The 68,385-nt window shown below is 43.4% G+C and overlaps 1 protein-coding gene and 1 non-coding gene across 5 annotated transcripts; one reads left to right on the top strand and one right to left on the bottom strand.

Annotated features, from left to right (window-relative positions):
• The first annotated feature begins 17,293 nt into the window (after window positions 1–17,293).
• LUC7L3 (LUC7 like 3 pre-mRNA splicing factor) lies at window positions 17,294–59,889 on the top strand. Of its 4 annotated transcripts, none has more exons than XR_007493898.1 (11): window positions 17,294–17,555; window positions 32,453–32,519; window positions 35,911–35,950; window positions 38,043–38,187; window positions 40,123–40,197; window positions 46,547–46,651; window positions 48,063–48,224; window positions 51,478–51,761; window positions 52,602–52,762; window positions 56,337–56,462; window positions 57,748–57,894. XR_007493898.1 is itself a non-coding variant. In XM_049771013.1 (11 exons), exons 1-10 carry the CDS (start codon window positions 17,457–17,459, stop codon window positions 57,906–57,908), a joined length of 1,299 nt encoding a protein of 432 aa, XP_049626970.1. In that variant the 5' UTR covers window positions 17,294–17,456; the 3' UTR covers window positions 57,909–57,941; window positions 59,443–59,889. The 4 variants fall into 4 exon arrangements, 3 of the variants coding, with proteins under 3 accessions (XP_049626970.1, XP_049626969.1, XP_049626971.1); XM_049771013.1 differs by lacking the exon at window positions 56,337–56,462 and adding an exon at window positions 59,443–59,889 and having other exon boundaries at window positions 57,748–57,941; XM_049771012.1 differs by lacking the exon at window positions 56,337–56,462 and having other exon boundaries at window positions 57,748–59,889.
• Window positions 48,487–48,593, bottom strand: LOC126028215 (U6 spliceosomal RNA). Its single transcript, XR_007502405.1, has one exon. It is a non-coding gene; the product is annotated as a U6 spliceosomal RNA (small nuclear RNA).
• Window positions 59,890–68,385: the final 8,496 nt, after the last annotated feature.

Raw genomic sequence — 68,385 nt, 5'->3', positions numbered from 1 at the left:
CTGGGCATGGGTGCCAGGAGCTGGGGGAGAGTGATGATGTTTTATGCAAACAGCTTTCTCCTGACTCCTTGTTAATCAGTTTAATGTATCTCAGAGCCTCAATTGACCCTGTTTGATATCCTCCTTGGGGAAAAAAAAGAAAAATAATGTGTGGCTGGGCCCAGGTGGCTGGGAGGTCTTCCCATGTGGCCCAGGATGGGGCTTGCAGATGGGGTCAGGAGGATTAAGAAATAACCCTAGAGGCTGAGAGAAATAGTTTTTAATTTAGCAAACAAGTAAGGCACTTTCCTTGCATGCAGCTGAACAGCCTCCATTCCTGGCACCCCAGGTGGTCCTCTGAGCACTTCCAAGAGTAAACCCTGAGTACAGAACCAGGAGTAAGCCCTGAGCACAGCCCAGTATGTCCTCTCTCCTCTAACCCCCCAAAGAAATAAGCCTGGAGTAAAAAAGACTCCTGAACAGGCTCCTAGGTTTGGGTTTGTTTGGTTTTGGGTTTTGGACACATGCGGCAGTGCTCAGGAGTTACTCCTGGCTCTCCAATCAGAAATCACTCCTGGCAGACTCAGGGGTCCATATGGGATGCCGGGATTCAAACCACCATCCTTCTGCATGCAAGGCAAATGCCCTACCTTCATGCTTATCTCTCCAGCTCCTTGTTTGTTTGGGTTTTTTTTTTTCGGGTGGGGGCACATATCTGGCTGCACTCAGGAATCAGTCCTAGTTGGCTCAGGGGACCATATGAAGTGCCCAGATCTAACCCTGATTGGCCACATGTAAGGCAAGCACCTTATCTACTATGTCTCCTGCCTCCTAGGAGCTGACATGGGAAGGGACAGATTTAGGGATGGAATGCACATTTCCCTTACTTGGAGCTGCTCTGGATCTGCACAGCAAGCATATTTTCTTGCTGTTGGAGATGCTGTGTCTGTTTATGATGCTAGTCATTCTCAGGAGGGAATGCGCCCCAGGTGCTGCTGGATAGGAACTGCGCACAGATTGACCCTCCATGGCAAATTGGAACTCTGCTTGAGATCACATTTTGATTTGTCCCCCAATTGAAACCTTAATTCTCAAATCAGGCAAGAGGGTCCTTCTGAAGCTGACGTGCCTGGCACGGAAATTAGGCTTTTTAATGCATTCATGTGACATAGAAATAAGTGCTCTCTTTATTTGTTGTTGTTGGGTTTTTGTTTTGTTTGGCTTTGTGCTCAGGGCTTACTTCTGGCTCTGTGCCCAGGGACTACTCCTAGTAGGGCTCAGGGGACTATGTATAATGCCAAGGGTCGAATGTGGGTCAGTTGTGTGCAGGGCTTCTTTTTTTTTTTTTTTTTTTTTGGGCCACACCCTGTGAGGCTCAGGGGTTACTCCTGGCTATGCGCTCAGAAGTTGCTCCTGGCTTCTTGGGGGACCATATGGGACGCCGGGGGATCGAACCGCCGTTCGTCCTAGGTTAGCGCAGGCAAGGCAGGCACCTTACCTCCCTCCAGCGCCACCGCCCGGCCCCGTGTGCAGGGCTTCTATACTAACTATAGTATCTCTCCTCTATACTATCTCTCCAACCTCTGAGTAGCACATATTTTGAATGTTAGGGGTCTGGGTAGGGCACATGCCTTGCACATGACCCACCTGGATTCCACCCCTGGTAACTCAAAGCCACCAGGAGTTATCCCTGAGTGCAGAGTCAGGAGCAAGCCCTGAGCACCACTGGGTATGCCCCCCAAATTAAAAAAAAATTTTTTTTGTTTATTTTTTTGGATCACACCCGGTAACGCTCAGGGGTTATTCCTGCCTATATGCTCAGAAATCTCTCCTGGCTTGGGGAACCATATGGGATGCCGGGGGACCAAACCGAGGTTCGTCCTAGGCTAGCGCCAGCAAGGCAATGCCTTACTGCTCCATGCTACTGCTCCGACCTCCCCCCACTCCAATTTTTTTTAGTCATTCCTGAGATGGAACTAGTTCCTGAGCCATTTTTGTTTTTTAGGCCACACCCAGAGGTACTCAGGACTTACTTTTGGTTCTGTTCTCTGGGATCATTCCTTTTTTTGGGGGGGTGTCACATCCAATGACACTCGAGGGTTACTCCTGGTTCTTCGTTCAGAAATTGTTCCTGCCCCCAAAAAATTAAAATAAAATAAAAGGGGCCGATGAGATGGCGCTAGAGGTAAGGTGTCTGCCTTGCAAGCACTAGCCAAGGAAGGACCGTGGTTCGATCCCCTGGTGTCTCATATGGTCCCCCAAGCCAGGGGCAATTTCTGAGCGCTTAACCAGGAGTAACCCCTGAGCATCAAACGGGTGTGCCCCCCCAAAAAATAAGAAATTGTTCCTGGCAGGCACGGGGGACCCTATGGGATGCCAGAAATCAAACCTGGCTCCATACCAGGTCAGAGGTGTGCAAGACAAACACCCTACTGCTGTGTTATCACTCTGGCTCCCAAAAAGTCTTTCTAAAAAATGTTGATGATTATCAGAGGCCAGAGCAATAGATATCACAGCAGGTAGGGCATTTTCCTTGCAAATGGCTGATTCAGGTTTGATCCTCGGCATCCCATATAGTCCTCCAGACTTCCAGGAGTAACCCCTGAGTACCACTAGGAATAATTAAAAAAAAAAAAAAAGTGATGACTCCATCCCAGTTTACAAGTTCTCATTAGATTTTGTCAGACCTCCCTTCATTAAAGGGTTATAGCATGCAGGACCAGAGAGATAGTACATCATGTCAGGCACTTGATTTGCATATAGATGACCCCAGTTTGAACCCCAGCACCACATACAGTGTCATGAGTGCCTCTAGGAGTAATCACTGACCAAAGAGCCTAGAATAAATCTTGAGCACTCCTAAATGTGGCATGATGCCCCCTTCACAAATAATGTTATAGCATATGCCCAATGACAGCAATACTGAATATTCATATGTTATTTGTTTAGTATGTTTGGGGGGGGGGGCCCTTCAGTGGTAATAAGGAGCTACTGAGGCTGATCATGCACTGCTAGGGATTGAAGCCACACTCCTGTGCATATCCATCCTCTGAGCTATTTTCTCAGCTTCAAAATGTTCATATTGCATATTGTCTTCCTTTTTTTTTTTTTGTTTTTGTTTTTGTTTTTGGGTCACACTCGGCAGCGCTCAGGGGTTCCGCCTGGCTCTATGCTCAGAAATCGCTCCTGGCAGGATGCCGGGATTTGAACCACAGTCCTTCTGTGTCTAAAGCTATGCTATCTCTATGGCCCCGAATATTGTCTTCCTTTTTACATTTTTGGTTTTTGGGTCACATCCAGCTGTACTTGGGGGCTACACCTGACTCAGTGCTTTGAGTTCACTCTTAGCATATTTTAGTTTGTTTTGGGGGGTTACACCCTGCAGCACTCAGGGATTACTCCTGGCTCTACACTCAGAAATCGCTCCTGGCAGTGCTCAGGGATTACTCCTGGTTCTACACTCAGAAAACGCTCCTGGAAGACTGGGGGGACCATATGGGATGCTGGGATTTGAACCACCATCTTTCTGCATGCAAGGCAAACACCCTAACTTCATGCCATCTCTCCGGCCCGTTGCTCTTTTTGTTTTCTTTTTTGTTGTTGTTTTTGGCTTTTGGGCCATACCTGGCGGCACTCAATCGTTACTCCTGGATCTGTGATCAGAAATCATTCCTGGCAGGCTCAGAGGACTACTGGGATGCCAGGGATCAAACCTGGGTCAGCCACATTCAAGGCAAACACACTACTCTCTGTCTTAGCAACTCGGAAGGGATCACGAGGCTTATGAAGGGAACTCAGCTGCTTTGTGCAAAGTATGTGCTCCACACTTTAAACTAGTTGAAAAGTTTTGAAATTGTTGTTTTGTTTTTTTTGAGGGCTACTTCTTTTCGTTTGTTTGTTTTTGGGGCACACCTGGTGATGCTCAGGGGTTACTCTTGGCTATGCACTCAGAAATCACTCCTGGCTTGGAGGACCACATGGGACACTGGGGGATCGACCCGTGATCTGTCCTAGGTTAGTGCATGCAAGGCAAGTGCCCTACCACATGCGCCACTGCTCCAGCCCCAATGAGGGCTACTTCTATATGTGCTCAGAGCTTATTCCTGGCTCTGTGATCAGGATTGCTTCTGGTGGTGCTTGAGGGATCATACACAGTTCCAGGGATCAAACCAGAGTCATCTGTGTATAAGGCAAGTGCCTTTCTACCTGTGTTATTGCTCCAGCCCTTGAACTGAACATTCTCAGAATCTGTTTTCTTAAAGATTTTTTTTCTTAAGGGGCCGGAGAGATAGTATGGAGGTAAGGTGTCTTTCTTTCTTCTTTCTTTCTTTCTTTCTTTCTTTCTTTTTCTTTCTTTCTTTCTTTCTTTCTTTCTTTCTTTCTTTCTTTCTTTCTTTCTTTCTTTCTTTCTTTCTTCTTTCTTTCTTTCTTTCTTTCTTTCTTTCTTTCTTTCTTTCTTTCTTTCTTTCTTTCTTTCTTTTTTTTTTTTTTGTTTTTGGGCCACACTCAGCAGTGCTCAGGGGTTACTCCTGGCTGTCTGCTCAGAAATAGCTCTTGGCAGGCATGGGACACCGGGATTTGAACCAACCACCTTAGGTCCTGGATCGGCTGATTGCAAGGCAAATGCCGCTGTGCTATCTCTCCAGGCCCAGGTGTTTGCCTTTCATGCAGAAGGTCAAATCCCTGCGTCCCATATGGTCCCCCGTGCCTGCCAGGGACTATTTCTGAGCAGATAGCCAGGAGTAACCCCTGAGCACCGCCGGGTGTGGCCCCAAAACAAAACAAAACGAAACAAATTTTTTTTCTTAAAATGTATTGTATTGTTTGTTTGTTTGTTGGGCCACACCTGGGGTTACACAATGCTCAGGGGTTACTCCTGGATCTGCACTCAGAATTTATCCTGGTGGTGCTCTGGAAACCATATGGGACATGGGGGATTGTACCCAGGTTGGCCCTAGCCCCAGGTCAGCAAGCACCCTACCCACTATACTACTTCTCCAGCCACTTTGAGGACATTTAACTATGACTTCTTTCAACATTTATTGTTGCCTGGCACTAAGCTAAATGGTATATATGAGTTCTCTCATTGAATTTTTTTTTTTAAGTTTTTGAGTCACACCTGGCAGTGCTCAGGGGTTATTCCTGGCTCTACACTCAGAAATCGCTCCTAGCAGGCTGGGAGGTCCATATGGGATGCCAGGATTCGAACCACCGTCCTTTTGCATGCAAGGCAAATACTTTACCTTTATGGTATCTCTACGGCCCCCTCTCATTTAACCCTTACCCCAGAAGTTGGGGTTATTATCATTATGTGAAGCACAGAGAGAAAAGTACCTTGCCAATATTATACAGTTCAGTTAGTGATGGAGCACGGCCTTGAATCCAAGCAGTTTCATTCCAGAGCCTATAATTTCTTTTCTGATTTCCATTTAAATAGAGACATCTATTTTTTTTTCTAATTTTGATTATAAAAGTGTTTACCAAGTTGTTCTCAATATAGTCATTTCCAGCATTAGATATATTTAAATACAAATTTATCAGCAGTATGACCTCCCTTCACCAGTGACTCTAATCTTTCACCCACCACTATAGCCTGCTTCCATGCAAACACATTTACAACACAAAGGAAAATGGAATTATCAAAATTTAGATCAACATGGGTCAATTTGAAATGATTGTTACATCTCTGCATGGTATTACTAAATACCATGAACTTACTAGGACTGTGGTTGGTGATAGTTGAGCCTTCTGTGTTATTGTTTAGGCTCACTAAGGTTGGTAGATTAACATGTAATTTTTCCATAAGATTTCCTGTGAAACAACTGAGCTGACACTACTACAAGAGTGTCAAGAGGTGACACTGGCCACCGTGGTCATGCAGTTCAGGATCTGTAGATCTAAAACAAATGTAGTGGCTTGGAAATTTGATAAGGTTAAGTCATGGATCTGGGCTATTTCTATTGGCAGGTGGAGAAGGTGGCATTTGGTTGCTGCTCATGCAGAAAGAAGAATCTACCTCCCCTTTTTATTTTTTGGAGGGGGGTCACACCCAGCAGCGCTCAGGGGTTACTCCAGGCTCTAGGCTCAGAAATCACTCCTGGCAGGCTCGGGGGACCATATGGGACGCTGGGATTCGAACCCCACCCCTTTCTGAGAATGCCACAGAGACTATCAGCCAGGACTACCTAGGAACTATCGCGGTCATTATTCCCCTTTGGAGCTTGATGATGGTGTTGGGCCCTTTTTCTGTTGGGAAGATGTCAGTATTAGAAGGGCCAGAGTGATAGCATAGTGGTAGGGCATTTGGCTTCTACACGGCCAACCCGGGACAAACCCAGGTTCAATCCCTGGCATCCCAGCTGGTCCCCTGAGCCTGCCAGGAGCAATTTCTGAGCAGAGTCAGGAGTAACCCCTAAGTTCTGCCAGGTGTGGTCCAAAAACAAAGAAACGAAGAGATACTTATTAGACAGTTTTGTGTACCTGGGTATGGCATTTAAGAAGGGTATCTATCTGTGTATCTGTGTTGGTGGTTTGGATTTGGCAGTTCAATGAAAGGTGTTACCTAAGGGCAAGAGAGAGAGAGAGAGAGACTGTAGCAATAGTTCAATAGATAGGGCATTTTGTCTTGCATGCAACCAACCCAAGTTCCATCCTTGGTACTCCATATAGTCCCCTGAGCCTTCCAGGAGTGATCCCTGAACACAGCTGGGTGTGGACCCTACAAAAAAGTGGTGCTGGGGACATAGAAGTGGTAGATTACATGTATAGCATGGTTGAGATCCTGTGTTTGATTCCCTATTCTTCATACCCCCGTACTTCCAGATAGGTCCTCATGGCTCCAAGCAATGCCAGATCTGAGCACTGCCAACAGCAGCCCTGGGTTTCTTTTTTCTTTTCTTTTCTCTTTTTTTTTTGTTTTGTTTTTTGTTTTTGTTTTTTCACACCCATTTGATGCTCAGGGGTTACTCCTGGCTGAGTGCTCAGAAATTGCACCTGGCTTAGGGGGACCATGTGGGACGCCGGGGGATCGAACCGTGGTCCTTCCTTGGCTGGTGCTTGCAAGGCAGACACTTTACCTCTAGCGCCACCTCACCGGCCCCAGCCCTGGGTTTCTTAAGCTCTGTTGTCAGTCTTTGGCCCCTGCACATATATTTCATACATACAGTTTTGGGAGTCTTTTGGGTAACACAGTGTTACCTGGTAACACTCCTGGCAGTGTTCAGGAGTTATTCCTAGCTCTGCACTCCTGGAGAGCTTGGGGTGCTATATGGGGTGCCAGGGATTAAACCTGGGTAGCTGCAGCCAAGGCAAGTACCCTATCTACTGTACAATCTCTTTAGAGCTTATACATATATTTTATTTTTGTACACATATTTTTATTTTTTATTATTTTATTTTATTTTATTTTTGGTTTTTGGTTCACACCCAGCAGTGCTCAGGGGTCCCTCCTGGTTCTATGCTCAGAAATCGCTCCTGGCAGGCTCGGGGAACCATATAGGATGCCAGAATTCGAACCACTGTCCTTCTGCATGCAAGGCAAATGTCCTACCTCCATACTATCTCTCCAGCCCCTATTTTTTTATTTTCTTGGTTTTTGGACCACACCCAGTGACGTTCAGGGGTTACTCCTGGCTATGCGTTCAGAAATTGCTCCTGGCTTGGGGGACCATACGGGACACTGGGGGATCAAACCATGGTCCGTCCTAGGTTAGCGCGTGCAAGGCAAACGCCCTACTGCTTGAGCCACTACTCTGGTCTCATGTATATATATTATAAAGGTGGTAGGGAGACTACAGTGGGTAGGATACTTTTCTTGCATTTGGCTAACTTGACTCAATTCCCCCAGCATACTGTACAGTTTTCTGAGCCTGCCTGTCAAGAGTGATTCCTGAGTGCAGAGCCAGGAGTAAGCCCTGAAAATAGCAGGTGTGACCTCCAAAGGACAACAAAAAAATATCAAAAACCAAAAGAGTGAGTCAGAGGTTGAAAGGGCAGAAAGGCTAAGGAAATACTGAAACTGTAAAATGTATTTTGCCTCAGGGGAGCTTGCTGGCCACCTTGGTGAGGTAAAAGGCAGTAATTGGAGAGAATTACAGTGAGACTAAAGCGGGCTTGAGAGTGAACAGGATCTGTTCCCTTGTTATATGCAGTGTGAGAATCCAGGGATAATAGGGTGAATTAAACAAGGCATCTAGCCTCAAGGACATATTTAAAAGGAAATTATTAATATTTATGACATGGGTGAGAGACCATGAATATCAGGAAACTAAAAAACAATATATGATGTGCAAAGGGAATTTTTCTCCCTGTCTGCTCCAGACTTAAGAGCAGCCTGAGGTTCTGATTTAGGAAGATCCAGCCCAAACCCAAAGTCTGGATCCCAGAGGAGAAAATGCTGCAGGAACAAAGGCCTTGACAGAGCTTGAATTGAAAGACCACCAGACTTGGAGTCTTGACTCCAGAGCAAGATACTCGTACCTATACAGAGAGCCTCAGGCTGCTTTAAAAAATTCACTCCCTGGGCCCGGCGAGATAGCACAGTGGCGTTTGCCTTGCAAGCAGCCAATCCAGGACCAAAGGTGGTTGGTTCGAATCTCGGTGTCCCATATGGTCCCCTGTGCCTTCCAGGAGCTATTTCTGAGCAGACAGCCAGGAGTAACCCCTGAGCATCGCCGGGTGTGGCCCCCCCCAAAAAATTCACTCCCATCAGCTTCTAGAAGCACCTTTTCCCCCCACCTCTCTCTTGTCATTGTTTTTTTTTTTTTTTTTTACCATATCCAGCTGTGCTCAGGTCTTACTCCTGTACTCAGGGACCACTCCTGGTGGTGCTCAGCGGTCCATATATGGTGCTAGGGATTGAATCCAGGTTGGCTCCATGCAACGCAAGTACCTTACCCACAGGGTACCAACCTATCTCTGGCCAAATGTCTCTCTTTTTAGATTTTCAGGGGTGAGTTCCTCACTTGGGCACTCCCTTCAGGAATGGCTCATATTCCAATGTAGGGGGAATGATTTATTTCCTCTAAAGGACTTTCTGGGGCTGGAGCAGTAGGGTGCTTGCCTTGGACATGGCCAACCTGGGTTCAATACTCAGTAACCCATACAATCCTCTGAGCACTGCCAGGAGGAATTTCTTTTTCTTTTCTTTTTTTTGGGGGGTGTGGTAGTCACACCCGGCAGCTCTCAGGGGTTACTCCTGGCAGCCAGGAGGAATTTCTGAGCACAGAACACCCTGAGTGCTGCTGGGTGTGGTGCAAAAACAAAAACAATCCCCCTAAACAAAAACAAATAAAGTACTTTCTTCTCCCTCCTCTTTCATCTGTTCCAAATAAAATTATTTAATTTCCCTACTTGTCTTTTCATGAAATCTCACTCTGTGAAGCAGATGACAAACCTAGAGGTTTGGGATGGGTTTTCCAATTCCTGTGCAGGGCATCATCTTCAGCACGAGAACCACAGCTCCCTTCCCCCTAATGCAGGTAATAAGAGACCAGATCCCACACTGAGATCAGGTGGTTCTCAGGTGTAGTTTGATCACTGCCAACAAGTTGAGAGAAGCTGGCAGGCCCAATGTCCATGCCATGCTGAAGCTCACACACCAGTCCTGACTTGCTGGGCACTCACTTCACTTCCAGGTGAAGCAGTCAGGAAGGAGGCAATGCTCTTTATCGGGGCTCCCTCTCCTCCCTCTCAAGTGCTCCTCTGTACTTACTGGGAACATTTATAAGGGGGTTATTAGGCCATACCTGGCTGTGCTCAGAGTTTACTTCTAGCTCAGAGATCATTCCTACTGGAGCTCGGGGGATATGAGGTGCTGGGGATTAAACGTGGTCAGCCAGGCCCGGAGAGATAGCAGAGCGGTGTTTGCCTTGCAAGCAGCCGATCCAGGACCAAAGGTGGTTGGTTCGAATCCCAGTGTCCCATATGATCCCTCGTGCCTGCCAGGAGCTATTTCTGAGCAGACAGCCAGGAGCAACCCCTGAGCACCGCCGGGTGTGGCCCAAAAACAAAAAAAAAAAAAAGGGGGCCGGGAAGGTGGCACTAGAGGTAAGGTGTCTGCCTTGCAAGCGCTAGCGTAGGACCGCGGTTCGATCCCCCGGCGTCCCATATGGTCCCCCCAAGCCAGGGGCGATTTCTGAGCGCATAGCCAGGAGTAACCCCTGAGTGTCAAACGGGTGTGGCCCAAAAAACCAAAAATAAATAAATAAATAAATAAATAAATAAATAAATAAATAAATAAATAAATAAATAAATAAATAAATGTGGTCAGCCATTTCCAAGTGCTGGGCCTGCTGTACTCTTTCTCTGGCTCCAGTTCCAACGTTTTTGGTAAACCAGCCAGGAATGATAGTGAAGTATCTCCACCTACTCCAGGTGATGTGCAATCTCATGTGACAAACTTGAAAAAATGTGCTAGAATATTTATAGTAAAATGACAGCAAAGATAACCAATTGTGGGTCTGGCATGATAGCACAATAGGTAAGGCTTTTGCCTTGCATGTGGCCGACCTGGATTTGATCCCTGGCATCCCTTATAGTCCCCAGAGCCTGCAAGTAGTGATTTCTGAACATAGAGCCAGGCGTAACCCCTGAATGTGGTGGCTTCTGGGTGTGGCCCCCGAAAAAAAAGAGGCAGGTCTGACTCTGGGTGACTTCGTTGTGTTTTCAAATGGGGGTGATGGAAACTCACTAGACAGTTCTGAGCAAGGGAGATACAAGATAAACATTAAAAAAAATCAACTAGAGGATAGAAGACCACAGAGAAGACTAATAGAAATGATGGCTTGTGGGGCCGGAGAGATAGCATGGAGGTAAGGTGTTTGTCTTTCATGCAGGAGGTCATCGGTTCGAATCCCGGCGTCCCATATGGTCCCCCGTGCCTGCCAGGAGCAGTTTCTGAGCATGGAGCCAGGAATAACCCCTGAGCACTGCCGGGTGTGACCCAAAAACCACAAAAAAAAAAAAAAAAAAAAAAAGAAATGATGGCTTGTTTTGTTTACTATTCTTTTTTTTGTTTGTTTGTTTTTTGGACCACACCCGTTTGATGCTCAGGGGTTACTCCTGGCTATGTGCTCAGAAATTGCTCCTGGTTTGGGGAAACCATATGGGACGCCGGGGGATCAAACCGCAGTCCGTCCTACGTCCTACGCTAGCGCTTGCAAGGCAGACACCTTACCTCTAGCGCCACCTTCCCGGCCCCTTGTTTACTATTCTTGCTAGGATATTTGTAATAAAATAGCAGAGGGAGCTGGGAGATGGCTCAGCAGCTAAGCAGAATTTGATCATGCACTCACCCTTGCAAGCATGAGATCACAGTTCATTCTCTACCTCTGCTGCCTGTGCCCAGTAGCTCTCCTGGCAGCTCTATTGCTTGTGCCTGGCAGCTCTGCTCTCCGTGATTCCCCAGGTTATAAGTTATTTCCAGCTGCACTATAGCCAAGCATATGCAAAGCACCACAACTGAAAACAGGAAACACCCAGTAGGCACTGTAACTAAAAAGTTGTAGGAGCCCACAGATACAGTATGAAGGCCCGAATAAGTATGTGGGGATGAGAACCAGAGCACCAGGAGTGCAAACCTGGCCAGCATCGCAGCGGGGCATGGGAGCTCTGCTACTTGATGTGGGCCACTGTAAATAAGTGTGAGTCCCCTTCACTTCCATGTGTAATCATCACAATGTCAACAAGGGGAGGGAGAGAGAGAGAGAGAGAGAGAGAGAGAGAGAGAGAGAGAGAGAGAGAGAGAGAGAGAGAGAGAGAGAGAGAGAGAGAGAGAGAGAGAGAGAGAGAGAGAGAGAGAGAGAGAGAAACAGCAGAATAGGTGCTTAAACCAGAGATGTAACTTATTTTTTGTTTGTTTGGTTTTTGTTTTTGGGTCACACTCAGCAGTGCTCAGGGGTTCTTTCTGGCTCTATGCTCAGAAATCGCTCCTGGCAGGCTTGGGGGACCATATGGATGCCGGGATTCGAACCACCGTTCTTCTGTATGTAAGGCAAATGCTCTGCCTCCATGCTATCTCTCCAGCCCCAGAGATGTAATTTTTGCTCCTTAGTTGAGTCACCTAAAATCACTCTGCCGCAGAGTCACAGTGCAATGGATAGGACACTTGCCTTGCATGTAGTCAAGCTGGATTTGCTCCCCAGCACACCACATGGTCCCCCAGCAATGCTAGGAGTGATAATGATGCAGAAGCAGAAGTAAATCCTGAACATGTGTTCCAAAAACCAAACCAAAACAAAAAACACACTAAAAGCCCTCTAAATTTCCTAATGTTAGTATAGAGGTTAAGGCTCTTGCCTTGCATTCTGCCAGTGTCAGTTTGATTCTAATGCCCTGGCACATAATATGGTTCTCCATAAATTACCAGGGCTCACTCCTAAGCAAGATCATGGCATAGTCCCAAAACAACAAAAACAAAATTCCTAATGTCTTCTTAATATTTCTAATAACAATGCGGATGAATAGACCACAACAATGACAATTATATCCAAATAATCTGCGGATGGTAAAGTGGAAAGTTACATTAAAATGATTAAAGGGTGGTGGATGGGGGAATTGCACCAGAGACGGTCTGTTCAGGTGATTTCATCATGCAATGAACTTGGAGAACCTCTGACCTAAAGAGTAGAAAATAATTTCCTTGTACTTCTAAGAGGTGAAAAGTCCAAGTTTAAGGTGGTGGCTGGATGATTTTTCCTGAGGCCTCTTTCCTTGGCTTACGGAGAACTTATTAAAACACCTGCAAGACTTGATTGCTTCCCAACCCTCAGTCTTATTTTGACTTAACACAATTCAGTGTACAACACTTTGCATTACTAATTTGTAAGGAATTGGGAACCATTAGCTATAAAGATTAAGTTTTTTCTCATCCCATTATCTGCAAAAAAAAAAAAACTAATCAAAATCTATAAAGGTTGTTAGGGGCATAGATAGTTCAAAGGTAAAGATATTTGCCTTGCAGGCTGTTGATCATAGTTTGATCCTCAGCACTATATCTGGAGCCCCACTAAGAGTAGTCTCTGAGTACAAAACCAGGAGTAACCTCTGAATTCTGCTGGGTATACCCACTTCACCCCCACAAAATCCATACATTGGATACATGTTGTTAATAAACTACTTTCGGTGGAGGGGAACAGACCGGTATATGTGTGTGTGTGTGTGTGTGTGTGTGTATGAGAGAGAGAGAGAGAAGCAAGATAATTTTCATTAAAAATTAGAAAGATGGGGCCGGGCGGTGGCGCTAAAGGTAAGGTGCCTGCCTTGCCTGCGCTATCCTTGGATGGACCGCGGTTCGATCCCCCGGTGTCCCATATGGTCCCCCAAGCCAGGAGCAACTTCTGAGCGCATAGCCAGGAGTAACCCCTGAGCGTCACCGGGTGTGGCCCAAAAACCAAAAAAAAAAAAAAAAAAAAAAAAAAAAAAAAAAAAAATTAGAAAGATGTGAGGGTGTGAGGTGAGTGTGAGGAAGAAGTACATGCTTGAGAGAGAACACAAGCTTTTCCAGACTAGAAGGTAGCTAGCAAAGAAATATAGACAGGCAAGTGAGGTACATGTTCAAGGGAGATGCTTGAAGAGCAAACCTAGGTTGGAGAGTTGTTGACTAAAAAGTTATCTTGGGGAATGAAGCTATAGCATAGCTTGCCTTGCATGCCTTGCATGTGGCTAACCTGGGTTTGATTCCCAGCATCCCATATTCCCTAAGCCCATCAGGAGTAATTACTGATTGCAGAGCCAGGAATAACCTCTGAGCCCATCAGTTATAGTCCCAAAACAAAACAAAACAAAAAAGTCATCTTGGGGGACCGGAAGGGTGGTACAGTGGTAGGGCATTTTCCTTGCATGCGCTAACCTTGGACAGACCACAGTTCTATATCCCCGGCATCCCATATGCCCTCCCACCCAAGCTAGGAGCGATTTCTGAGCGCATAGCCAGGAGTAACCCCTGAGCATCACCAGGTGTGACCCAAAAAACGAAACAAAGCAAAAACAAAAGAGTCATCTTGGGAAAGTTTAGTCTAGAATCTGAAAACATTTCTATTTCTCCTCCTCCTTCTTTTGTTCTTGGGCCACATCCAGCAGCTCTCAGGGGTGTACTATCTCTTTGGCCTAACATTTCTTCTTTTAATTTAAAATTATTGTTACATTTTGGTCTCCCAGGATCCAAGAGTTCTCTGAGAAAGAGGTCTGCCTCATGTGTTTCTAGTAATTGGTTCACTGTCCTTAATCCTATTCCAGGCCTAGAGTCCATTCACCATGACTTTGTAGACTGCATGAGGAACTCAGAGGAAAACAATTTTAATAGTCAGAAGATGTAGCTTTCGGCCCAGAGTGATAGTACAGCAGTAGAGCATTTGCCTTGTACACAGCTGACCTGAGATGGACTGGGGTTCAATCCCCAACATCCCATAGCCAGGAGTGATTTCTGAGGGCAAAGCCAGCAGTAACTCCTGAGCAGTGCTGGGTGTGGCCCCAAAACAAAACAAACCAAAAAGGAAGCTGTAGTTTTCTATTAATTCAGGCTTTCTAAGTTCTCTTTGAGGTTCAGATACATTCCTAGAGACATAGATTTAGCTTTTATTCTTTTTGATGACAGTGGCAGGGGTGAACCATCAAGAAAAAAACAAACCAGGGACTGGAGTGATAGCACAGCAGGAAGGCATTTGCCTTGCATGGAGCGAACCCAGGACCGACCCTGGTTTGATTCCTGAATCCTATATGGTCCCCTGAGCCTGCTATGAGTGATTTCTGAGCGCAGAGCCAGGAGTAAACCCTGAGTGCTGCTGGGCATGATCCAAAAACCAAGAGAGAGAGAGAGAGAGAGAGAGAGAGAGAGAGAGAGAGAGAGAGAGAGAGAGAGAGAGGGAGGGAGAGAGAGAGAGAGAGAGAGAAGAGAAGAGAAGAGAAGAGAAGAGAAGAGAAGAGAAGAGAAGAGAGAGGAGAGAGAGAGAGAAGAGAGAGAGAGAGAGAGGGGAGAGAGAGAGAAGTGAGAGAGAGAGAGAGAGAGAGAGAGAGAGAGAGAGAGAGAGAGAGAGAGAGAGAGAAACCAAACCAATAGCTGAGTTATAGCACAGTGGGTAGGGTATTTGTCTTGCATGCCTACTCAGAACCTTGTTCAATCCCTGGCATCCCATATGGTCCCAAGCCTGCCAGGAGCAATTTCTGAGTGCAGAGCCAGGAGTGACCTCTGAACGCCACTGGGTGTACCCCAGAAACAAACAAAAAACAAACCAAAAAACTAAAAACCAAAACCCAAAAAATAACCACCAAAAAAACCAAAAACCCCAAACCAAAACAAAACCATCAACCAGGAAGACTGTTATCTACAATCTGATGTATGTCTTCTTTTAATAGAGTTTGCTTTCTTCTAGCAAAGTCAAATGATATACACAAAGGGCCTCGGGCCTATCTTGTCCCCCACTCGTGCTGTGATGGGGATCACACCTGGGGCTTACAGCATGCCTGGCAGGCTTCTCTACTCAGCCATGAATCCTCACGCAACTCTTGTTTCTTTCTTAACTTAGAAGTTCAGCTATTCGTTTTTATCTTCCATGTCCTCCTCTGACATTAAACACTCTAATTTCTCATTTAAAAAAAGACTCCTTGACATACACAGCCTTGCAGTAGTCACCCTGTTTTCCACTTCCTTTCTAAAAATGAATTATCCAACCACCCATGGGAAGAGAAAATGGATACCTTTCACCCTCTCTCTTTTCCCTTCCTGTCTCCCTTTCCTCACTTGTCCATACTTCTTTGGCTTCCCTTTGTGGTATTAATTGGTTGCTTCTTCACTCACATCTACTAAAACATCTCAAACTTAAGGCTTTCTCTGGTCACTTAACACTCTACATACTCTTGACCACCAATTCTGGGTGTATTTAAAATAATGAAGACTTTGCGGAGAGGGGCTGGGACCACACCCCAATGGTGCTCAGAGGTTATTTCTGGCTCTGGGCTCAGGAGTGACCCTTGGTGGTACTGAGGGACTATAGGAGTGGCAGTGATCAAACCAGGATCAGTGGAATACAAAGAAAGTGCCTTAATTTCTATACTTACTCTTTAGCCCTAACAATATTTATTTTTAAAAATCAAAATGCTTAGTCTGATAAAAGAATGCTTACTCTGGCGAGATAGTGCAGAGGGTAAGGACCTGGGGTCAATACCTGGCACCACTTACTGTCCTCTCAAGCCCCACCAGGAGTGATCCCTGAGGACAGAGCCAGGAATAAGCCCTGACTGCCGGATGAGGCAAAAACAAACAACCCCCCCAAAAAAAAAACCCAAAGAAACAAAAAATATATTTTCTCCTCTCCTCCCTTTGTTATGACCAGGGTTCACATAAACGCTTGATTGTGATAGGCAGAGATTACTTCCTCGAGCTGCCAGATAGCACTAGCTTGTGGGGTGTGCAGGGCACTAAACTGGAGGCCTCCAGTCCATAAAGGCAGATGTTCTCCACTGAGCCATGTCTCAACTGAGCAACATCCCTGGCCAGATACTTTTGCAGTCCTATACCACCATGCCATGAGACTGCCTTGGAACGTTTATGAGACTCTGCCTTGAATTGTTTCTGTCCATTTTGCTCAGCTGTTCTTGTTTGGGGGAAGGCACATTCTGCTATACTCTCTCCATACCCTTTCCTGTACAAAAGAATCCATAGGCAAACCCTTCCTCATACCCCGCGTGACCTTGTAAAATTCATGATATATCTCTCTCTACCTTACCCTCCAGGTAAATCTGAGGAATAGGGTGAAAGGGCCCAGACACAGAGAAGGGATCAGAGACAGACGGAGACCAGGAAGGTGGGGTCAGCAGGAATGCGGAAACCGCGCAGCTAGCTCCATTGGCAAAACGCTAAGTAAGGAGAGTACCACGAGGAACAAAGGAGGCACTACCCTCGCCTCCCCCACGAGGCGGTGTCGAAATTTCAAGCCAGGGGGTTTCTAATTCTCATTGGGAAAGAACTCAGAGTGAAAACTCAAGAAGAAAGACACGAGTGGGGAGGATTGACGCGGATGATGGAGCGAGCAAGGAAGCCCGGTGGGGACGACGGCGAGCGCGGGAGGACGGGGCGGTGCTCGGAGGAGGGGGCGGAGCCTAGAGCCAAACCACGAAGAAGACTCCACCCCAATCCTACAAAAGCCCCGGCCCTACGCGTCTAGACTCCGCCCCCGAAGCGTCTTCCGCCGAGCCGCTCCCCGCCTTCCTGACCTGGGCGTGGCCCCCCGCAGGCGCTCGTGCGCAGGCGCGCGCACGGCCTGCTGGGAAGGCGTCCGCGCGGCGGCCATTTTGTCTCGGCGGTGCCTGTGGAAAAGGAGGCATTTTTTTTCCGGCCTGCTCAAGTGGGCCTGAGTGAGGGCTTTGGCGACTCTGGTCGCCGGCGTGGTTTTGTTTATTCATTTTTTTTTTCTGTCAGGTGCCGCCGCTAGGGCCGGTGGTGGGTGGTGGTGGGTGGGAGGCAGCCGCCCGAAGGCCACACCATGATTTCGGCCGCGCAGTTGCTGGATGAGTTAATGGGCCGGGACCGAAACCTCGCCCCGGACGAGAAGCGCAGCAACGTGCGGTGGGACCACGAGAGCGTAAGTGCCATGCGCGCGCCGTGGGGGGGCGGGGGAGGGGGACGGGGGAGGGGAGGGAGGGCTTATTCCCCTCCCTCCTCCCTCCCCCGCCGGCCAGGTGTGCGCGAGGGAGGCGGGAAGGTGGCCCGCCCGGGAGGCGTCGGGGTCGGGGGCCACTGGGTGTGTTGTTGTTGGGCGCCCCCGGGTCGGAGCCACTTCTCAGTTCTTTTCTGTCATGCCCCCCCATCCCAGGAAGAAGCAAACATTTTTCGCGCCACTGTAAATAGTATATTAAAAAAAAAACTTGAACCTGCAAACTTGAACCTGCAAAACACAAATATCTAAACTAATTGGTGCTGATTTTTTTTCCCCCCCATCAGCAGCGAAGTCTGGAGGCATGGCTCCAACGAGCACGTTTTGCATTGCATCGCATTGCTATTGCATTGCATAGCTTTGCTTTTCGAAGCGGGGTTGGAAGCAGGACTCAGAGACTCTCAGCTCCAGAGACATGCAGAGACCTCGACACGGGGCTTGCTTCACTTGTTAGGACTGTGCTGGCCGAGGTCAAACGCGCCCCTCTTTACGGAGCCTCGCACCCCCCCTATTTGAGAAGCGCTGGTGGGAGTGCTGGAGCTTTGCATTGCACCTAGCGGGCCCCAGTTCCCGCCACCTGGGCTAAGAGGGAAAAGGGCACTCTTTTTTTTCTTCTTCCCGTTATTTGGGACTGAGCGACCAAATTTTTTTATTCATTTATTTTTTGGCCGGTCTTGGTGGTTCGTTTCCCGCGCCTATACCGGAGGGGAAAGGTTGGGGGAGTGCAGGAACTTGACTGGGCTGTTCTGGGGGTTCACAGTAGTGGCCTCCCGAGCGAGCCCCTTCGCCCGCCGCTCTGGTTCTTGCACCCGCCCGTTGCTGCTTCTAACCCCAGGAGTCGAGGGTGCCAATGTCACCCCCGCTCCTCGGGAGCCTCTCCCACTTCTGGGGCTCCTGGAAAAGTGCAGTTTTTTAGAAGGGCTTCCGAAAGTTGTGCGCTGTGCTCCCTGGCCTCGCACTGGTTGCAGAGCAGCGCGTGACAATTGCAGGTCGTTGCTATACAAGCAGGAAGAGTCAACATAGCCTGTTTTTGTTTTGTTTTTTTTTTTTCTCTAATAAGCATGGTTAGAGAGTTAAGATTCTTTTCTTTCGGCAGTGCAGGAACATGCATTGGATGCTCGGGGTGGAATTCATGGGATGAAGTGCTTGTTCAATTCGCATTTTTGTCGTTAGCTTCCAGAGAGGTGAGCTTAAAAGCTTGGTGGGGTGCCGGAGAAATAAAATGGAAGGACCTGCAGGGCTCTAGCCTTTAAACGCCTCCAACTCGGTTTCAATCTGGCATCCCAGGTGTGCGTGCGCCCACCCTCACCCCCAGCTCTCCAGAACCAGGAGTAAACCCTGAACTGAACAGCTCGGGTTGGCCCAAACCCCCTCACATTTTTTGTTGTTTGATTAAGGAGACTTCGATTGTTCTGACTCCCTTTCCTTTCTAGGTATTTCTCACAAGTGATTTAGCAGTCTTGCCACCTAAACTTTAAGAAAGGAATTGTCACACTTAACTGTTTTGAATTAAAAAGCTCTTCTGTTTACCCGTTCCTCTCTCTGCTTGGACAGCCCCTGTCAGTGACTACTTGGCTTTGAATATGTGTAAAGAGATTTTTGTTTTACTGATATTTTATTTCTACATTGTATTATGTGCGGTGGATGTGAGCAGTTAGCAGTGATGCTCTCAGAGAAGCAACTTTTCTGGGTTTTATAAAAGTCAACCAAGTCATTAATGAATCTAGTTTACGTGTGCTTTTAATGACTTAATTACTTTTTATTCTAGAGTCTAGGATTGGAAAAAAGTCAGTTATTGGCATTTTAGATTTGACAAAGCACATCTACAAAAGTTGACAGTATAAGAAAGCTCTTGACAACACATCCTGGTTATCTGCATATTTTTATGCTAAAATTCTGGAGGAATGCATGAGTCAAGCATTTAAGCTTTTCACCATCTGCTCTACTGGATATTCCAAAAATTTTTTGCATTCTTGTTCGTTTGATGGGGGGGGTTTCCCAAATAGTGTTTAGGAGGTCGGGAGTACCTACTAGTATTTCTCGGCCTAGCAATCTGTTGTGCATGAGCCTGAGGATGCGATGCTGCTTAGGCCTGTTGCTAGGGATACCAAGGCCTCCGCTGGGGTACTGATGGCCTTCAAAGCTGCACCTGTCCAGGCTTGGGGAACATTGTGGTGTTTAGAATCAAACCCAACTCCATGCATAACTTGCATCACAACAGCTGTACTATTTTAGGACCCCTCTATTCCTTTCTGTCTACAAAATTGCTACTCTTTTACTAAGTTGAAAAAACTTTTAGCATTTGGTTAAGGTTCTTTGTTTTAACATTTGAGATAGAAACTTAACCTGGATTCTTTTTATTTGTTTGTTTGTTTGGTTTGGGTCACACCCAGCTGCGCTCAGGGGGGTCACTCCTGGCTCTATGCTCAGAAATCGCCCCTGGCAGTCACAGGGGACCATATGGGATGCCTGGATTCGGACCACCGTCCTTCTATGTGAAAGGCAAATGCTTTACCTCTATGCTATCTTTCTGGCCCCAACCTGAATTCTTTGGAGTAGTTTCTAGATATCCTTAAGTGGCCTATGGAATTTGCTTTAAAAATTAAGATTTCTTTTAATTGCCCTGTAATGGTGCATTCACACCATTGTTGCTATCCAGTTGCTATCCAGGTAGAATCTTGAAAAATGCTTTTACTGGAATTAATATTTAGAGGAGGTTCATCTTTGTAGACTGCTACAACAGGATTTGAGAGAAAGTAGTTTTCACTGAATATTTATTCCAAGGATTCATAGGTGAACTCTTTAATATACACTTCCTTGAGATTCTTGTTTTTTTTTTTGTTGTTGTTGTTGTTTTGTTTTGCTTTGTTTTTTGTTTTTGGGTCACACCTGGCAGTGCTCAGGGGTTATTCCTGGCTGTACACTGGCAGGCTCGGGGGATTATATGGGATCCCGGGATTCGAACCACCGTCTTTCTGCATGCAAGACAAACACCCTACCTCCATGCTATCTCTCCAGCGCCAAGATTCTTGTTATTTTTGTTTTGTTTTGTTTGTTTGTTTGCTTTTATGGTTTTTGGGTCACACCTGGCTCTAAGCTCAGAAATCCCCCAGGCACAGGGGACCATATGGGATGCCGGGATTCGAACCACCTTTCTTCTGCTTGAAAGGCAAACAAACGCCTTACCTCTATGCTATCTCTCCGGCCCCATTCTTGTTATTTTTACATTAAATAGTTTATTTGCTTTTTAGACAATTGCAACAAGGAGCAGTAAAAACATTTTTCCTTGGTTTTGGGTCACACTTGGATTTGCTCAGGTATATTCCTGGAAGTGTTTGGAGAACTATGTGGGATGCCAGAGATGGAACCCAGATTGGCTACGTGCAGGCAGGCATTGTATTATTGCTCTGGCCCTAACAAAATTATTTTGATTTTTGGGTCACACCTGATGCCACTCGGGTTACTCCTGGCTCTGTGCTCAGAAATTGCTCCTGGTTTTGGGGTCATAAGGGATGCCAGGTATCAAGACGGCCACTAGCAAGGCAAATACCCTACAGCCGTGCTATTACTCCGGTCTCTTATGATTTTTTTTTTTTTTTTTTTGGTTTTTGGGTCACACCCAGCTGCGCTCAGGGGTTCCTCCTGGCTTTACACTCAGAAATCGTTCCTGGGAGGCTCGGAGGACCGTATGGGATGCCAGGATTTGAACCACCGTCCTTCTGTGTTCAAGGCAAATGCCCTACCTCCATGTTCTCTCTCCGGCCCCTATGATTTGTTTTTGATTGGGGACCATATGGGATGCCAGGGATCGAGTCCTGGTCCACTGCGTATAAGCAAATGCCTTAACAAAACATGAGTTTTAACTGCTTGTCAGAATTTTTTTTGCTTCTGCCTTTTCCTCTGAGTAGTTAAGATTGTGAGGACTTGGGGCCAGCGTGGTGGCGCTAGAGGTAAGGTGTCTGCCTTGCAAGCGTTAGCCTAGGAGGGACCGCAGTTCCATCCCCCGGTGTCCCATATGGTCTCCCAAGCCAAGAGTAACCCCTGAGCGTCCCCGGGTGTGGCCCAAAAACAAAAACAAAAAAACAAACAAAAAAATGTGAGGACTTGCTAAGTAACTTTTTTTGGTTTTGGACCACACCCAGCAATGCTCAGGGATCAATCACTCTTGGATGTTGTTGGGGAACCATTTGTAGTGCCAGGATTCAGACCCAGGTTGGTCACATGCAAGACAAACATCCTAGCAAGCGCCCTAATAGTTGTTCTGTTGCTCTGACTCCCTGCCAAATAATTGTAATATCTAAAATGATATTTAGTTTTTGGTCACTTATGGTTGTACTAAGGACTTATATTTATGCCTATCAGATTTGGGAAATCATATGGGTTTCTGGGGATCAAACTGGGTCAGTTGCATGGAAGACAAGTACTTATCATTTGTGGCCCCATAAAATTAAATCTTTAATCATATCAAAATCTCACATGCCTTTTCAGTAATTTATGAAGTAAGCTATTTTTCAATGGAAATCATATTTTTTGTATTATCACTGAAAATAGTAAGGTTATTTCTTTAGTCATTGTTACTTTTAGGAACCATATGATTTTTATACTTCATCATAAGAGGAAAAGTACCTTAAATTAGTACTATTGTGATTTAGTGGCTTATGAAACAGTTCTACTTTTTTTTTTTTTTTTTGGTTTTTGGGCCACACCCCTTTGATGCTAAGGGGTTACTCCTGGCTATGTGCTCAGAAATCGCTCCTGGCTTGGGGGGACCATATGGGGTGCCGGGGGAGGGGGATCGAACCGCGGTCTGTCCTATGCTAGCCCTTGCAAGGCACTTACCTCTAGTGCCACCTCTCCAGCCCCGAAACAGTTTTACTTTTTCACCACTTGTTATTATAAGGTGCCTCGCATGCAACTGACCCAGGTTCAATACCCATACCATATTGTTCCCAGAGCCCTGCTATGAGTGATCTCTTAAGTGGAAGCCAGGATTAAGTCCCCAAACCAAGTTTTTAAAAAGCTACTGCTTGAAGTTGAAAAGTAAGGTAAGGAAGGCTCTTGCCTTGGAAAAAGCCAACCTAGCTACAATTCCTGATATTACCTATTATCTTTGTTGTCCTCATATCCTGAAGCAATGGCAGGATAATCCCTGATAGGCTTGAGCCTAGTCGAGTATGGCCTCTAACTGCCCCCGCACTCCTAATATCCTAATATCTGGCCTCTGTATCTGCGACTTTTCGACCCCAATAGAAACAGGTTTAGAGGTTCACCAGTCCCTTCAACTTTCATTCCTAATTATTTTCTTTTTATAAACTTTATTTATTGATTTATTGATTGATTGGTTTCTGGGCCACACCCAACAGAGCTCAAGGGTCACTCTTGGCTCTGCACTCAGAAACTGCCCCTGGCAGGCTGGGTGGACCATATGGGATGCTGGGAATCAAATGGGTCCCTCTCCCCTTGGCTTGGATTGGCACTAACGCCCTGCCTATCTCTGGTCCTGAGGCTAATTCTTTGTACTCTTAGGTACTAGGTTTGGTGCGGGGGGGTGTGTTTTGTTGTGGTGGTGGTGGTTTTGGTTTGGTTTTGGACCACACCCAGCAGTGCTCAGGGGTTACTTTTTCCTTTTTCTTCTTTTTTTGTTGTTGTTTCGTTTTTTTTGGGGGGCCACACCCAGTAACGCTCGGGTTACTTCTGATTATGCATTCAGAAACCGCTCCTGGCTTGGGGGACCCTTGGCAAACGCCTAACCACTGCACTTGCCCTCCAGCGTGCACAGGTGTTAGGTTTTTTTTTTTGTTTGTTTGTTTGTTTTGTTGTTTTTGGGTCACACTGGGCAGCACTCAGGGGTTACTCTTGGCTCTATATTCAGAAATTGCCCCTGCAGGTACAGGGGACCATATGGGATGCCGGGATTTGAACCTTCTGCATGAAAGGCAAACACCTTACCTCCATTCTCTCTCTCTCTGGCTCCTCAGGTATTAGTTTTGAAGTGCCATTTTGAGAGACCTCTCCCAAGTGCCTTAATCTGGGTTAGGTGACCTCCATCCCTTTTTTCTTTTAGGCAGTGACACTGGAATTCAGCCAATTCTCAGGTGTACTTGTTTCTTTGTTTTTAGGTCACACTGGTAGTGCTTAGGGCTTATTCCTGGCTCTGAGCACAGGGATCATTCCTGGTAGGCTCAGCAGACCATATAGAATGCCAGGCACAAGGCAATCTGCTGTACTATCTCTGTCTGGCTCCAAGTCTACTCTGGCTGAGCACATTCCCAGACTTACATTTGACACTTTTTTTGGGGGGGAGGGGCATACCCTGTGGCCTTCTGATTACTCCTGGCTCTGTGCTCAGAAATCGCTCCTGGCAGGCTCAGGGAGCCATATGGGATGTCAGGATTGAACCTGGGTCCATCCTGGGTCGACCAAGTGCAAGGCAAAATCCTACCACTGTGCTAGCACTCTGGCCCCTTACATTTGACTCTCAGGTGCTTTTATAGCCCCAGTACTTTACTCCACTGTGCTAAAAAAGATCATTTTGCATATCTTCCTTGTCTAGGACCAGACTGATGCTTCTTTCAGTAAAAAAAAAAGCTTTGTATACATTATTTACTATATCTGCCATTATGAGTAACACTTTTCCTGAATTTAGAATTAGTTTATTTATGCTATATCTATTGTACTGTCTCTCTGACCCTTTAAAAATGGGACTGCTTCTGGGATAGTAGTGGAGGGATTGGAGGTTCCATGCAGTGCTGGAGATAGAATTCAAGCCCTGGTACTTTTTTGCTTGTTTTTGGTTTTTGGGTCACACCGGGTGGCGCTCAGGAGTTACTCCTGGCTCTGCACCTAGAAGTCACTCCTGGTAGGCTCCGGAGACCATATGGGATGCTGGAGTTCGTTCTCTGTTAGATTCGTCCTGCCCTGGCACATCTTAGGATGTGTTGCTCATCCATTTGTTTTATCACCCAAGCCTAGGGATATGTTCAAAAGGTTTTTTTTGTAGACCTTCTGAAAAGTTGGAAAGAAGTTACTTTGAGGAACAATTTGAAGATTTCTAAGCAAGAATGAAATCTGACTGCTGCGGAAATTAACAATTAGTTAAGTTTGCAGTCAGTGAAAAGGGAACTCTGATGGCAAGTATCTCTAATAAAACATACAGAGAACCAAAGTTAGTACAGCAGGTGGGTTGCTTGCCTTGCACATGGCTGACCTGAGTTTAATCCATGGTACCCCATAAGGTCCTCTTAAGCCACAACAGGTGTGGTTAAACAACAAAAAGGTGTGGAAAGTGTGATCTGATACAGATAAAACATAAGAGAGCAGATTTTGAGGGGCCTCAGAGAAATAGAACAGTGGTAGGGTGTTTGCCTTGCACACGGCTGACCCAGGGCGAACCTGGTTCGATCCCTGGCATCCTATAGGGTCCCCTGTGCCTGCCAGGAGTAACCCCTGAGTGCCGTCAGGTGTGGCCCAAAAACCAATAAAGAAAAGAAAGAGGTGAGACTTTAAATAAAAAGGCAGATTTTGCTGTTGCTGATAATATTAATGTGGATGGGATGCCAGTGCCAAGGATCAAATACAGGGCCTCTGGTTATACATTCTCGTTTGTTTGGTTTTTTTTGGGGAGGCACACCCTGTGACACTCAGGGATTACTCCTGGCTTTGCGCACAGAAATCATTCCAGGCTTGGGGTACCATATGGGATGCCAGATGCCCTACCGCTGCATCACTGCTCCAGCCCTTGGTCATCATTCTTTTGTGGTATCACCCCCATATAAAAAAAAAACAAAAAACACATGCACACATACCCATGATTTTTGGTTTGGGAGCTGTGTTCAAGCCTTACTCCTGGCTCTGCTCATGGTGCTCAGTGATTGAGCTTGGGTCAGCCTCATGCAAAGCAAGCTTTTTACCTGATGTACTTTAGCCCTTTATTTCAATTTATATATTTTGTCTTTCTACTTTATTATTGATGTTACAGTTGGGGGGGATTGCACACTGCATTGGTGCTCGCTGGAGTTTGTGCTCTCTGAAGGGGAGAGTTGGACCACACCCAGCAAGGTTTACTCCTGCTTTGAACTCAGGGATCACTCCTCCCAGGCTCAGGGGACCAAATAAGATCAAACCTGGGTCAACCATGAGCACTGCAAGTGCTCTACTCGAGTACTAACCCTCTGGCCCTTGGAATTTATATGCCTTTAGTTATGCTTGAAGGGCCATTCTTTTTTATTTTTTATGAATTCTTTAAGCACCATGATTACAAACATGATCGTAGTTGGGTTTCAGTCATAAACAGAACACCCCCCTTCACCAGTGCAACATTCCCACCACCAATGTCCCCCTCCCTCCTCCTTGAAGGGTCATTCTTATTTGAGACACGGTTCCTGCAGTGCTCTTGTGCTTGCCAGAGACTTCACTTCCTGACAGTAGTGTTCTCCAGGTGTTGCATCCTTTTGTGGCTGTGGTAGAGTTGGAAATTACCTGGGATCACAGACAGCGGCATTTATGCTCCTCATATTATGCTTAGGTGAAACACCAGAGATTTGAACTCGCCAAGCAGGTGCCCTTAAGTTTCCAGGCCCGGTCATGGTTTGTTTGTTTTTAACTTTGCAGGGGTAGGGGTGGTTGGATCATACTTCATAGTGCTTGGAGGACCATATTATAGACCTTTCATATACAAAGCATTTACTGAGCCTATTAAACAGTCTCACCTCAAAAACATTTCTCTGTACTTTGTATTTTATGTTTAAAGTTTATATGACAGATAAAGTCTTATCATGACAGATGAAGTCAGATAAATTACTTTCTCCATTTTGAATAAAAAATGCCAGTGTTTATTAGTAGGATTTACTTTATTTTATTTTATTTTGGATTTTTGGGCCACACACAGCTATACTCAGGGCTTAGTACTTTTGATTCTGTGCTCAGGGAACGAGGGTGCCAAGGATCGAACCGGTGTTGGTTATCTGAGGGTAGGAGCTTTACCTGCTGTACTGATTTTCTGGTCCCAGAAGTAGGATTTAATAAATGTTATCTTGGAATGGGGGTAGGGTCTGGTTATACCCAGGTGGCAATGTTTAGGGGCTACTTCCAGTTCTGTCCTTGGAGAACCTTGCAGTATTGGGGATTGAAGTGGGGTCATCTACATGGAAGAGAAAGTCCCTTAGTAGCTATATTGTTTATCTGGCCTTACTAAATGTTTATGACATATAAAAAATGGAACTTGTCATTTATGAAAGTATCTCCAAGGATTTTAGATTTCCAAAAGAAGTTAAGACTTGCACAGAATTTTAGCTGATCACCTGTGTTTTAGTGTTTGTAAAGAAATTTATATATATATATGTTTAATGATATGAAGGCTTATAGTTTGTAAATAAAGAAACCTGACCATTAGGACAAGAAACAAATAGGCATACAATTGATTATTGAAAGTAGTTGAACAGAAACAATGCAAACAGCACTGAAGATAGATTTGATCAGCTGGAGATAGGATACTATTACTTTCTATTGAATTCACTTGGTCTTAGGTAAAAGAATCAATAGGTGTTGTTAGTCTACTCTTTTGTTTTTGTTTGTGGGCCATATGTGGAGGTGCTCAGGGTTTACTCCTAATTCTGCAGGAATCACCCCTGGTGGGCTTAGAAGAATCATATGGGAAGGCACGGATTGAACCCGAACCTGCTGACTGTGTACAAAGCTCCTGCTGGACTATCCCTTTTAGCCTATTCTTTTTTTAATTGTTTTTGGGTTACTCCTGGCTCTAAGCTCAGAAATCACTTCTGGCAGGCTTGGGGGACCATATAGGATGCCAGGATTCAAACCACTGTCCTTCTGCATGCAAGGCAAACACCCTACCTCCATGCTAATCTCTCCAGCCCCTCAGCCTACTCTTATGATCTGCAGTGGTCTAAATTGATTAAGTCTACTTTTTTGGTTTGCAGTGGTCTAAATTGAGAGCCAGAATGGATAGTGCCATTTTTTAAAATTATATCTTTATTTAAACACCGTGATCACAAACATGATTAGTTGGGTCTCAGCCGCAAAAAGAACACCCCCTTTCACCAGTGCAACATTCCCATCACCAATGCCCCTAATCTCCCACCCATACCCCCTGCCTGTATTCGAGACAAGGATTTTACTTCTCTCACTCATTAACATTGTCATGATAGTTGTTAGTGTATCATTTTTCTTTTTTTTGTTGTTGTTGTTTGTTTTTGGGCCACACCCAGTGGTGCTCAGGGGTTCCTCCTGGCTGTGTGCTCACAAATAGCTCCTGGCAGGCCTGACCCCCTATGGGACACCGGGATTCAAACCAACCACCTTTGGTCCTGGATCGGCTGCTTGCAAGGCAAATGCCGCTGTGCTATCTCTCCGGGCCCGTGTATCATTTTTCTAACCGCACTCATCCCTCTTTTGAGGTGAGCTTCATATCATGAGCTGGTCCTTTTGGCCCTCATCTCTGGGCATTATTACAATAAAGTCTTTTATTTTTCTTAAAACCCATAGATAAGTGAGACTATTCTGTGTGTGTCTCTCTCCCTCTGACTTATTTCACTCAGCATAATAGTTTTCATGTCCATCCATGGATAGGAAAATTTCATGACTTCATCTCTGATGGCTGTATAATATTCCATTGTGTATATGTACCACAGTTTCTTTAGCCATTCATCTGTTGAAGAGCATCTTGGTTGTTTCCAGAGTTTAGCTATTGTAAATAGTGCTGCGATGAATATAGGTGTGAGAAAGGGATTTTTGTATTGCATTTTTGTGTTCTTGGGGTCTAATTTTAGGAGTGGTATAGCTGGATCATATGGGAGCTCAATTTCCAGGTTGTTTTTTTTTTTTTTTTTTGGTTTTTGGGCCGCACCCGGCGTTGCTCAGGGCTTACTCCTGGCTATCTGCTCAGAAATAGCTCCTGGCAGGCACGGGGGACCATATGGGACACCGGGATTCGAACCAACCACCTTTGGTCCTGGATCGGCTGCTTGCAAGGCAAACGCCACTGTGCTATCTCTCCGGGCCCCAATTTCCAGTTTTTTGAGGAATGTCTATATTTTCCATAAGGGCTGCATTAGATGCCATTCCCACCAACAGTGAATGAGACTTTCTTTCTCCCCACATCCCCACCTGTACTGATTGTTTTTGATCTTAATAGTGCCTTTAAGACTAGTCATTGTTGGGGCCAGAGCGGTGATGCAAGTGGTAGGGTGTTTGCCTTGCATGTGCTAACCTAGGACCCCGATGCACAGGGAATTGACTGTATTCCTCCAGCTTTAGAACCATTAGTTTTTTTTTTTTTTGTTGTTGTTGTTGTTTTTGGCGACACCTGGTGGTTCTCAGGACTATAAGGGGTTCAAGGAGCAAGCTCAAGTAAACTGCATGCAAGTCAAGTGCTTACTATATTATCACACTGGCTCTGTTCTTAAAATTGCCTTTTAGAACTCTGGAATTTTTTTTTTTTTTTTTTTTTTTGGTTTTTTGGGCCACACCCGGTGGTGCTCAGGGGTTACTCCTGCTGTCTGCTCAGAAATAGCTCCTGGCAGGCACGGGGGATGGGGATTCGAACCAACCACCTTTGGTCCTGGATTGGCTGCTTGCAAGGCAAACGCCGCTGTGCTATCTCTCCGGGCCCAGAACTCTGGAATTTTTACTTCATGGCAGTGTGTCTGCCTGACAGGCAAGGGGCAAGTGTGGATAAGCCTTAGACTTGGGAGATAGCAGGAACACATGCTTTGCATGCAGGAACCTTGGCTTCTACCTGCAGTATTACATGATACCCTGAACACCACTGGATGTTATCCTCCCTTAAAATGTTTAGGGGTCTGGTGCAATAGCACAGCGGTAGGGATTTTGCCTTGTATACGGCTGACTGGGATGGACTGGGATTTGATTCCATATGGTCCCCTGAGCTTGCCGGGAGCGGTTTCTGAGTGTAGAGCCATGAGTAACCACCTACTGCCACTGGGTGTGAACCAAAAACCAAAATAAACAAACAAAAATGTTTAGCAAAAGTCAGTTAGCAAAGAGAGGAAAGTTGGTAGACCCTTGCTTTGCACAGTCTGATCCAAGTTTGATTCCTAGCAACCTATAATGATCCCCTGGAGCCTGCCAGGAAAAAGCCTTGAGCATTGCCAGGTGTGGTGTCTTCCCTTAGAAAAAAAGTTCATGGGTGGGAGAGTTAGTGAGGTAGTACAGGGATCTAGGCAATTTGCCATGTGCATGTGGTCAATCCTGGTTTGATGTTCAGCACTTGCATATTGCTGATCCTAGTTTGATTCCCAGCCTTTTGTGGTCCCCCAAGCTCCTCTGAGCCTGGAGTTGGAATAGCAGATCACAGCATGGTTTATCCCCTCAACTCTTGCCCCAGTAAATGCCAAATGGGGCCAGTTCTTTTTGTTTTGTTTTGTTTTGTTTTTTTTGTTTTTGGGCCACACCCGGCGTTGCTCAGGGGTTACTCCTGGCTGTCTGCTCAGAAATAGCTCCTGGCAGGCTTGAGTGAACCGAACTTTGGTCCTGGATCAGCTGCTTGCAAGGCAAATGCCGCTGTGCTATCTCTCTGGGCCCCAGGGGCCAGTTCTTTATACAAAAGATTGAAAACTTAGGTGCGGGAAAGATAGTTTAATATTCTAGCACTACCTGTTATCCTAAACATTGCCAGTGTGGGGCTGCTCCTAATAATTTTGTTTTTCAATGAATGTCATTTGTTTTTCAGCAGGGTGTGTGTGTGGGGGCCCGTGTTATGCTGTGCCAGGGATTGAACCTCTTGCTTGTGTTTGCAAAGCTTTCACTCAGCCCTTGGAGCCCATCTCTGTCCTGAATGAGTCTTTGTGTCTCTTCTTTACATCATGCTGCTCAGAATTGAAAAGTTGGATTATGTGTTTCCAGATAATTTATAAAAGTTAGGTCTAGTAAAAATGTATAGACATGGGGCCCCGAGAGATAGCACAGCGGCGTTTGCCTTGCAAGCAGCCGATCCAGGACCAAAGGTGGTTGGTTCGAATCCCGGTGTCCCATATGGTCCCCCGTGCCTGCCAGGAGCTATTTCTGAGCAGACAGCCAGGAGTAACCCCTGAGCAATGCCGGTTGTGGCCCACAAACCAAAAAAAAAAAAAATGTATAGACATGTTAATACATACTTTAATTTACAGTGTAAAATCTTGTTGGTATATATAAATCTACCTTATTTGTTTCCTGGTAGGTTTATAGATTAACTTTAATTTTTTTTTTTTTTTGCCATTACCAACAATATTGTAGTAAATTCTGTTACATATAGCTGTATCTTCTAAAAAGATACAGGCAGATTAAACACATTTTAAATTTTGGTGGATGAATTAAACTGCTGCATGGCCTTTTGGATTTTGGGTGGGGTTTTTGTAGGGGGCATTGTGAGCTCAGGGCATACCTGACTGTTCAGGGACTACTCCTGCTTATCTCTGCTCAGGGGTCCTACTAATGCTCAGGGAACCACATGCAACACTTACGAAGTGCTAGCTAGGATCTGATCAGCCCCAAGCAGGGAAAGAATCTTAATTCTTGTACTATCTTGGATTTCCTTATACTATAGACCTGTTTGGCTATATGCAAGGCAAATGCTCTTCCTGCTATTTTATCTTTGTGGCCTGTTCCCAAAGCCTAAACTGTAGATTGGTTTTGGTCTTTAATAAAGTTTTGTAAAACAATGAGAACATGGGGCCGGGTGGTGGCGCTGAAGATAAGGTGCCTGCCTTGCCTGCGCTAGCCTTGGACGGACCGCGGTTCGATCCCCGGTGTCCCATATGGTCCCCCAAGCCAGGAGCAACTTCTGAGCACATAGCCAGGAGTAACCCCTGAGCGTTATCGGGTGTGGCCCAAAAACCAAAACCAAAACCAAAACAAAAACAAAACAATGAGAACAGTATATAAAACTTTTTTAATGTTTTTTTTTTTTTTTTTTTTTTTTGTGGTTTTTGGGTCACACCCGGCAGTGCTCAGGGGTTACTCCTGGCTCCATGCTCAGAAATTGCTCCTGGCAGGCACAGGGGACCATATGGGACGCTGGGATTCGAACCGATGACCTCTTGCATGAAAGGCAAACGCTTTACCTCCATGCTATCTCTCCAGCCCCCTTAATGTGTTATTAAGGTACGAATAAAATATTTCCGTTATAAATTTGTTTCCTGTTTTGTGCTGAGGGATAGGATGGGTGGTGATGATTAAAAGTAGATAGTAACTCCCCAAGCTCCCACAAAATAAGATAACTTTTTTTTTTTTGGTTTTTGGGTCACACCCAAAACCAGAAGTTATTTGGGGGCCGGAAAGATAGCATGCCCTGCATACAGAAGGACGGAGGTTGGAATCCCGGCATCCCATATGGTCCCCTGAGCCTGCCAGGAGCGATTTCTGAGCGTAGAGCCAGGAGTAACCAAAGTTTTTGGGTGTGACCCAAAATTAAAAAAAGGGGGGGGGCTGGAGAGATAACATGGAGGTAAGGCGTTTGCCTTTCATGCAGGATGGTGGTTCAAATCCCAGCATCCCATATGGTCCCCTGAGTGCTGCCGGGAGTGACCCAAAAAGCCAAAAAAAACCAAAACCAAAAACAAAGTTATTTGGCCTCCCATTTCATATAATTGAAAAACTTAACAGTCTTGGGGCCAGACCTATGGGTGCTTGCCTCACTGAGATTGAATCTCCAGTATCCCCTATGATTCCCTTGAGCACCACCAGGAGTAATTATCAGGAGTAATTTTTGAGTGCAGTGTCAGGAGTGACCCTTGAGTATTGCTGGACCCCAAAACAAAAAGAAAACCCTCTGTGCAATCTTTACAAGTATCTTTGTTTTTCTTGACTAGGTTTGTAAATATTACCTCTGTGGGTTTTGCCCTGCGGAATTGTTCACGAATACACGGTCTGATCTTGGTAAGTGCGATTTTTTCGTGTGATTTAAAAATTAAATTTATGACTTAAAAACTTCAAAATTCTGAGCTTTCTTTTATATGCTTATAAGTAATTTCTGTTTTTGACTGAGTGTATTATTAAATGATAGTCTAGTTAAATATAATGACTTAAATACGTTTATTTACACTTTCTTCCACATCTTCCCCACTAAAATGAATCTTTAAAAACAAGAAAAGTATTAAGTTGGAAGAGGAAATTGTTAGAGATTTCAACAAAATTCTAGAAGATAACAAGTGGATGGAAGAGCAGCAGCAACAAACTCAACAGCAGAGAAATCTAATCTAAAAGCCTGCAGAAGGAAATAGTAGACAGAAGTTCAGGTTTTGGAGGCACCAGGTACTAAAGAAGGCAGATTTGAGGCATGGAGTTGAAAATGAGACATGTGTTATGTTTTGGGTTTCCATTTTGCGTGGATAATTTTATATTTTGGGGGATATTTAGTAGCATCCATGACCTATCTACCACTTGTTGTAAGTTGCATCCACTACTCCTAACCCACCCTCAGATATTCAGAAGCATCCCAACAAATTACCAAATTTTGTCCTCTTTGAGTAGTTCAGGAATATGTATCTGATTTCTGCCTTTCCCCCACTTGTAATGAGAGACCAGGATGTTTTATAGAGGAACTACAAAATGCAAAGAAGAAAAATTTTAAGCAACTTTTCCCCCCAATGAGTACTATCGGTTTAGCAACATAAAAGATAAGATGTTTTATAAGCATAAAAACTTTCCCATTAGGGCTGGGCAAATCTAGTTGGGATTCCAGACAGCACAGGGCAGTAATGAGTAAAATTGAGACTGTAAAAGAGTTTAAACAAGATTGTATTCTTAATAGTGGGGTTTTCCCATTCCCTTCCTCTGCCCTGTTCCTAGAAGGATACAGCCAGATGTTTTTCCCCAGGCAGAAGAGAAGAGGATTCTTTAGAAAAAGTGAGCAGTTCCAGAGAAGTGATCTACAGGTACTGATCCTTGGGGAATCTTTTAAAAGAATTACTGATTTTTCTCTGGTAAACCCCATTAGTTAACAAACGCTTCCTGTGCATACAATATTCCAGTCAGATTTAGAAGAGTTTTCCAGCCAGGCATTTGAAGAAAACTTTGGATATGAAAGATTAACGTAAATCAGCAGGCACTGGGGAAAGAGAATTCAATGGAATTAGGACTAAAGAGGAGAGACGAGAGGTACAATACAGTGGAGTAGGGTGCTTACCTTGCAAACCACTGACCTAGGTTTGATCCCCTGCAGGGCTTATTCCTGGCTTTGGGGTCAGGGATCACGCTTGGCTTATTTGGAGAACCATATCAGGAATCAAATGTGGGTCTAGTACATGTAGTGCGAGCATCCTACCTGCTATACTATTGCTCTGGCTCATGCCTTTTTTCTTTTTAAACAGGGCTTGTGCCAGTTCAGGCTTGGAACATGCTAGGCATGCTCTTTACCACTTACTCAGAGTTCCACAGTTACTTTTATATCTTTGTAAACCTACCAGGGAATCTCTGCACTTAGAGCCAGGTGTAAAGCCCCAGTACTACTGGGTGTGTGGTCTTCACTCTTCTTCCCCTGCCCCTCAAATAATGGGGAAAGAAAAGGAAAATAGTTTTTAAGAATCTTAACTAAATTTAGAATTTATAGAGAAATAAGATGCCAGCAAGAATAGTAGTAGTATGCTATAGAAAAACAGGGGAACTTCTGAAAAACAAAAGGAGCATTTAAAATTTAGAACTGGTGGGCCAGAGTGATAGCACAGTGGTAGGGCGTTTGCCTTGCACGCGGCCAACATAGGCTGGATCCTGGTTCGATTTCTGGCATCCCATATAATCCCCCCAACCTACCAATAGCAACTTCTGAGTGCAGTCAGGAGTAACCCCTGAGCGCCGCCAGGTGTGACCCAAAACCAAAGCCAAAACAAAAAAAAAACCTGTATAACTTTGAGATAAAACTGTCAAAAGGTTAGAAAATAAAGGGAATTTGTTGGACTGATGATTCTAGGGACTGCTGCTTGCAGGTGGTCACTAGTAGTACTTGACCTGGCAGTGCTAGAGGCCACCAAGATTATCCCAGTGGTACTAAAGGACCATGTAATGCCAGGGACTAAATTTGGGACCTTGAGGATATTGCTTGTACCTCCAGTTCTCTGATCTATCTCCTTACCCAGAAGAGTAAATTTTGAAGATATTTTAAATGGCAGTCAGAGTTTGTAGATAGAGAAAGCAGAAAGGAGGAAATTAACAAAAAAGAAATTGAGTACTGAGAGAAATGTGTGTCTAGTCTGGGTTGTTCTGTAGAAAGATTCATTCCAACTGATACTATTGTAAAATTTCAGAGTGTACCAGGCATTGAGGTGGGCACATAGCATCAGGAATCACAGTGGCCTCAGAACTGGAAGCATGAAGATACTGGAGAAACACTTTCTTAATACTGAGCAAAAATATATAGATTAACTAGCCAAGTATCAAAATTATGAGGGGTGTGTGTGTGTTTTTTTTTAAGATCTTTTTCAGATATGTGAGGTATCAGCAAATTTCTGAATTTTTCTCTGGAAACTCCCAACACCTGGGCATAAACCAAGAAGGAAGAAAACAAAAGAATCCACTAAACAACAGCCATCAGGCCAGAGAAAGACTTTCTCAGGATGACAAGTTTATTTAGTGAGCTTATAAAATAGGTAGCTTAGATTGAAGTGGCACAGGAGGAGGCTCCTACCAGAAAATGAAGCTGAATCCTGAAAAAAATTGGTATTTATTGATAGTTTCCTTAGCTTAGCTAGTGTTTATGAAGGAATTGGTTTTTAGACTATTAAACAAATGAAAAAAATTGCAGCAGAAATGGGTTAAAAGTATTGCCAAATGCACCTTTTGTTTGACTCAGCAGTTAAAAAGTACTTGTATAATCAAAATGTAACTTTATTTAACCTAAATTTTGATGTCTCATCAATAGAGAAAAAGCAAAAAAAGTGCAGAACTTAGAAATTCAGAGGTCACCTCCAGAGAAACAACTATGAGTTAATATTATTTTTAGAGATGGTTTGGATTAGGTTAGTATGTTTGCACTATCTGGTTTCATGAACAGAAATTTGAAAGAAACATTCCTGATAGAACCTTTTCCCCCCTCTTTTTTTTTTCCTTACCAGATAATTCCATCATACTGATTGTGAAGACAACATTTTTATGTGCTTATTTGGTTGGGCATTTTGCTTTCATGATTTAGTAGGATCAACCTAGGTATCTACAGACTACTCAGAGGCAAAATGGCTTTCCTCCTTTTTTTTTTTTAAAGGAATTTATTTTGGCAAGATGAAAGGTTAATATCAATAATCTCTATGTTCATATTTGTTACTTACATTCTTTTCAGGTCCATGTGAAAAAATTCATGATGAAAACTTACGGAAACAGTAAGTTGCCTTTTTGTGGGCATTTCTTCATTAGTCATTATTTGGTTTCAGTGGAATAAGCTTTGAAGAAATAGTCGTAGCTAATGTAATTTGTCTACTACAGGTCCTAATCACTAGATGGGTGGTAGAAAGTTACCTTCAATGATAGCCACCATATGAGTGCATACATAATTACCAAGCATAAAGCTTAAAACTTTTTTTGGAGGGTGTGCACACCCGATGATACTCAGGATTTACTCCTGGCTATGCACCCCTGGCTTGGGGGACCATATGGGATGCTGGGGCCGAACTGTGGTCCATCCTAGGTTAGTGTTAGCAAGGCAAGCCATACTGCTCCAGCCCCCAAACCTTTTTGTTTGTTTGTTTTTTGTTTTGGTTTTTGGGTCACACTTGACAGCGCTCAAGGGTTCCTCCTGGCTCTACGCTCAGAAATTGCTCCTGGCAGGCTTGGGGGACCATATGGGATGCCAGAATTCAAACCACCATCCTTCTGCATGCAAGGCAAATGCCCTACCTCCATGCTACCATGCTATCTCTCCGGTCAGGCATTTTTTTTTTTTAAGAATTATTTTGTGGGGCCGGAGAGATAGCATGGAGGTAAGGCGTTTGCCTTTCATGCAAAAGGTCATCAGTTCGAATCCCGGTGTCCCATATGGTCCCCCGTGCTTGCCAGGAGCAATTTCTGAGCATGAAGCCAGGAGTAACCCCTGAGCACTGCCGGGTGAGACCCAAAAACCAAAAAAAAAAAAAAAGAATTATTTTGTATATTTTGGTTCTTGGGCCACACCCGACTATGCTTATTTACACTTGGATTTGTGCCCAGGGATCACTCTAGCAGTTCTTGGGGTACCTTATACAGTGATAGATCAAAACAATGGTTGCAAGGCAGGTGGTACCTCAATACCTGTACTATATCTTTATCTCCACCCTCCAAACTTTTTTTGATTTGTGGCTACATTCAGCTGTGCTCAGGGCTTATTCCTGGCTCTGGGGTCAGGGATCACGCTTGGCTTATTTGGAGAACCATATCAGGAATCAAATGTGGGTCTAGTACATGTAGTGCGAGCATCCTACCTGCTATACTATTGCTCTGGCTCATGCCTTTTTTCTTTTTAAACAGGGCTTGTGCCAGCTCAGGCTTGGAACATGCTAGGCATGCTCTTTACCACTTACTCAGAGTTCCACAGTTACTTTTATTTATTTTTTGGGGGCCCATATCTAGAGATGTTCAGGGGTTACTACTGGTTCTGCATTCAGGAATTATTCCTGGTGTTATTTGGGGAACCATATGGGCTACTGGAGGTTGAATTTGGGTCTGCAACATGGAAGTCAAGAGACCTACCTACTGTATTGTTGCTCTGGCCCCTGCTCTTCCCAGTCCATGGTTTTTGTTCAGTGGTACCTGTCTCTACTCTAAGGAGTCACTCATGGCTAGCTTTGGGGACCCTATGGGATATCAGGGATCAGATACGGCTTTGCTCTGTTCAAGTGAGCACCTTGCCCACTCTTCTGACTCTGCCTGTCCACAATTTGCTTTTTGGCAATTCTTGTTCTATAGATGGTCTTAGGTCCTATGTCCATTTTTAGAAATCAAGCACAGAGATAAAGTTGGTGTTCAAGCCCCTGAGTTTTGCTTTAGGGCCATACCGCATGGTTCTCCTGGTTTTCTCCTGCCTTTGAGCTCAGGGATCTCTCTGGGCAGATTACACTGAATTTATTATCTCCCTCTGCCCCCCCCCTTTTTTTTGGTTGGATATAAAATTCATATTCCTTAAACACGCTGTCATCTGTCTTATTGGCCCCTTTCATAAGACTTAAGAATGTGTGAGTGGTAGGGGCCTGCGAGGTGGCGCTAGAGGTAAGGTGTCTGCCTTGCAAGCGCTAGCCAAGGAAAGATCGTGACCTGGTTCGATCCCCCAGCGTCCCATATGATCCCCCCAAGCCAGGGGCAATTTCTGAGCACTTAACCAGGAGTAACCCTGAGCATCAAATGGGTGTGGCCCCCCCCCCCAAAAAAAAAAGAATGTGTGAGTGGTAATGGTTAAAATATCTTAAAAGTAAGTAATGCTTGTTTATTTCCCATGTATATTAGGTATGAGAAGAGTTCTCGTTTTATGAAAGTTGGATATGAGAGAGATTTTTTGCGATACTTGCAGAGTTTACTTGCAGAAGTAGAACGTAGAATTAGACGAGGCCATGCTCGTTTGGCATTATCTCAAAATCAGCAGTCTTCTGGAGTGAGTATGAAATATGAAGTTTATAATATTTGTAAAGGAATCTTGTTCTCTGGAGATACAGAGACCTACTGAATAATGGATTTGTGTTCAGATTCTTTCATTTGTATTTTTGTTTTGAGTTACTCCTGGCCTTGTACTCAGGAATACTCATGGTCGTGCTTCGGGACTGACCATATGAGACGCTGGGGATGGAACATGGGTAGGATGAGTGCAAGGCAAATGACCTACCTGTTTATGCTTTGGCTCCATCTTATTTTTGTTTTTAGCTTTTTTTTTTCCCTTTGGGTCACACCTGACATCCCTCAGGGGTTACTCCTGGCTCTGCACACAGAAGTCACTCCTGGCAGGCTCAGGGGACCATATGGGATGCCAGGAATAGAACCAGGGTCCATCTTGTGTTGGCCATGTGCAAGGCATACACCCTACTGCTATTTGTATTTTTATTAATTTAATTTTTTTGTTTTTTTGGGTCACACCCAGCAGCGTTCAGGAGTTACTTCTGGCTCTGCACTCAAAAATCACTCCTGGCAGGCACGGAGGACTATATGGGAAGCTCGGATTTGACCCACCATCCGTCCTGGATAGGCTGCTTGCAAGGCAAGCACCTTACTACTGTGCTATCTCTCTGGCTTGCTATTTTGTTTTTTTTGTTTTTGTTTTTTTGATTTTTGGGTCACACCCAGCAGTGCTCAGGGGTTACTCCTGGCTCTACGCTCAGAAATCGCTTCTGGCAGGTTCAGGGGACCATATGGGATGCCAGGATTCGAACCACCGTCCTTCTGCATGCAAGGCAAATGCCCTACCTCTATGCCATCTCTCAGGCCCCATGCTACTTCTATTTTTTTTTTTTTTTTTGTGGTTTTTGGGTCACACCCGGCAGTGCTCAGGGGTTTTTCCTGGCTCCGTGCTCAGAAATTGCTCCTGGCATGCACGGGGGACTTCTATTTTTAAAGAATCTTTTTCAGGGCCCAGAGAGATAGCACAGCGGCGTTTGCCTTGCAAGCAGCCGATCCAGGACCAAAGGTGGTTGGTTCGAATCCCAGTGTCCCATATGGTCCCCCGTGCCTGCCAGGAGCTATTTCTGAGCAGACAGCCAGGAGAAACCCCTGAGCACCGCTGGGTGTGGCCCCCCCCAAAAAATCTTTTTCAGCCTTTATGGTAAATGTAACATCAATTTTGCCAATCATAAGCTCTTTCTCTCTTTTTTTTTCCCCCATGGGTGGGGCTTTGGGGCAACATTCTGTGATGCTCTATGTTACTTTTGGCTATGTGCTCAGGAATCATTCTTGGCAATGCTTGGGGGACCATATGGAATGGCAGGGATTGAACCTTAGTCCATTGTGTGCAAGGCAAACAGGCACCCTACCAGCTGTACTATTGCTCTGGCTCAAGAGTTTGTTATTTTTATTTTGATCATACCTGGAGATTCTCAGGGGTAACTCATGGCTATGTACTCAGGAATTACTCCTGGTGGGGCTCTGGGGGACTTTAGGATGGGTAACTCATGGCTATGTACTCAGGAATTAATCCTGGTGGGGCTCTGGGGGACTGTATAGGATGCTGGGGATCTACTCCAAGTTGGCTGCTTTCAAGGCATCCTGCCTGATTTTAAGTGTCAATAATTGACAGAGCAATAGCACAACAGGTAAGGTGTTTACCTTACACATGGCTGACCTGGGACAAATCTGTGTTCGATCCCTGGCTTCTTATATAGTCCCCTGAGCCTGCCAGGAGTGATGTCTGAGTGCAGAGCCAGGATTCACCCGAGCACCGCCGATTGTGGCCCAAAAACAAAATAAAAAATTGACAAAAGTGTCTAATTGAGTGAAAATGAATATGCTTGAGTCACTAATTGTTACACTTTATTTAAATATATATTGGGTGGTAGCTTGATTTTAAAAAAGTATAACTTTTGGCATATTTTATGTTCAATAGGCAGCTGGCCCAACAGGCAAAAATGAAGAAAAAATTCAAGTTCTCACAGATAAAATTGATGTACTCCTACAGCAGGTGAGAGTTTTCTTTTTTTTTTCTTTTTTTCTTTTTTTTGAGAGTTTTCTTTATGCCAGAAAATAACTGGAATGTATGTTTAACCAAAGAAGACAGAAATACTAACATGAAAGATCCTTTGTCATTAAGGGAATACATTCTTTTTTTTGGTTTTTGGGCCACACCCGGTGACGCTCAGGGGTTACTCCTGGCTATGCACTCAGGAGTCGCTCCTGTCTTGGGGGACCATATGGGACGTCAGAGGATCGAACGAACCATGGTCCGTCCTAGGCTAGCACTGGCAAGGCAGACACCTTACCTCTAGCGCCACTGCGCCAGCCCCGGGAATACATTTTTTTTTTACATCTTTTATTTTCTTAGTCAGATATAAGACATTGCAATAGGGGCTGTATAGTCCAAAATTGAGCAAAAAATATCAAAACTGTGCACAAATGACTAATACAGGTAATATCTTTCTACCTTTAGGGTGGGCAGACAATATATTAGAAACTAAACAGAGATACATTAATAGTAAAATCGTATTGCTAGTAAATATTACACATCATTAAAATCACAATCCTGCAACTACAGAAGGTGGTACCTAAGTGCATGTGTATTTATATATAGTAGAATCACTGAAAAATAAAAAAAACTCAGCATATCTAGTGATTATTTTTATTTTGGGCCACTCCTCTCTTTGTTAGGGGCTGCTATAAGTCCTATGCTTGGGTTTGCTCCCAGATGTGCTTGGCAAGACATTTGCCTGGCTATCAAACCTGGGACTCCAACATTTAAAGGAAATGCTCAGCTAATTGAGCTGTCTCCAGATTCCATATCTAAAGTTCATGAAGATGAGAATACTACAATGATTAACACTGCTGCTTGAATTTAAAAGGGTGTGATCACTTTGGGAAAATTAACTATTCCTTTAAAAGTAAAATGTTTTAGGATGAGTTTATGTTAGGATGTTTGCCACAAATAGCAAGTAGGGGGAATGCAGTTAGGGTAGAGAATGACCATTATGACAATGATAGTTGGGAGTGATCACTCTGGACTAGAATTGGGTGCGTGTGATATCCTTTCAATAACAGTATTGCAAACCGCAATGTCTGAAAAAGGGGGGAAGTCGTGGAGAGAAGAAAAAGAAGAAAAGAAAAATACCTGCCCCAAAGGCATGCGGGGGACGGTGGGAAGGAAACTGGGGACATTGGTGACAGGTTGAACACTGGTGAAGAAAACCCAAAACCCCAAAAAAAATGTAGAAGTACAAAGTTTGGGGCTGAGGCATTTAGCACACTCTTTTCCCTCTTACATATATGAAGTCTTAGGTTTTTTGTTTTTTGTTTTTTTGGATCACACCCGCAGTGTTCAGGGGTTATTCCTGGCTCTGTGCTCAGATATTGCTCCTGGCAGGCTTGGGGGACCATATGGGATGCCAGGATTTGAACCACCGTCTGCCCTGGATTGGTTGCTTGCAAAGCAAACGCCCTACCACTGTGCTATATCTCGAGCCCCAACAAGTTTTTTTTAAAGAAAAAAGGAATTGGTTACATGTCGCATATATAAATGGATCTTTGAATTATTGGATTGGGGAGAGAAGCCAGCCAGAAATAGTTATAAAATGTATCGTTCTATTTATATAAAATTCCAGAAATTCCTAAGTAACCTTAGTGACAAAAAGCAGATAATTGCTTGAAGAGGAGTTAGTACAAAGACATGAAGCTTTTTGGGCGGTGATGTGTTCATCTTCTACCTTTATTGGTTTCATGAGTACAAAATTCTTCACCTGAAAGAAACTGCAGATTTAGCTAGAGAGTAAGTTCAGGAATTAAAGCTCTTGGCTTAACTGCAGCCAGTCCCAGTTCAATCCCTTATACTGTGTATATGGTCCCCTAAGCCCTTTTAGGAGTGATTCCTGATCATAGAGCTGAGGGTTAACCTCTGAGCACTGCTGACTATGGCTCAAATACTCAAACAGATAATGAATTTTGAAGACCATATTGAATAATACTGTCAAATACTGTCTTTTTATTGTTCAACACAATCTTGGTCTTTGAAATTGTAAACTGCTGGGTTTGGTTGGATAACAAATTCAGATTATCAAGCAGAAGGGGAGTTTGGGGATAATAAAAGGGTTGAACTAAGGATGACATAGGGAGCTTGGTGGTGGTAGGATGTGGTAACTTTTTATATCAAAATGTCAGCGCTTTGTAATTATTTTGGTTTTTGGACAACACCCAGCAATGCTCTTAGAGATTACTACTGGCTCTGCGTTTAGGAATTTTTCCTGGCAATGCAAAGGGGACCATACGGGTAACTGGGCTGATTTCAAGGCAAATGCCCTACCTGCTGAACTATTGCTTTGGCCTCAGTAATGTTACTTTTTAAACGATATTAAAGAGGAATGGAGAGACTATAGTATCTTTTGGGGGTGGGGGGTTTCCACATATGGTGGTGCTCAGGGATCATTCCTGTTGGGTTTTGAGGGCCATATGAAGTGCTTTGAATTGAACCTCAGTTGGTCACATGAAAGGCTAACATCCTGCCTGCTGTACTATGTATATCTCTGGTCCCAGAATAAGAAGATAATACTATGAAAAAATATAGCGGCCAGAGTGATAACATAGTGGTAGGGCGTGTTTGCCTTGCACACAGCAGATCCAGGACGGACCTGGTTTGATCTCTGGCAACCCATATAGTCTCCATAGCCAGAAACGATTTCTGAGCACAGAGCCAGGAGTAACTCCTGAGCGTCACTGGGATTGGCCCAGAAACAAAAAAATACATGTAAAAAGTGTGGGGTTTTTTTTGTAGCTTAGCGGTCAGAGAGATCATTCAAAGGTAAAGCTCAAGTGAGGCTTGGATTTGATCTGGTACTTCGTTTGTGTGGTTACCTGAGCAGAGTCGGGTAGCTCTGCGCATCATTGGGCATGGCCCCCAGAAACTTTTGGTTTATGTGTCAGGTATATCACTTAAGTTGTAAAAAATTATATTGGTAATTTAATCCCAAAGAGACTTCAGTAAAGAGTAAAAGATCTGAGGCCGGAGCGATAACACAGCGGTAGGGCATTTGCCTTGCATGCAGCTGACCTAGGACAGACTTGGGTTCGATCCCTGGTGTCCTATATGGTCCCTCGTGCCATGAGCAATTTCTGAGCGCATAGCCAGGAGTAACCCCTTAGTGTCACTGGGTACGGCTCAAAAATGAAAAATAAATAAAAGATTTAAATGCAGAAGCGATATTTTTTTTTTGATGGCAGTAATCTTGCTGTGGGAGTGTGAGGAGGTGGCCACTGGAATAACCACCTCTGGAAAGCTATTTTTTGTCCACCTCTACCAAAAAGGCCAATGTTTGTTTATAACAGCCAGACTGGTTTTCTTTCTTTTCTTTCTTTTTTCTTTTTTCTTTTTTTTTTTTTTGGTTTTTGGGTCACACCCGGCGGTGCTCAGGGGGTTACTCCTGGCTGTCTGCTCAGAAATAGCTCCTGGCAGGCATGGGGGAGCATATGGGACACCGGGATTCGAAACAACCACCTTTGGTCCTGGATTGGCTGCTTGCAAGGCAAACGCTGCTGTGCTATCTCTCCGGGCCCCAGACTGGTTTTCTATCAGAATTTTGCTCTTTAGTTAAAAGAATTGTTATTTCTAAAACCTTTTTTCTTTTTTGGGCTATACCTAGCAATGCTCAGGGGTACTCCCGGCTTTGTGCTCAGGAATGACTCCTGGTGATGCATGGGGCACCCTATTGGGGGCTGAATTGGCCATGTACTAGGTAATAGGTAAGCACACTACTGTCTGTGCTATCTTCCCAATTCCCTAAAGCTTATTCAACTTTTCAACCAAATCTTCAGATTCTAATAAGTGTCATGTGGCCACTGCTTACCTAGACACAATATGCTCTAGAACAATCTGGCCTGATGAAACTGTGCGACCATTTATACCTCAGGATCAAAGATTTCAGCTACCTGAAACATAGGCTTTGATTATCACCTCAATGGGATCTCACCACAGAAGAAAAGTCAGGTTCATAAAACTGTACCTGCTGTTCTAGCAGAATCTTTATTAGTGGCAAGACATAAGTTTGTGATGGCACAACATGTGAATGAAATTTAGGGGGATGATATACCTGTTGAACAAGAAATTACCAGTGCAGAAATCTTTTTTTTTTTTTTTTTTTGGTTTTTGGGTCACACCCGGCAGTGCTCAGGGGTTATTTCTGGCTCCAGGCTCAGAAATTGCTCCTGGCAGGCACAGGGGACCATATGGGGTGCCGGGATTTGAACCGATGACCTTCTGCATGAAAGGCAAACGCCTTACCTCCATGCTATCTCTCCGGCCCGCAGAAATCTATTTTGAGTGCCAAAAAAATACGTGCAATTAAGACATGTCCAAACGTTGTTGTGAACAGATTATGAAACATTTTTTCAAGTGGCCATCAACAAACTTATGATTCTGACTTGAAAATTAAGATTGATATTACTGAAGTGAGGAGCAGGACTGGAGAAAGAGCTTCTCTTGGGAGAAGTTTATCAGCAGTGCTAAGGAAATTCACTATGCTTTTTGAACTGTAGGCTATTATGTTGGTTTTATTGATCTGTCATGTGTGATTTTTCTTTTTTCTTTTGTTTTTGTTTTTGTTTTTGGGTCACACCCAGAGGCAGTCAAGATACTCCTAGCTCAGCGCTCAGAAATCACTCCTGGCAGACTCAGGTGACCATATGGGATGCCGGGATTTGAACCACTGTCTGTCCTGGATAGGCAGCGTGCAAGGGAAATGCCCTACTGCTGTGCTATCTCTCTGGTGCCCCCCCTCCTTTATTTCCTTCGTTTTTTGGGTCACATCTGGTGGCGCTCAGGGTTTACTCCTGGCTTTACGCACAGAAGTCACTCCTGGTAGGCTCAATGGACAATATGGGATGCTGAGATTTGAACCACCATCCATCCTGGGTCGGCTGCTTGTAAGGCAAACACCCTACTGCTGTGCTATCTCTCCGACGCCAGGCCCCCTCCCCTCCTTTTAAAGTCACCAAGTCTTTTTCTTTTGGTTTTTGGGTCACACCTGGCAGCGCTCAGGGGTTACTCCTGGCTCTGTGCTCAGAAATCGCTCCCGGCAGGCTCGGGACCACATAGGATGCCGGGATTCAAACCACTGACCTTCTGCAAAACACCTTACCTCCATGCTATCTCTCCTGCACTGTCTTTTTTTTAAAGCTATTTATTTATTTGTTTGTTTGTTTTTGGGTCATACCCAGCAGTGCTCAGGGGTTACTCCTGGCTCTAAGCTCAGAAATGGCTCCTGGCAGGCTTGATGGACTATATGGGATTCCAGGATTCGAACCACCGTCCTTCTATATGCAAGGCAAACACCCTACCTTCATGCTATCTCTCCGGCCCTAAGCAGTTTATTAATTGATTGGTTTTTGGGTCACACTCGACTATTTCTGGGGTTATCCCTGTATCTGCTCAGAAATCACTCCTGGCAAGATCGGAGGACCGTATGTATGGTCTGTCTTGGGTTGGCCGCATGCAAGGCAAATGCCCTACTGTTGTGCTATCTCTTTGGCCCCATGTATGATCATTTTGTACCTATACAAACAACACTTTGAAACATCTGGCTTCTGATATTTAGGATTCTTTGTTGTTGATCTTGGTCTGGGATGCCCTTGTATTTTGTTTGTAGGAAGTATCTTTACTAATGTGATACCAGATAGCCACTAAAGTAATTAAGGGGTAGTAATGTCAAGTTATTTGCTGTATTGTAAATACATTTGGGTTGATCTATGAACGCTGTCAAAGTTTTTTTCTGGGGGGGGTTGCCCACACCTGCAGTGCTCATGGTTTTCTGATTCTGCACTCAGAAATCACTCTCGGCACACTCACTAAGGGAAACATTTGGGATGCCAGGGATTGAACCCATGTCAGCCGTGTGTAATGTAAATACCCTATTCACTGTGCTATTGCTCTGTACCCTAGAGACGGTCCTTTTTTCTCAGTTTGATTTATGGCCCCACACAATAGTTTCAGAATTTATCCCTCCCTCTGTGCTCAGGGATCACTTTGGGCATGCTTAGGGGTCCATATGCAAGGCAAGTTTTCTATCTGTAGTACTATTTCTGGGCCCCTTAAAAGGAGTCTTAACTGGGGCTGGAGAGATAGCCTGGAGGTAAGGCGTTTGCCTTGCATGCACTAGGAAGGTGGTTCGAATCCCGGTATCCCATATGGTCCCCCATATGGTCCCCCGTGCCTGCCAGAGGTGATTTCTGAGCAGAGAGCCAGGAGTAACCCCTGAGCGCTGCTGGGTGTGACACAAAAACAAAAACAACAATGACAACAAAAAAGGAGTCTTAACTGTTTTTCTTAATTCCCTTAGATTGAAGAATTAGGATCTGAAGGAAAGGTAGAGGAAGCCCAGGGAATGATGAAATTAGTTGAGCAGTTAAAAGAAGAACGAGAATTACTCAGATCGACAACCTCGGTAAGTAACAATTGAGTTTTTATTCATCCAGGCTATTCAGGCTAAATTATTTAAAATCCCTTCCTAGAGGGGTGGAAACAGTTTTTGGATGTTCTAGTTCTAAATTAAGAGTTGATATGTTTCTCTTTTTCTTATCCTTTTTATTAAAATTTTCCCTGACTATTTCTGATGTTCAGGAGTTATTCCTGGCTCGACACTTTGGAATTACTTCTGGTGCTGCTCATGAAGCATATGGTCAAAGGATCGAACCTGGGTTGGGTTTGTTGTGTGCAAAGTAAATGCTTTGTCTGTTGTACTATCACTTTAGTCCCCTCTTTTTTATATGCAGTCTGGAAATCAAAGCCAGGGTTGCAAGTTTTCTGCATTTTACACTCCATGAAGTACTTCTAAGGGAGGGGTGAGAGTCACTCACTGATGCTCTAGTTACTGCTCTGCAGCGTGCATATCATAGGCACTAGCCCTTTGAGCTATTCAGACTTTGCAAGTTCTTTTTCTTTCTCTACAAACTTAATCTTTTTTTGGGTGGGGGCCACACCCAGTGACACTCGGGTTACTCCTGGCTCGGGACAATATGGGACATGGGACACTGGGAATTGAATCTAGGTCTGTCCTAGGTCAGCGTGTGCAAGGCAAACATCCTCCCATTGTACTGTCACTCTGGCCCTACAAAGTTATTTTTAAAGGATCACATAATAAATATTTTAGGTTTGTAGGCCATAAGGTTCTGACAAGTGCAAAATTCATATAAAACAGCCTTAGATGATATACATACTTATTTGACAGATATTTACAGTAGTGTCTAATTATTGGTTGTTGGTTCCCTAATATGGGATGAAATATTCAGGTTATATTCAGTAATTTTAGTTCCACAAATGATTCGTACACTTTTTTAATGTGGTAGTTACAGTTTTAGAGTGTTGAACCTTAGTAAATAACTGTCTGAAAGATAGGTTGTTTTGGGGGTATGTGGGGGAATATGCCTGACAATGCTTAGGGGATCTTGCAGGACTGTAGATGGGACTTGATCTCTGGCATGCAAAATGTGTTCTAAACCTAGTGAACTCTTTGTGACCTCAAGTTATTTTTCACAGTGGTATGGTCATGGTTGCATAGGGTCCTATAGGGCTAGAGCTCTTATTGAATGAAACAGAAAGTTGGTTGCTGTCCTTTTGCTTATTTCTTGGTGGGGGGAATACATCTAGTGATGCTTGGGTTACTCCTGGTTCTCCACTGATGAATCACCTCTAAAGATCGTAAAGGGTTGGAATGCATGAACTCTAGGTTTATCCTGGAACAAGGAATAACCCTAAACGCTGCCAATTAACAAATTTTTTAAAATTTTAAGTTATAAGGGATATTAATTTGTTCCTTTCCCCAAGATACTCTTATAGTAACTGATTTGTCATTTCAGACTATTGAAAGTTTTGCTGCCCAAGAAAAGCAAATGGAGGTGTGTGAAGTGTGTGGAGCCTTTTTGATAGTAGGAGATGCCCAGTCCCGTGTAGATGACCATTTAATGGGAAAACAACACATGGGCTATGCTAAAATTAAAGCTACTGTAGAAGAATTAAAAGTAAGTATTTTTCTAATTGTGTGTTTGCTTTTCTTTGTTTTTGGGTCACACCCGGCGGCACTCAGGGGTTACTCCTGGCTTTGTGCTCAGAAATTGCTCCTGGCAGGCATGGGGGACCATATGGGACGCCGGGATTCGAATCACTGTTCATCCTAGAACGGCTACATACAAGGCAAACGCCCTTCTGCTGTGCTGTCTCTCCAGCCCCTGTGTTTGCTTAAGTCAGACTTTTATTTTAAATTAAAACATAATTATTTTATTTTTAAATATGGAACCATTCACGAATTTGTTTGTCATTTTTGTGCAGGGGCTGTGCTAATATTCTCTGTATCGTTCTAATTTTAGTCTATGTGCTGCAGAAGTGAGCACATAATTATTTTATTATTAGGGTGACTTGCTTAAACAGTAGTGTTGATGACACCTATGCTTTTGCGCACAAAATTTCTGTTCCCCTATCAGTGTGCCTTAGGTCACTTCTAGTCTTCACCCAGTCTCTGCTTGGTACTTCACTTCTGTTGTCCCAGATCAAGGGTTTGTTTTTATTGTACTCAGTCCAGTTTCTGCCTTGTTCTCTTTTATACACGAGAGAGCACCAGGCACTGGCCTCCTCTCTGATTTGTAATTGCACATGAAACACTAGTTTCTTTCAAGTTGTAAGAAAGGCAAGACTTTACATCATATAATGGCTGAGTAATATTCTACCATGTATACACATCACAATTTCTTTTTTTTTTTTTTTTTTTTGTGGTTTTTGGGTCACACCCGGCGGTGCTCAGAGGTTTTTCCTGGCTCCATGCTCAGAAATTGCTCCTGGCAGGCATGGGGGACCATATGGGACACCGGGATTCGAACCGATGACCTTCTGCATGAATGGCAAACGCCTTACCTCCATGCTATCTCTCCGGCCCCACATCACAATTTCTATATCCATTTCTCTTTTTCTCTATTGTACGGCATTTGAACGACTTGAATTAATTGTTGTTCTTGGGCTAGATAGATCCCAAGGATTGGATTCACTGGAACAGCTTATCTTTTTTTTTTTTTTTTTTTTGGCTTTTGGTTTTTGGGTCACATGCTCACGGGTTACTCCTGGCTCTATGCTCAGAAGTCACTCCTGGCAGGCTCAGGACCATATAGGATGCTGGGATTCGAACCACCGACCTTCTGCATGCAAGGCAAACACTTTACCTCCATGCTATCACTCCGGCCCCAAGAACAGCTTATCTTTGATTTTTTTTTTTTTTTTTTTTTTGGATTTCTGGGTCACACCCGGCAGCGCTCAGGGGCCACTCTTGGCTCCACGCTCAGAAATTGCTCCTGGCAGACTCGGGGTACCATATGTGATGCCGGGATTTGAACCAATGACCTTCTGCATGAAAGGCAAACGCCTTACCTCTATGCTATCTCTCCAGCCCCTTATCTTTAATTTTTGAGAAATCTCTTTCAAGAAAATATTTTTTGGGGGGACGGACCAAGGGGTAGTCCATTTGCCTTGCATGTAGCCTACATGCAAGTAGGGTTCGTCCTTGGCATTCCATCTGGTTCCCCAAGCCCATTAGGAATGAATGCAGAGCCATAAACCCTGAACACTGCTCTGGTATGACTCAAAACCAAAAAATAATTGGGGGGTAAGGTCACACCAGGGATTAAACTTGGATTAGTTGCATGCAGGCAAACAACATTTTCTCTTTAGGATTTTTTATGTATATCATATTATCTGTAAAGAGTGATTTTTTAAAATTAATTTATTTTTTGTTTTTTTGGGGTCACACTCGGCAGTGTTCAGGGGTTACTTCTGGCTCTATGCTCAAAAATTGCTTCTGGTGGGCCCGGAGAGATAGCACATCGGCGTTTGCCTTGCAAGCAGTCAATCCAGGACCAAAGGTGGTTGGTTCAAATCCCGGTGTCCCATATGGTCCCCGTCTTCTCCCCCCCCCCCCCCCCCCCCGGTGCCTGCCAGGAGCTATTTCTGAGCAGACAGCCAGGAGTAACCCCTGAGCATCTCCGGGTGTGGCCCAAAAACCAAAAAAAAAAAAAAAAGAAATTGCTCCTGGCAGACTTTGGGGGACCATATGGGATGTCAGGATTTGAACCACTGTCCTGCATGCAAGGCAAACTCCTTACCTCCATGATACTCTCCAGCCCCTATTTTATTAAATATTTTTGTCCAATTTAAGTTTCTTTAATTTTCTTATTGCTGTAACTAGGACTTACTCAACATATATTTTAGCTATAGTTGAAATGAAACTATATATAACCTAATTGTACACATGGAGATAATGCATGCCTCTTTGATACATTACTGATAAAGTATTAGGTTGTTTTGTGTTTGTGTGTGATGGGGCACACTCAGCAGTATTTAGGGTTTACTCGTGGCTCAGCACTCAGGAATTACTCCTAGTGCTTGAGGGATCATGTGGGATGCTCTGGATATAACCCAGGTTGGTTGTACTATCTTTCTGGCCCCTAGTGAGGTTTTTGAAGCAGTGATAATCTCTCTCTCTCTCTTTTTTTTTTTTTTGGAGGGGCCACATCTGGCGTCTTTCAAGGGTTACTCCTGGCTCTGCACTCAGAAATCACTCCTCGCATGTTCAGGGGACCATATGGGATGTTGGGAATCGAGCCTAGGTCTGTTCTGGGTCTACCATGTGCTATTTCTCTGCCCCCCCCGAAGGAGTGATAATCTCAAGATTTTTTTTTGGGGGGGGGGTCACACCCGGCAGTGCTCAGGGGTTACTCCTGGCTGTCTGCTCAGAAATAGCTCCTGGCAGGCACGGGGGACCATATGGGACACTGGGATTTGAACCAACCATCTTAGGTCCTGGATCGGCTGCTTGCAAGGCAAACGCCGCTGTGCTATCTCTCCGGGCCCTCAAGATTTTTTTTTAATCAGATTATCAAGGCACTTAGTTGCCTTCACATTATGAATCTGGGGAAAAAATATTGTTGGGCTGGACATATATAGCACAGTGACTAAGGTACTTGACCTTGTATATATCTACCCAGGGACCATTCACCCAACACTATGCTTTGTAGTCCCCTGAGCATTGCTGTTTGGCAAACCTGCCACACCACTGAACATATTCTTGAGGATTTCATCAGATCATGATATATTTTGTGTGGATACTTAGTGTTGGAATTTCTGTTTCCTTGTGGACTATTTATTCTGAATTGGTTTACAGCTTCATATTAACTAACACCATTGCCCCATCTCTTGGTTAGAGTTTATAAAAATCCAATTTGATTTTTATAGGAGAAATTAAGAAAAAGAACTGAAGAACCAGATCGTGATGAACGCTTAAAAAAGGAGAAGCAAGAACGAGAAGAAAGAGAAAAAGAGCGTGAGAGAGAAAGGGAAGAAAGAGAAAGGAAAAGACGAAGAGAGGAGGAGGAAAGGGAAAAAGAAAGGGCTCGAGACAGAGAAAGAAGAAAGCGAAGCCGTTCACGAAGTCGACATTCAAGTCGAACTTCTGACAGGAGATGTAGCAGGTCTCGAGATCACAAAAGATCACGAAGTAGAGAGAGAAGGCGGAGCAGGTATTCTGAGTGCATGAAATAGGGTGCCTGCTGAATGCGCAGACACATTAATGACTGCACATATTCCTTGGCCCTGGTGCTGCTAAGTTGTGAGGGCTGAAGTAGTACTTGAATCTCTTTGAATGTCTTGCTATTTCCTACCATTCAGCAAATTTATTATGAAGTTATTGTGGTAGCTGATCTTCTAAGGGCTCCTCTTTCATTGACTCTAAAGTTACAAGTAATTCTTGATGAGGTCATTCAGTTTGCTTTGAACAACTTCAAGTATAATGAAAGAACCACACTAAATTATTTATTGGGGGAGGTCATTTTTGTGGGGGCGCCACAATTAGCTGTCGGGGCTTAGTCTTGGCTTTACTCGGGACCATGCAACTAGTGGGGATCAAACCTGGTTTGGTTGTATGCACAGCAGCAAGTACCTGAGCTACTGTATTGTATTTCTGACCCACAGTTCTTAAATGTATTCAATAGTATATACTGTATTTTTCGTACCATAAAACTCCTTGGGGGGGATGTCTGTGCGTCTTATGGAGCAAATGCTGCCTGCAGCTGAGTTCTTGGGGCTTCCAGAAAACTAGAAGATTACTCGTAACTTAAACTCTCCATTTGTTAATGACAGTCATAATGATTCTAATGCCATGTTGACTGCTGTTCACTTACCATGGTTGAAATATTGTTATAGTTTATTAAATACTTTAGTACATTATTTGCTTTAGAATGTATGTTTTTCTTTTTCTCGTCTAAAAACTATGTGTCTTATAGAGCAAAAAATATGGTAATTCCTTAATTTTTACTCTTTAACTTCAATTGAAGAATTTTCTTTTCTTTTAAATTGTTAAGAAGTAGAGATCGACGACGAAGCAGAAGTCACGATAGATCTGAAAGAAAGCATAGATCTCGTAGCCGGGACCGAAGACGATCAAAAAGCCGAGATCGAAAGTCATATAAGCATAGGAGCAAAAGTCGGGAAAGAGAACAAGATAGAAAATCCAAGGAGAAAGGTTAGTTTCTGTGAGAATTTAAATCTTTAAGGTATTTTCACTCTTGGTCTCCCAGTCACTCTTCTTTGGCAAAGGCAGGATTTCATTTCAAACCATGCTTCTTTCTTGTAGTAGTGAGTGCTTATTCAATAGTAGCCTGACATTATCTTCCCGTATGTTCTGATTTAGGAGGATGATAGTTGGCCTGTTGGTTGGTTGATTTTTATACACTATGTTAAAATTGCACCTTTCACTTGTAATCTAAAAGCTTATTTTTGTTTTTGAGCCACACCGTGTGCTCAGGGATCACTTCTGGCAGTTCTCAGCAAATCATATTATGTATATGTGTACCTAGATTTGAACCTGGAATTAGCAGGATGCAGCGCAAGCAAACACCCTTAATTCCTGTACTCTTCCCAGCCTTGAAAGTTTATCATTTAGATTCTTTTTTTTTTGTTTGTTTGTTTGTTTTTTGTTTTGGTTTTTGGGCCACACCCGGTGACGCTCAGGGGTTACTCCTGGCTATGCGCTCAGAAGTCGCTCCTGGCTTGGGGGACCATATGGGACGCCGGGGGATCGAACCGCGGTCGTCCTAGGCTAGCGCAGGTAAGGCAGGCACCTTACCTTTAGCGCCACCGCCCGGCCCCTTATCATTTAGATTCTTTAGGATATTTTGTTACCTGTCAGGGTTATTAAAGTCTGTGGAATTTATTATCTTGGTTATTAGCTGCATTAAAGAAAAGTTTGCTATAGAGACTGGAGAGATGATACATTGGGAAAGGTGATTGCACTGCAAGCGACTGACACAGATTCAGTCTTTGGTGTTTTCTGGAGCACTACCAGGTGTGGCTTGCACCACCACCACCACCCAACTTGCCACAATATTCCAGATGTAGTGAGGAATATTCATTCATTACTTTGTTGTTGGGCCACACCCAGCAGTGCTCAGGAATTATTCCTGGCTCTGTGCTTAGGAAATCATTCTTGGCAGGCTTGGGTGACTATGGTGCTAGGGATCAGTAGGCTGCAAGCAAGGCAAGCCCCTTACCTACTATAATATTGCTCTGACACTCTTCTAAGTTTTTTTTTTTTTTTTTTTTTTGGGTCACACCTGGCAGTGCTCAGGGGTTATTCCTGGCTCCAGGCTCAGAAATTGCTCCTGGCAGGCACAGGGGACCATATGGGGCGCCGGGATTCGAACCGATGACCTCCTGCATGAAAGGCAAACGCCTTACCTCCATGCTATCTCTCCGGCCCCACACTCTTCTAAGTTTTGGTACTTTCTAGTAGCTGGTTCACTAGGCACTATTAGTAAAATTAATAAATCTCAAAATGCTTAACATGTTTTCACAAAGATAGTCTTACCTTTAACTTAAGTGCATTGAAATCTTATTCAGGATATCCTTTACATATTTCTTCAGTGTCTATGACCATCTTTTATTTTGTATTTATTGCAACTGTTCTGCATAGTTGTAAGGAAGCACAAGAGTTTCTGTTTCTTTTCTTAGCTGTGCTTGTTCCATCTTGTTTAACCTTGTCATGTTTGATCACCAACATATGTGCTTCTGTTTGAGTTTATGAAATACTGGACTTTATGTGATGCCCATCATTTTGGAGGGGGCTAGAATTAGCTAAAGTGAGTGAGCTATTTTGTTTTGCTTGACTTAGGGTTTTATTAGACTGAGTGCTCGCAGCACCCATAATGGATGTATATTTTTGTCTTCTATTTTTTTGTCTCCCCCTTCTATTTTTGGAGGGCTAGGAAGGAATCATACCTGGTTCTGCTTAGGGACCATCCCTAGCTCTCTGCTCAGGAGTGACCTTGGAAGGGGCATACATAAGGTTACACTTTTACACTTTCTTTTGTTTGTTTGTTTGTTTGTTTTGAGACACACCTGGCAGCACTTATGGATTACTCCTGGATCTGCGCTCAGAAATGGCCCCTGGCAGGCACATGGGACTATATGGGATGCCAGGATTCAAACCACCGTCCTTCTGCATGCAAGGCAAATACTTCCATGCTATCTCTCCCGGCTCCTCACACTTTCAATTAACTTCTGTTTTTGTTTTTGTTTTGTTTTGTTTTTTTGTTTTTTGTTTTTGGGCCACATCCGGCAGTGCTCAGGGGTTACTCCTGGCTGTCTGCTCAGAAATAGCTCCTGGCAGGCACGGGGGACCATATGGGACACCGGGTTTCGAACCAACCACCTTTGGTCCTGGATTGGCTGCTTGCAAGGCAAACGCCACTGTGCTATCTCTCTGGGCCCCGGTTTTTTTTTTTTTTGTTGTTGTTGTTGTTTTTTTTAAGCTTATTGTCACAAGGTTTAGTCTGCACTTCTTTTGGTTTTTGGGCCACTCCCGAGGGTGTTTAGGGGCTATTTCCAGCTCTCCACTCAGAAATCACTCTGGCAGGCTCTGGGGACCATATGGGATTCTGGGGGTCGAACCCAGCTCAACTGCATGCAAGACAAACACCCTGCTCTGTGCTATTGCTCTGGCCTATTTTTTTTGCCATTTAAGTTCAGAAATTGCTTTTGTGATTCGAAAGGCAATTGCTACATATGGTTAACTGATTTTACAATAGTTTACATTAATTCAGAGTTGCACCAACTTTTTTTTTGTTAAGGCTCTTCGTATGATGTTTTTTGGAGTAAAGGATCAGCTCTCGAGCTAGATACAAGTGTCAGATCTAATAAATCACTTGGTTTGAAAGCTAAAGCCCTTCTGTTTTGTCATTGGTGTCTCTAAATTGATTTTCTTGGACAAAAACTTGCTAACCTTTATAACTGGGATCAGAGTTGAACCAATAAAAGTCACTTGCTTGGTCATTAGCAAATGTGTTTATGTAATTGCTTTTTTGTTCTTTCTTTATGATTTTTGGGACACACCTCTCAGTGTTCAGGCTATACTCCTGCCTCTGAGTCAGGATCACTTCTGATGGACTCGGGACTATATAGGAAGCCAGGGATAAAACCCGGGTTAGCCACATGTAAGACAAGCTTCAACCCACTGTGTTGTCTCTCAAGCTCCATGTATTTATGTAATTTTTGGATAGTGTTAAAAAATCACCAGGTGCTTATAACATTATGAAATTCAATAGAATTTATTTAAATGATTCCCATTGTATACTGATGTATGAACAACAATCAGGGATTTATCTCATTAGATACAGAGGAAGGAAAGAAGATTCAGAGAAAATGTATCAAATTCATCTTGAAAGATTGGCTATACTATACTTCATATATCTTAAACTTTGGGGGGTCTTTTGGAAGCATTGGTTGCTTTTTGTAGATGCCCAATTGGTCATTTAAGCACTCCTCAGTGCACTGTAACTGAAAGCCTGAAGGCTTGGACATTGAGGCTGGGTAAAATAGTAGTAGGAGCCTCTGGTAATGGTAGTGAACAAATGCATCACTGCTCCAGGTGCTGTGATGGAAGCAGTTTCTCTAACTCCACAAATGTAAAAAGTGTTTCTCACACAAGCCTTTTTTCTTCCACCAAGAGAACGTGCCTATTTTTTTTAATCCATAGTCCTATAATCCACCACATTTCGTGGATGTCCTTAGGACTATTAAGATCTACCATATTTACATAGGGCAGAAGATAAGATTATTGGACTGACTACTAGTCCTCTACGGGGCAACAAGACGACTCTTCCTCATTGAAGTCACCTGTGCACCGGAGAAGCCCATAAGGCACAAAGGGAGGACTTTCCCACAAGGTCAGTTAGAGCACACTGTTGGCACAGCTCCCCGGAGTGGACAGACAGACATGAATGAAGCAAGTCCTATACTAAACTACTTGGACATTGCTTTTTAAGTGTTTTGCACGTGTTATGGACATATAAGGTCTTTAATTCCTGCATCTGAGTGATGACACATCGTGTTTTGTTTTCATTTCCATCCATCTCCAAGTTATTTGGTGTTGTGTCTGAGTAATTGTCTGAGGTATGTAGAGGGCTCTCTGCTTATCTTAGAATGTGTTTCTGTCTTATGCACCGCTCTGCTAGAGGTTGGCTGTTCTTAACTTCATTTTAAGGGGAAAATAATTTTTCATTTGGAAAGCTTTTAGTTAACATTCTGTACAAATCTGTTAGGCATTACTCAGAAACAAAGAAAAAAAACAAGAATGATGCTTGCTCCATGTACAACATCTTGCCTCAAGTTTGAGGTTTTATCATGGCAAATACTACAGCACAGAAAAATGCTAAATCTAATTTTTTCATTTATGGCTGAATTGAATTTCAAGTTATCCTTTGGAGAAGAAAGACCTTTAATATAGCATTATTTTTAGTAAATTTTCAAAGTTGTTTTTATTGGGTTTTAAGATTTGTTTTCTTTGATTAGTACTAGTTTTGTCCCTTGAATATTTAAATATAATCTTGCATTAAGTTACATTGTTGTATAGAAATGCCTGTTACATAATCAACTTTTTGTACTTTTGTATTTACAGTGTCAAATACTGTAGACTTAGTTGTGATATTAAATGTATTTTGGAGGGGTTTGAATTTGGTACACACCTGTTAAGTGCTCAGGGGTTATCTCCTGGTTCTGTGCTTAGGAAGTACTCCAAAAAAGTGCTCAGGGGACCAAATGGGATGGTGGGCATCGAATCTGGATTGGCTGCATGCAAAGTAAACAAAGACCTTATCTGCTATACTGTCGCTCTGACCCACTGTCAACTTTTTTAATGTACAGTCTTTCATATCTTCTTCCTTGCTTTTTGATGTACTTTTTCTCCATGTGAATGAAATTTACTTTAGAATCCAGTGCATTGATTGGGCATTGTGTGCTTTTCAAGTATTTGGGAATATTTGCCCACTATTCCTTAATAGCTTTCCTTAATTTCCTGGTACAAATCTTATCCTTTGATACATTCACCAAACTGTGGCAGTATGTGAGAAATGTTTTTTATTTTTCATATCTCGGTTGTTTGACTTTTCAAAGTATCAAATATGCATTATATTTTACTTTAAAATCCACGAATAATGTCTTCTTTTATGGCAGAAAAGAGGGGATCTGATGATAAAAAAAGTAGTGTGAAGTCCAGTAGTCGAGAAAAGCAGAGTGAAGACCCAAACACTGAATCAAAGGAAAGTGATACTAAGAATGAGGTCAATGGGACCAGTGAAGACATTAAATCTGAAGGTGACACTCAGTCCAATTAAAACTGATCTGATAAGACCTCAGATCAGACAGAGGTAAGTGTATTGTTTCTCACTTTGATTAGGGCTTTTTGTTACTGTTTGACAGTGCAGCGTAAGTATGCACAGATGAAGATGGAACTAAGCCGTGTAAGAAGACATGCAAAAACATCTTCTGAAGGAAAAGACAGTGTAGTCCTGCAAAACATTTTGAGGTACATTGTTTTGTCTCAGCTATTTTGTAGCGGACTCGTGCCCCCATTAGTGTGCCTCTTTGGAAGTTACTGCCCACATTTGTAATATAGTCGTCATTGAAAAGTTAATTATCCTTTTTTTAGGGATTTTGCTGTCATTTCTTTTTTTTTTTTTTTTTTTTTAATAAAAAGGTTTGAACTGTTTTTTTTTCTTTTTGGTATTAAGTCCATCTTGTGTTGGTACATTGGCAGAGACATATGCTTAAAAAACTTAATATTTCTGAGGCACATGTTGGACTACTTTGTTTTAATTAAACTGCTAGTATTTCTTTGTCAAGGATGTTTCTAGTTTTTGCTTTATTGCCTTGCATTCTAATGCAGTTTGTTCTGTAACTCGAGAGCCAGTAGCATTGGATTGATGGAAGTGTAGGGTTTATGAATTATTGCAGCTGACTACCATACCTCACACAGCGTTGGTGTTGTGAGCGGCCCATGAAAAGCCAAATTAAAAATCAAGGATTCAGTCAAACTAAGCAGGTATTCATGCCAGGTACTCCTTTCTCTACCCACATCCATGTTTGAATGCTATTGCCTGTGATCTTGACGCTTAATTGTTGTGTATCTTTTTTGTTCTTTACAAGAAGTGCAGAGGGATTTTTTTGTGTATTGTGTGAAAACTTAAAAATCAAATGTTAACAGAATGGAATTTTTCTTCAACTGTATGTAGGGATGCAGTGGTGCCCAGAATTAGATATCTTTAAAGAATTTAAAATACAATAAACACTTCATATTATTCGCCTTGTACATTCAATGCAATTCTCAAGTCTTTAAGAGGTATGTGTTTAATATTTCATACTGCGTAGGAGAATTTGCAGCCAACCTTAGTAGATAGAAATAATCACTGGCTGGTACATTTTAAGCAGCAGTGAATAGCAAGAATAGACACCTTCAAGCTCTGTAAAATTATGAACATATGAATTGTATAGAATGAATTTGGGTTTTTAAAGAACTTAAAAGTCAGGTTTTATCAGAGTTCTTGAAACCTGTAAACTGTTCATTCTTTGGGCTAGTGGCATGGGATAAAATATTCCTAATGAAAGGAAGTACCAATAAGATTTGTTAATGGCATTCCTTTTCTAGGACTGCAGTGTAATGTTCTTTCTGTGTGAGTCTTTCACACATAGTTGGGCATACACAGGCACATGGCTATAGGACCACACAGATGGCTTAGTATATAATGTAAGAATACAAACACTTCATATACATGTTAATTAGCAGTTAGTGACTGGGCCAACACATAGCCATAAAATACTACCTTTTACATGCTGTCTAATTATCATTTTTCCCCAAATTTTGCATTGTAGGATTACTGTTGGAAGATTTTTTGAAGAATACTGAAAACGGCCTAAAGGGAAGATCAACATTAAAATGAGGTGAAAGAAAGATATAGTGGCATAGAAAAGTATAAAGCTCAGTTAGTTGTTTGTTTGTTTTTTTAATTGTTATTTTAAAAATTAATTCAGGACTGAAGTGACCTACCAGATTTCAGAACATGTGTTAATAGCATATATGCCACTGAAAACTTAGGTCCTGTATAATATTTTTTTCCTTTAAGACTTTTTAAGAAATATTACCTAAACATGTGGCTTGCTCAGTGTTGAATTGCAAGTTTTCATTCTTGGACTTTGAAAACGGGATTAAACATTAGTATTCGTGTGAATCATAAGTGGGGTTTCGTTTTTACAACTCTGCTATACCTAGCCTTTGGATTTAGAAGTGAAAATAAAGTATCTCTGACTTTCTGTTACAAACTTGTCTCTGTCATTGAAAGTTTTAGTATTAATCTTTTTCTAATAAAGTTATTGACTCTGAACTAGTCCCTTGTTTTAAATATAAGGTACACTGTTATCTAGGCGTATTGGTGTACAATTTTATCTGACTTGCTCTGTTTAAGACTAACTTTTTAGAACTTCCACAATTTAAATGTTTTAATAATGGTGCTTCAATTTTGGGTGGTCATAAGTTTGATTTTGCTTTTAATAGCAAAGATGTACAGTGAGTTAGAATATATTTATACATCCCTGAGAAATTTCTTTAGTGGTAGAAATTCAAAATAACTTGATAAACACTATACTCTAGTGATGAAATAATAATAATAATGTAGAAGTGCATTAAAAAACTTTTTGACTACTAGTTTTTGGTCTTTGTTTTAAATCCTGTAACAAGATTTTTTATTTGGTCTGATTAGATTACAAATGTATTTATTTCTATGTATGAATATAGTAAACCTATGTATGTGGGTTTTTGTAGCTTATATTATGAAGATATTTAAAAACTGGTACCAGGCAGGCAGTTATTTTTGTCATATACACCAAAACTGGCAGCATGTTTTTATCTATAGCCAGCTTTATCTGTTGCATATCATTTTTAGCTACATATAACAGTTATTTGTGATTCATAATTTTCAGGTGTTTTCATCTATTTAGAATGAGATTATATGAGAATGAGAATAAGTAGATTAGACAATTTACCAGGGTGATATGGCTCATATTGCTGGAGAGCTGCCACCTGGGCTCTGGACCTCTGCTTCATGGTACAGCGCTTCACTGGCATGCACTGTCTTCTTGTGTGGGCATCACGGACTGGGGCCAGCAGGATGCACCAGGAACACCTCTTGTGGAATTTCAGAATCATAAAGCTGCCACTGCATGATCTGGGACAGTTAGTCATGCTATGCTTAATGATGGTGGGTCTGACAGGTACATTTTTTGGCAATTTCATCATTTAGTGTAATTACAGAAATCAGGGTGTTGTAGCCTAACTACATGAGTTGAAATATATGGTATAGCCAGTTAGGAGGGGCCACCAACAGGTGAGATCTGTTGCCTAAAAATATCATTAAGTCACAGTGTGGTTTCCTTAGGTGATTCTAGAGAAGCAGCAGTAGATAGCTAGGATATCTGAATTTGTTAGAAGTGATTCACATGAGGGATGAAGTGTAAAGCAGGGACTAGGGAAGTAGCTTTGAGCATTTGCCATGTATAAGTGAGGCATGGGCTTTTTTGATTCACAGTATGCTCTGTCCTCTGAGCACCACCATTGCTGCCTAAAAACCTGAATGGGCAGGGCAGTGGCAGATTGATACTAAACCAGACACCTTCTAACACCTTCTATGCATTGCTTTGTGTAGTTTGACCAAACTGGTCTAAGAGGTGTGAAAGACATTTTCAAATGATCCCCTCCCCTGCCCCCAACCAGAGAATATATAGGACCATGGATGCGAGCAAAAATGCTGACCTTTCATGGTATGCTAATCCTGGCTTGATACCAGGCGCTACATTGTTCCCCAAGCACCACTAAGGGTCAGAACTTCTGAACAACGGGGTGTAACCCAAAACCCTCCCAAGACGAATGTTAGGTTTATCACATTCTATTACTAAGCATTAAGGCAAACATTTACTAAAGTACTAAGGCACTAAATTATTAAGGTATTAGAAAAATGAAGTATAGTAAAAGTTTTCAGTTTTATTTCTCTGGGTTCATAGCTCTGTTGATCACTATTGAATCTATATAGGTTTGAGGAGGAGACTTGGACCTTTTTTTTTTTTTTTTTTTTTTAGACTTGGACCTTTAAGGTCTCTATTCCTAAGGTCTTGTCTTGCATTAGTGAAAATCTAGAAGGTGGGTAGCCTCCCATCCCAACACTCCAAATTAATGCTGATGTGAAAATGATTATTAGTAAACAGATTCACAACATTCCAATAATAAATACCATGTACTAAATGACTCCAAGAAATGCATGCAGATAAAAACTATATGTTTCCTCTGAAAAGGGGATAGTCCTGTGGTTCAGGTGTTTCCTTTGTATACAGCTGACCCTGTTTCAATGCTTAGTACTGCATATGCTCTGGTGTGGGCCCCCCCAAAAAAGAAAAGCCTTTAAGGTATGTCAGTTGATTATTAAGATTACTTGATTGATTGGGATCAGTGCAATTATTTTTTGAAAATAAGTCATACACAAGAGAAATTATTTTACTCTATTGAAATAATAACCAGCAATAAGATTTAATGTATATCTCATAACCATTGATAGTTAATTTTTAAGCATGTCTCAGACATAGACTTTGTAAATAATTATATATCTAAAAGGATTCACATAATAATTAAAAAAAATGTTGGACGAACTCCTGACTAAGCAGTTACCAACTATAGCTCTGGTTTGATGACTTTCCATTGTGCCTCTCCAGGGGATTTGTCATCTACGTCTGCCGATTAGGCATCCTTTTCTCTGCTGTGTAGAGACTTTTGTTAGAACATGATTTTTCTTCATAAAGATGGTAATACGTTTATTTTCAGTTTGAAGTAAAGCAACTCTTACCCGGTTTCTTACACAGTTATTTCCATTTAATACCCCCAATTTCCAAGGTCTGAGGATTTATGCTGGTTGATTTCAGTGGTTAAAATTTCTTGAGATGTTAAGAACAAATAATTTAGGGGCCAGAGTGATAGACAGCTGGTAGGCTTTTGCTTTGCCCAGGGCCAGTCCCTGGCACCTTCCCTGAGCCTACCAGAAGTAATCTCTGAACAGTGGGATGCGGCCCAAATACCCATCTCCTGTGCCAGGGAGGGGAGAGGCACATGAATCTAGAGTAGAATTTTTTTGAATTGTATGCTTTTAAATATATGTGCCAGCTCAGCTGGTTGAGTATTGTCTGGAGTGGCTCCTGATCTCCCGGAGGAGCACCCCTTTCCTTCCCCCATAACGGTTATTTTAGATCAGAGATGTAAATCAGCTATAGAAAAATCTTGCCTATCAAGTGTGAGACCCTGGATTTGTTGATCCCACTATGGGGATAAAGTGGGAGGAAGTGTTAACAAATGGCTTTGAACATTAAACAGAAAAATAAGGCTTTGTTTTGTTTATTTTTTGTGGGGTGGAACTTCATTCCAAGTCTTCTGGGTTTGAGTTCTGATTTTTGGTTATGAAAACCCCAGGTGGCATGGCCATTTTGGGAATATATTGTGTTACAGTTACATTTTGTATAATGGTTCCAAAAGCATTCTTGTAAATGGTGGGTGATCTCTGTCTCCCACTCCAGTCCCCCTACTCTTCCAAGTGCTGTGGGTATGGATGCGCGTGTGTGCATGCGTGGTGATGCTTTAAGCAAATGTGCACTGAGTGTTATGAATTTTGCTGTTTGTGTTCCGTATATTTAGAAACATGTTTCTGAAACATTAGAAACAGCACTTTTTATATGTAATTTTTGAAAGTATGTTGACAAGTAAAACAGAAGTAAATGTATGTTTTATTGTTGTACCTGAAGTTTTTTTTTTTTTTTTTGTTTCCTGCTTTGAAGTGGATCTGTCTCTTCCCCTTAACCATTCCAGGTAGATAGTTGTTGGTAGATTTACAATGTTCCAAAATAACAACCTCAGAAAATAGTTTGTCCTGTAACTGGATTGGGTGTGCCATATCTGACCACAAGGCTTTTGCACCATAAAGAAGCCTGCATGTGTGTTAGGAGATGGATGTAAGAATGTCACAGTTAAAATTCATAACAGGAAAAGGGGAAAGTAGCAAATTGGGAAGCCCCCAATGTCTGTCATCAGTTCATCGGTGGGATAAACCTTGTGGTTTTTTCCTACAATGGAATTCCATAGAAGTCAACCAGAACTACAGCTGCACCTGTGAACAGGAACAAACCTCAGCAATATGACCAAAAAAAAGAGCACGTCACAGAAGAATGTTTGCTGTGACTCCATTTCCATGGAAGTTGAAATCCAGCTATTATATCATAGGGTAAATGGAAGAAATGTGAAGATTAATAAAACCCCACAGTATTATCTGTTGCATTGGAAGATGAAGGGAGATGAAACCATGGAGGACCTGGGGGGCGGGGAGCCTTAGAGGAACTGGTTACGCGCTTGTTAAAGCTGAGTTTGGGGTGGGTGGGTACTTTTTAAACTGTATGTTTATGTGCTCTTTGTATGTGTGAAATTTCTTAATAAAATAAAGAATGGGAAAGCTGTGTAGGTATGAAAATTGTTTTGTGACACTTAAAATGCCCTGTCTGGGCCAAAGAGATAGCACAGAGATAGGGCATCTGCCTTGCATGCAGCCGATCCAGGGCACATTAGTTCAAATCCTAGCATCCATATGGTCCCCCTTGCCTGCTAGGAGCAATTTCTGAGTGCCGCTGGGTGTGACACTCCCTCCCCCTATAAAAGGCCTATTTATTGAATGCCACATTTAGGGTAGCTCTTTAAAATTTGGAAACCAAACCTGAATGCATTCTTTATTTCCTTTTTAATTTGTTGTTTTGTTTTTGGGTCACTGGCAGTAATCGGAGTTACTCCTGACTGTACTCTCAGGCATTACTCCTGGGGGAACCATATGGATGATGGGGATCATCTGGTTGTCTCTGCAAGCCTTTCCCCACTGTACTCTGGCCTAAAGTATCTTTGTATAGTGCCTTACTTTTATTTCCATTTAATCTTGATTTGGGTGCCAGCCATGGAGTTGGTGCTTTTGTTCCTTCTAAGCAAATTTCCAAGGAAGCTTCTCAGATTTTTATGCCCTTTGAAGAAGGGAAAGGTACTGAGAGGAACGAGCCAGCTGGACTCTGGGTTCCCACCTGCCACATTTTCCCCGTGTTCACTTCTCAGTGTGACTATTTACGGATGTTCTACACTCAGGGGTGCCTAAACTAATGTGTATAGCCCTTGCTTTATATGAGGAGGTGACTGAAACTTGAGATGCATTTGCAGATCCCATGTAACTCGGGGCTCCTCTGTGTGAGCTCAGGTAGAATTTATTCAGCATACCCAAGAGGCACCTAATCATTGAGCAACTTCCACATGATAAAGGAGTTAGGTGTTAGGACTACATTCTGGCACCTGATTCCAAGGTTTTTCTGTTTGTACATGAGCAGTAATAAAACCCTTCAAATTTAGAGTGGCCTTAAAGATGGTTAATGTTAAAGTTTTCGTGTTTTTCTTTTTTCTTTCTTTTTTTTTTTAGGGTCACACCCACAGCGCTCAGGGGTTCCTCCTGGCTCTACACTCAGAAATCACTCCTGGCAGACTCAGGACCATATGGGATGCCAGGATTCGAACCACTGTCCTGCATGCAAGGCAAATGCCTTACCTCCATGCCATCCTCCAGCCCAAGTTTTCGTGTTTTTCATTGCAGGATGGTTTTGCCTGGGAATGGATATTGGCTAATGTTTGCTTATCAGCCTTGAACTGTTCCCCTTCGTGATCTTAATGCCATTAACCACTAAGCACCAGTGTATTGCCAGTGTTTAGTGTATGTTTGCTTCCCATCAGCTTATTTTCATCTTAAGTTATGTATAGAGCTGGAGAGAGACTTGCATGCAGCTTACATAGTTCCCTGAGGATCACTTCTCAGCACAATTAGGAATCACCCCTGAGCACAGCTGGGTGTTTAAAACCCCCCCCCCCCCAAATCGCCAGAAGAACAAAAACACCTACACAATTCATTTTCCAATGATTCAGGCAGCTAACCAAACCAAGTCTCTGAGCCTTTCTAAATTTTCCTCATTTCAAATAAAATGAAAAAGCCTCCAGGTGTTGACGCTTGGGGATTGAACCAGTTCCTGTCACAATCTTCTGGTATTAGGACACAGACCACTGGGGTAGAATTGGCCTGATTTAAGGTCCAAGCTCTTAAAAAGGTGAATTAGATGCTCAGCTTACATTATGCTGTGGGCCTTCAGTGAAACCTCAGAAGCCCAGGGCTATTGTGCAGATTGTAATGCTGGCCATCTCCTGATGGAATTTCAGTCTGTGACCCATCAAGGTTAGGCTGTAACTACAAAGTAAGCATGTTGATACCATTTACAGTTTTCAAGTAAGAGACTCCCTGCTTACGTCAATTCCATAGCCAACGCATGCTTGTACATGCAATTTGGTTTCAACATTTGGTCGGTTTTGCAGCACTGCTGCTGCTGGGGTGTATATTCTGTCAACTCAGTTTCCTTTTTGTTTTTGGCCATCCCTGGCTGTGGTCAGGGAGGGTTTGATAATACGGTGTTGAGGAACCCTGTGGTTCCAAGACCTAAAACTAAGCTTCATGTATGCAAAGCATGCACAATAGCCCCTAGAGTCATGCACCCCCACCTTGGTTTCCAAAGCTTGCACCCTGGCCCTTTAAGTTACTTCCCAGCCCCTGATTTTTATTTTTTTCCTTTTTTCGGGGTGGTCACTAAGTGGAATTCAGTGGTTACTCCTGGCTCTGCACTCAGGAATTAAGAGTATGAATTGAGTGTGCAAATCTACAGTGCACCAGATGTATATTGATCATCTGCAGTCAGCATTTCCAATGTCCTGGATTTTGTTTTCACTTAGAAGCATTTTTTGGATTGTTTTGGGTCTGACAAGCTGTGCTCAGGCCTTACTCCTGGCTCTGAGTGCCCTTGATATTCTTGGCTGACTTCCTTCCTAGTGGGACTTGAGTCCGGAGCTAATAGGGAGCTGGACCCATCCCATGTCATCCACATCCATATGCTGTACTATTGCTAAGGCTCCTGGAAAAGTTGGATTTTTCCAAGTAACCAACAAGGTGCAAACCTGAAGGTTCCCGAAGCCTTTACAATGTGGAAGCAGTTGCCTAATACTCTTTAATATCTCATATTTGTTGTCACCATCCATAGTGGCTTCTAGATTGGAACCAGCTGAAAATCCAACCTGAGTTTCTAGGCCCTGTCACCCCTGGAAAGAGCTACCCAGGGTCTAGGAGAAGTCTTCATGTTTTTGGATTGGAAGGGATATTTGGGTCATACCAGGAGTTTGGAGTCGCTTCCAGTGGTGCCTGGTTGACCACGTGTGGGGGTCTAATCCAGGACCTTCCACACAAGGCAAGTGCTCCACTACTGAATTCATGAGTGAGGGGTCCATGAGCCATGGTCAAATTCCCCAAGAGCATCAGTTTCTTCATCTATGCATGGACCATCTATATGCTTGTAAGGATGATTCAGGAATAGATAGCAAGACTGTTGCATGAAGGATTCTGTATGGGGTGTTCAGAAAGCAATTCAGATGAAGACTTGGGGCGACCACTAGGGGGCAGGCGAGGACAGGGCCACTTGCTTTCCTCACATATAGGTGGTCCTATGCTTATCGTGTTAGTTTTCTTTTTTCTTTCTTTTTTTTTTTTTTTGAGGGGTACACTCAGTGGTGCTTAGGGCCCATTCCTGGCTGTGTGCATCAGGATCACTCCTGGTGAGCTTGGGGAATTCAGCTGCATGCAAAGGCAATATTTAGGATCCTGCTCTAGTGTGTTTTCTTCCTGAGTAAGGAGCACTGTCATTGTTTTTGGTTTTTTGTTTCTTTGACCTTGGAATCAGCAAGAAGATTCCTTTGAGAGGAATGCAAACTTTGTTTCTATTTGAAGGCCACACCTGATGGAGTTCAGAGGTCACTCTGGTAGTTTCTCTGATCCCCTCATGCTCACATGTGCTCAGCCCTTTGAGCTATCTCCTCAGCCAGACAGAGGTTGATTTCACTCTGTGCAGCTGGCTTTGTCCTGAGCTGTGGTGTATGGCAGAAGCTGGAGGCCTCACAATCTCAGATTGGAACTTCCGTGAAGAGGGAAAGGGCTAGTCCAAGAGGCTGGCTTGTCAGGGTGTTAAGACTCCCCTACTGAGGGCCTTCTCCCTGCTACTGCCTTGGTTTCTCCTGGCTCAGGAGACATAGGTGGAGAGAATCTAGGATCATCACATCACCACTGAGTCCCATTACCTGCCCAGCCCACTTGCTGCTTAGAACTGGGGGACCTTCCTGTCCTGAGCAGTTTTATGATATATAATATGCTAGGGGAGGGGAGGGTTTTGGTCACAGTCTGGCAGTGTTCAGGGCTCTTAGCCTGGATTGAACTCAGGTTGGTCTTGTACAAGGCAAGCACCTTACCCCTTCCACTATCTCTCTGAGCCTCGGTATTTGATTTTTAGATAATTTGTAGTGTATTGCTTCTGGTTTTAAAGAAAAGTCTCATTGGATCTGTAGCACCACATATGGTCCCCTGAGCATTGCCACAAGTGACCTCTGAGCACAGCCAAGAGTATGCCCTGAGCACAGCCAGTTGTGGGCCAAAACTAAAAAAGAATCAGATTCCCCCAAACCAAAGCTACTCTTGAATACTTGAATGGGGTAGATAGAATCCTCATGATTCTATATCATCCTCAAAGGTGACCCCTGAGTGAGCCCTGAGCAACACATGAATCCTCTGTACACAAAAAGATCCTCAGAAGCCTGGAAAGTAGACTGATTCTATCTCCTGGCACCTC

This window comes from Suncus etruscus, chromosome 1, assembly GCF_024139225.1.
Source record: "Suncus etruscus isolate mSunEtr1 chromosome 1, mSunEtr1.pri.cur, whole genome shotgun sequence".
Taxonomy (NCBI): domain Eukaryota; kingdom Metazoa; phylum Chordata; class Mammalia; order Eulipotyphla; family Soricidae; genus Suncus; species Suncus etruscus.
The sequence above is the reverse complement of the archived record's forward strand: the minus strand, read 5'-3'. Positions and strand labels throughout refer to the sequence as shown.

Coding starts and splice junctions, on each gene's coding strand:
- LUC7L3 (XM_049771013.1), top strand. CDS start 17,457: ATGATTTCGGCCGCGCAGTTGCTGGATGAGTTAATGGGCCGGGACCGA. Junction 46,652..48,062: donor TACTCAGATCGACAACCTCG/GTAAGTAACAAT, acceptor TTGTCATTTCAG/ACTATTGAAAGTTTTGCTGC. Junction 48,225..51,477: donor CTACTGTAGAAGAATTAAAA/GTAAGTATTTTT, acceptor TGATTTTTATAG/GAGAAATTAAGAAAAAGAAC.